The sequence below is a fragment of the Hemiscyllium ocellatum genome, chromosome 20 (assembly GCF_020745735.1).
Source record: "Hemiscyllium ocellatum isolate sHemOce1 chromosome 20, sHemOce1.pat.X.cur, whole genome shotgun sequence".
Lineage (NCBI taxonomy): Eukaryota > Metazoa > Chordata > Chondrichthyes > Orectolobiformes > Hemiscylliidae > Hemiscyllium > Hemiscyllium ocellatum.
The window spans coordinates 70,657,063-70,729,151 of record NC_083420.1 but is presented as its reverse complement, the minus strand read 5'-3'; positions in this window follow the sequence as shown (position 1 = coordinate 70,729,151).

The window sequence follows — 72,089 nt, the reverse complement described above, 5'->3', positions numbered from 1 at the left end:
TGTGTGCTCTGATACGATGACGTTGAGAGGGGAGTCATCAGGAAGTGTCCTAGTCAGTGTTTGATCTGACACCATGAGGCACAAGAAGGGAAGTCAAAAGGAGGCTTGTGTTTCAGTGTTGATCTGACACCATGAGGCTGAGGACGGGGAGTCAGCAGGAGGTTTCTGTGTCAGTATTTGATCTGACACCATGAAGCTGAGTGAGTGTATTCAGCAGGAGGTGTCCATGCCAGTGTTTGATGTGGCATCAGCAGGCTTTTTTCGGGGCGTCAGCAGCATTTTTCCATGTCAGTGTTTGATCTGACTCCATGAGGCTGAGTGTGAGGATTCAGCAGGAGCTGTCCGTGTCAATGTTTTATCTGACACCATGAGGCTGAATGAGGGAAATTCAGTGTCAGTGTGTGGGCTGGCACCACGAGGCTGAGGGGGGGAGTGGCTTAGCAGGAGGTTTCTCTGCCAGTTTTTGATCTGACACCCACAGACTGACGGAGATTGATCAGCGGAATGTTTCCTGTCAGTGTTTGATCTGATACGATGAGCCTGAGAGAGGGAAGTCAGCAGGAGATTCCTTTGATCTGACATCATGAGGCTGAGTGGGGTGATTCAGCAGGCGGTGTCTGTGTCAATATTTGATCTGACACCATGAGGCTGAGAGACTGGAGTCAGAAGGACCTTTCCAAGTCAGTGTTTAACATAACAGCAGGACGGCTCCGTGTTAGTTTCTGATCTAACACCATACGGCTGAGTGAGAGGATTCAGCAGGAGGTGGCAGTTTCAGAGTGTCTGAGAGAGTGGAGTCAGAAGGACGTTTCCGTGTCAGTGTTTAATCTAACACCTGGAGGCTTTGGGAGTGTTGTCAGCAGCATTTTTATATGTCAGTGTTTTATCTGACACCATGAAGCTGTGGGAGGGGTGTTCGAAGAGGGCTATGTGTTAATGTCTGATCTGACAACATGAGGCTTTGTGAGGGGATGTAGTACGAGGTTTCAACACAGACACCTCCTGCTGACTCCCCTGTCACAGGCTCATGGTGTCAGTGTTTTATCTGACTACATGAGGCTGAAGGTAGTGCATCAGCAGAAGATTAACGTGTCAGTGTTTGATCTGACACCATGAGGTTGAGCGAGGGGAGTCAGCAGGAGGTTTCTGTTCCACCGTTTTATCTGACACAATGAGGCTGAGGGAGAAGAATCAGCAGACGGTTTCCTTTTCAGTGTTTGACCTGACGCCTTGAAGCTGAGGGACGGAATTAGCTGAAAGTTTCCATGTCAGTGTTTGATCTGACACCAATGGGCTTACAGAGTGTTGTCAGCAGCTGGTTTTCAGTCAATATTTCATCTGATACCATGTGGCTGAGGGAGGGGAGTCAACAGGGTTCTTTTCCTGTCGAGTTACCAGTAGGTTTCAATGTCAATGTTTGATCTGATATCAAGAGATTGAGTGACGGGTGTTCAGCAGAAGGGTTCAGTGTCAATTTTTAATCTGACACCAACAGGCTGTAGGAGTGTGGTATGCAGAATAATTCCCTGTCAGTGTTTGATCATACACCGTGAGCCTCAGGCAGATGAGTCAGTAGGAGATTTCCGTGTCAGTGTTTCATCTGACACCATGATGCTGAGGGAGGAACGAGAAAAGGAAATTTCAGTGGCAGTTTATGATTGAAACCATGAGGCTAAGGAAGGAGCTTTAACAGGAAGTTTCCTTGTCAGTGATTAATCCGACACCATGAGGCTGAGACAAGGGACGTTTCAGTGTCAGCGTTTGATCTGACACCAAGGGGCTAACGGAGTGGTGTCAGCAGTAAGTTTCCAGTCAGTGTTTGATCTGACACCATCGGCTGAGAGGCGAGTCATCGGTAGGTTTCAATGTCAACGTTTGACCTGATATCGAGAAACTGAGTGAGGGGAGTCAGCAGGAGGGTCTGTGTCAATTTTTGATCAGACGCCAACAGGCTGTAGAAATGTGGTCTGTAGAATGTTTCCCTGTCACTGTTTGATGTGACACCAAGAGCCTGAGAGAAGGGAGTTAGTTGGAGATTTCCGTTTTCTCTAACAGCATGATGCTGAGGGAGGAGAGTGAGAAGGAGATTTCAGTGTCAGTGCTTGAATGGAACAATGAGGCTGAGGAAGGGTCTTCAACAGGAAGCTTCCATGTCAGTGTTTGATCTGACACCATGGGGCTGAGAGAGGGGAGTCAAAAGGACTTTTCAGTGTCAGTATTTGATCTTAAAGCAAGGGGCTGAGGACTGGTTTCAGCAGAAGGTTTCCAGTCGGTGTTTGATCTGACATCAAAAGGCTGAAGGAGGGGAGTAAACAGGGTGTTTTCCTGTCAGTGTTTGATCGGACACCATGTGGCTTACGGAAGGTATACAGAAGGGGTTTTCCATGTCAATGTTCGATGTGACATTATGAAGCTGAGGGAGGTACGTCAGCGCGAGGTTTCCTTTTCAGTGTTTGTTCTGAGACCATGAGGACAAGGGAGGGAAGTCAGCAGGAGGTTTCCGTGTCAATGTTTGATCTGACAACATGAGGCTGACTGAAGGGAGACCGCCAGATGGTTCCGTGCCAATACTTGGCCTGACACCATCAGGCTGAGGAAGGCGAGACCGCAGGATATTTCCATGTCAGTGTTTGATCTGCACGATGAGGCTGATCGAGACGAGTCAACACGCGGTTTTAGTGTCAGTGTTTGATCTGATACCATGAGGCTGAGGGTGGTGTGTCAGCAGAAGACAAACGTGTCACCGTTTGATCTGACATCACGAGGTTGAGCGAGGGGAGTCAGCAGGAGGTTTCCGTTCCACAGCTTTATCTGACACCATGATACTGAGGGAGAGGAATCAGCAGATGGTTTCCTTTTCAGTGTTTGACCTGACACTATAAAGCTGAGGGAGGGAATTAGCTGCAAGTTTCCATGTCAGTGTTTAATCTGACACCAATGGGCTAACAGAGTGTTGTCAGCAGCAGGTTTCCAGTCAGTCAGTATTTGATGTGATACCATGCGGCTGAGAGACGAGTCACCAGTAGGTTTCAATGTCAATGTTTGATCTCATATCAAGAGACTGAGTGAGGAGAGTCAGCAGGAGGTTCTGTGTCAATTTTTGATCTGACACCAACAAGCTGTAGGAATGTGGTCTGCAGAATATTTCCCTTTCAGTGTTTGATCATGCACCAAAAGACCCTGAGAGAGCAGAGTTAATTGGAGATTTCCGTGTCAGCGTTTTATCTAACAAATGATGCTGAGGGAGGTGCATGAGAAGGAGATTTCAGTGTCAGTGCTTGATTGGAAACATGAGGCTGAGGAAGGGTCTTCAACAGGAAGCTTCCGTTTGATCCGACACCACGAGGCTGAGAGAGGGGAGTCAAAAGGACGTTTCAGTGTCAGTGTTTGATCTGAAGCCAAGGAGTTTCAGTAGGAGTTTTCCAGTCGGTGTTTAATCTGACATCATAAGGCTGAAGAAGAAGAGTAAACAGGGTGTTTTCCTGTCAGTGTTTGATCTGACACCATGTGGCTTACGGAAGGTATTCAGAAGGGGTTTTCCGTGTCAATGTTCGATGTGACATTATGAAGCTGAGGGAGGTTCGTCAGCGCGAGGTTTCCTTTACAGTGTTTGTTCTGAGACCATGAGGACAAGGGAGGGGAGTCAGCAGGAGGTTTCCATGTCAATGTTTGATCTGACAACATGAGGCTGACTGAGGGGAGATCGCCAGATAGTTCGTGCTGATACTTGGCCTGATACTATCAGGCTGAGGAAGGCGAGTCCACAGGATGTTTCCATGTCAGTGTTTGATCTACTCGATGAGACTGATCGAGGTGAGTCAACACGCGGTTTCATCTGATACCATGAGGCTGAGGGAGGTGTGTCAGGAGAAGAGTAATGCATCAGTGTTTGATCTGTCACCATGAGGCTGAAGGAGGATGGTCAGCAGGAGGACTCCATGTCAGTATTTGATCTGACAACAATATCGTGAGGGAGGGGATTCCAAAGTAGATTTCTGTGTCAGATTTTGAGCTGACACCATGAGGCTGAGGGAGTTGATACGGCGGGGCTTTCCGTGTCAATCTTTCATCTGAAACCATGAGGCTGGGGAAGTGGCATCAGCAGTATGACCCCTTGTCACTATTTGATCTGACGTCGTGAGGCTGAGGGAGGGGAGTCAACAGCATGTTTACATGTCAGTGTTTTATCTTAAAACACGAGGCGGACATAGAAGAGTCAGTAGGATGTTTCTGTGTCAGTGTTTGATCTGACGCAATGATGCTGAAGGAGTGGAGTGAGCAGGACTCCATATCAGTCTTTGATCTGGAAACATGAGGCGCAGTAGGGGAACGAGGTGTCTGCAGAAGGTTTCCATGTCAATATTTGATCTGACACCATGACGCTGAGGGAGGGGAACCAGCAGAGGGTTTCCCTGTCAGTATTCGAACTGTCAACATGAGCACAATTTAGACGAGTCAGCAGGAGGTGTCAATGTCAATGTTTGATCTGACACCATGAAAAAGAGACAGGGGAGTCATCAGTAAGTTTCTGTATCAGAGAATCATCTGATATGAAGAGGCTGAGTTAGGAGAGTAAGGAGAAAGATTCTGTGCCAGTTTTTTAGGCTGACACCAACGGCTGTAGGAGTGTGGTCAGCTGAATGTTTCCGAGTCAGTGTTTGATCTGACACCAGAAGGCTGAGATGGGAGAGTCAGCAGAATGTGTCCGTGTCAGTGTTTGTTCTGTCACCATGAAGCTGAGGGAGGGAAGTCCGTCAAAAGATTTACGTGTCAGTGTGATCTGACTCCATGAGACTGGGAAAGAAGAGTCAGCAGGATGTTTCTCTGTCATTGTTTGATCTGACACCATGAGGCTGAGTGAGGCGATTCGGCAGGCAGTGTCCGTGTTCATGTTTGATCTGACATCATGAGGCTGCAGGATTGTAGTCAACAGGTGTTTTCCACGTTAGTATTTGATCTGACACCATGCGGCTGGGGAGGAGAGTGAGCAGGAGGATTCCGTGTTAGTGATTAATAACACACCATGAGGCCTCGGGAGAGCATTCGACAGGAGCACTCCGTGTCGGTGTTTTATATGCCACCATGAGGCTGGTTTTGGCGGGTCAGCAGGAGTTTTCTGTGTCACTGATTTTTGTGACACCGTGAAGTTGCTGGAGTGGAGTTAGCAGGAGTTTTCCGTGTCAGTGTTTGATCTGACACCATGATTGTGAAGGAGGGGACTCAGCAGGAGTTTTCCATGTCAGAGATTGTTCTAACACAATTGTACTGAGGGAGAGGAGTCAGCAGGAGCTTTCAATTTCAGAGTTTGATATTACCCCATTAGGATGAAGATGGTGAGCCAGCAAGTTTTATCCGTGTCAGTGTTTGATCTGACACCATGATGCTGATGGAGGTGCGTCATCGGGGAATTTCCGTGTTAGTGTTCGGTTCGACACCTTAAGGCTGATGGAGGGGACCCAGGCCCTTTCTTTAGTCATTCTTTAGTCTGGCAACAAGAACCTGATGAAAATTCGCCAGCACGGTTTTCCATGTCAACCTTTGATTTGACACAATGTCGCTGAGAGAGGGAGTCAGCGGGACGTTTCAGTGTTTTTGTTTGATCTAGCACCATGAGGCTGTGAGAGGGAAGCAAGCAGGAGGTGCCCGTGGTAGTGTTTGATCAGACAGCATGTGGATGAGGAAGGGGATACAGCAGGAGGTTCAGTGTCAGTATCAGAGGTTTCATCTGATAAGAAGAGGCTTAGGAACGGGTGTAAGAAGGAGTTTTCCGTGTCAGTGCCTGATCTGACACCATGAGGCTAAAGCAGTGTAGTAAGCAGGACGTTTCCATGTCAGAGTTGGATCAATCAACGTGAGGCTTTGGGAGAGGCGTCAGCAGTACTTTCCCGTGTCAGTGTTTGATCCGAAACCATGAGGCTGATGGAGTGGAGTCAGCAGGAGTGTTCCTGTGAATATATTTTCGGACACTTTGTAGCTGAGGGAGGGATTTCCGTGTTAGTGCTTGATATGACACCATGAGGTTGACGGAGTGGAGTGGGGGTGCAGGGTGTTGGCACGTACCCGTGTCAGTATTTCATCTGAAACGATGAACCTGGGAGAGGGGAGTCAGCAGGACGTCCCCGGGTCAGTGTTTGATCTGACAAGATAATGCGGGGACTAGGGAATTTTTTTTAGATTAGATTACTTACAGTGTGGAAACAGGCCCTTCAGCCCAACAAGTCCACACCGACCCGCCGAAGCGCAACCCACCCATACCCCTACATATACCCCTTACTTAACACTATGGGCAATTTAGCGTGGCCAATTCACCTGACCCGCACATCTTTGGACTGTGGGAGGAAACCGGAGCACCCGGAGGAAACCCACGCAGACACGGGGAGAATGTGCAAACTCCACACAGTCAGTCGCCTGAGGCGGGAATTGAACCCAGGTCTCTGGTGCTGTGAGGCAGCAGTGCTAACCACTGTGCCACCGTGCCGCCTAAATCAGCAGGAGTTTTCCGTTTCAGTGTTTGATCCGACAACATGAGGCTCGGGGAGCTGTGTGTGAGTTTCAGCAGCAATTTTTCAAGTCAGTGTTTGATTTGACATCAAGGGGGTGAGCGAGGTGTGTCAGAAGGAAGCTCCATGTCAGTATTTCATCTAACAAAATGAGGCTACGGGAGGGGCGTCAGCAGTATATTTTAATATCAGTGTTTGATCTGACAAAATGAGGCTGACAAAGGCGGGGTCAGCAGGAGTTGTCAATGTTTGATCTGATACCATGAGCTGAAAATGTGTTGCTGGTTAAAGCACAGCAGGTTAGGCAGCATCGAAGGAACAGGAAATTCGACGTTTCGGGCCAGAGCCCTTCATCAGGAAAGCATGAGGACAAGGAAGAGAAGTCAGCAGGAGTTATCCGTGTCACTGTTTGATCTGACATGAAGAGGCTGAGGGAGGGTAGTCAGTAGGCGGTTGCCATGTCAATGTTTGATGTGGCACAATGAGGATGAGATAATGGAGTCTGCAGGATTATTCCGTGCCATTGTTTGATATGACACCATGGAGCTAATGGAGGAGTGTCAGCGGGAGGATTCCGTGTCAGTGTTTGATTTGACAGCATGATTGTCAGGGAGAGAAATCGGCAAGGGGAGTGTGGTTCAGTGTTTGATATGAGATCATGAGACGGGGATTTAGCAGAAGATTTCCGTGTCAGTTTTTGATCTGACAAAATTAGGCTTAGCGAAGGGAAACAGCAGGAGGTTTCCATGTCAGATTTGATCTGACGCCATGAGGCTGCAGAAGAGGCATCAACAGTCTGTTTCCATGTCATTGTTTGAACTGGTACCATGAGGCTAAGAGACGGGAGTCAACTAGATGTTTCTGTGTCAGAGTTTGTTCTGACTCCATGAGGCTAATTAAGGGGATCAAACACGTGGTTCCTGCATCATTTTTTGATCTGACAAGAGGTTGAGGAAATGGTGTCTGCAATAGTTTTCCATGTCAATGTTTGATCTGACAAAGTGAGGCTAAGAAAATGGAGTCAGCAGGACGCTTTAGTGTCTTTGATTGATCTGGCTCAATGAGTCTGAGAGCGGGAAGCCAGCAGGATGTTTCCATGTCAGTGTTAATTCGGACACCAAGGGACTGAGCGAGGGGGTTCAGCAGCAGGTTTCCTTATCAAAGTTGTATCTGCCAGCATGAGGCTGACAGAGAGGAGTCAGCAGGAGGTTTCCGTGTCAGTGTTTCAACAGACACTATGAGATTGATGGAGGAAAGTCAGCAGGAGGTTTCCATTTCAGTGTTTGATCTGACACCATGAGGCTCAGGGAAGGGTATTAACAGGAGGTGTCCGTATCAGTGGTTGATCTGACGCCATGCAGCTGAGAGAATCGCGTAAGTTGCCCTCGCCCTGCCGCATCATTCTCCAAGCTTTAACAGTGTAAAGGCCAATCGAGTTTTCACAATGATCCATCTGTGGTCAGCAAAGTCTTGGAAAGAAATCTGAGGGATAGGATTTATGACTATTTGGCAAAGCATCGTGTGAGTAAAGGCAGTCAGCATGGCTTTGTGAGGGGCAGATCGTTCCTCAGGAATCTTATTGAGCTCTTTGAGGAGGTGTCAAGACAGGTCGAGACGGTCGAAAAGTGGATGTGGTATATATGGACTTCATCAAGGCATTTGATAGGTTTCCCCATGGTAAGCTCAATCATAAAGTCAGGAATTTTGAGATACACGGAGACTTGGCTATCTGGATTCAAAATTGACTGTCCGACAGAAGGCAGAGAGTGGTTGTAGATGGAAAGTATTCTGGCAGGATATCATTGTTGACTTGGGTCCCGCAGGGGTCTCTTCTTGGGCTCTGCTCTTTGTAGTTTTTATAAATGGCTTGCATCAGGAGATTGAAATGTGGATTAGTAAATTTGCAGATGACACAAATTTTTGAGGTCAATAGTATGGAGGGCTATAGCAGGCCGCAGCGGACACAGACAAGATGCAGCGCTGGGCTGAGAACTGGCAGATGGAGTTCAACCTGGATAAATGAGAAGTGATGCATTTTGGAAGGTCGTGTGGGCGGCACGGTGGCACAGTGGTTAGCACTGCTGCCTCACAGCGCCTGTAGACCCGGGTTCAATTCCCGACTCAGGCGACTGACTGTGTGGAGTTTGCACGTTCTCCCCGTGTCTGCGTGGGTTTCCTCCGGGTGCTCCGGTTTCCTCCCACAGTCACAAAGATGTGCGGGTCAGGTGAATTGGCCATGCTAAATTGCCCATAGTGTTAGGTAAAAGGGGTAAATGTAGGGGTATGGGTGGGTTGCGCTTCGGCGGGTCGGTGTGGACTTGTTGGGCCGAAGGGCCTGTTTCCACACTGTAAGTCTAATCTAATCTGAGCTTGAATGCTGAATATAGGATTACAGACAGGATTCTTGGCACTGTGGAGGAACAGAGGGATCTGGATGTGCAAGTATATAGATCCCTCAAAGTTGCCACTCAAGTGGATTTGGTTGTTCAGAAAGCATCTGGTGTTTTGGCTTTCATTAATAGCTTAAGAGCCGCGAGGTTTTGGCGCAGCTCTGCAAGACCCTGATGAAACCACACTTGGAATATTGTGTCCAAGTCTGGTCGCCCTCCATGAGGCGTTGCTGAAGGTGCAAAGAAAGTTTACTAGGATTCTGCCTGGACTGGAGGACTGGACTGCTTTATGAAGAAATGTTGAATAATCTCGGATTTTTTATTCTCTGGAATGAATGAGGAAGAGAGGAGACCTGATCGAGGTGTAAAATATAATGAGAGGAATAGATAGAGTCAATAGCCAGAGTCATTTCGCCAGGGTAGAATTGACTTGTGCGAGAAGTCATAGTTTGAAGATATTAGGAGGAAAGTATAAAGGAGGCGTCAGAGATAGGTTCATTACACAGAGAGTTGTGAATGCCTGAAATGCGTTGCCAGCTATGGTGATGGAAGCAGAGTCATTTAGGACATTTAAGCGACTGCTGGACATGCACATGGACAGCAGTGAGTTGAGGGGTGCATAGTTTAAGTTACAATATTTAGGTTAGGATTAAATCTCGGCATACATCGTCGGCCAAAGGGCCTATTCTGTGCTGTACTTTTCTATGTTCTATGTTCTATGATCTATAACAGTTCTCATCATGTCCATAAACAAGAAGTTAATGAGTGGGGATTTTGTCTGGGAGGCGCCAATGTCTAACCAAATTGATCGCAGATCCAGACAGGTCTTTCAGCTACATAGCATAACAAGGATCTCAGTTGATACTTCCTAAAATCCGGAAAATCTAGACTCCCCTCTCTTCTTACAAAAGCTGCAATTTATTCAGCTTCATAAGAGGCCGTCGACTATACCAAAAAAAGAAATCCGAGCTGCTATAAAGCCAGTATGGTGTTTGCCTTGACAGCATCACGGGGAGCATTCTCATGGGAGAAAATAAGCGTGGAAGAACATTTATCTTCAACAAAGCTATTCTGCCCAACCAAGATATCGGACGATCTTTCTGGCGCTGAAAGTCCTGCCTAATTTTCTCTGGCAACTGCACGTGTTTGGCATTATATAATTGATCGAGAACCGGGGTAATAAAAATGCCTAAGTACAGAAAACCTCCCAGTGACCACAGAAAGGGGAAACAGGTTCAATCCCCAAAGTTAGACATGCTGGTAAGACCAAATTCGCACCCTGAAAACAAATCAAATAGATTAATCGCATGTATTAAGCGTGGCACAGATGCCATTGGATCAAGGAAAAAGATAAGGATATCATCTGCATAAAGAGTAATTTTATGCCTGCCTGATCCTACCTCCGGGGCAGTTGTATCGGGATCTATCTGAATGGCTTCCACCAGCGGCTTGATCACCGATGTGAATAATAGTAACGAAAGAGGGCACCCTTGTTGGTAGCCTATGTCGACACTAATCGACAGCCTCTGTTACCATTATTGAGCACCGCTGCTTTCGAGTCACTATACAGAACCTGCCACCATTTCCTAAAAAAAACCTTCTCCAAGACCAAACAGTTCCATGACGTTAAAGACCTACAGCTTTCTCTGCGTCTGGTGAGACTAACGACACGGTATCACTCTTTGCCGAATTATTTGGACCATATTTAATATTCTTCTAATATTGTTGGCACGCCGACGCCCTTTATTAAGACAGTTACAATATAAGCCAATACACTTTCAAACCTTATTGCTAGCATTTTCCACAGGATTTTGAAATCCACGTTCAGTAACGATATAGGCCTGTAAGAAATGCATTCTTCTGGGGCTTTCCCTTTCTTAAGGATAAGAGAGTTATTTGCTTCTCTCAAAGAGAATGGAGGCAGCGCTGTCTGAATGAGTAATTATACATATCAAAGAGTGGTCCGGCCAACTTGCGTATAATCTCCTTATAAAACTCACTTTAAACTCCAACTGGCCCGAATGCCTTACCATTCTGGAGCAGCCTCATTGCCTCCTGCACTTCATGAATTGTCAAAGATGCACTCAAAAAGGGCACCTGCTCTGAGGTTACACCCAAAAGGTCCGTAATCTTCTTCATTCTATCCTCAAAGCCCTCCAACTGATAATGTTCAAAATAAAACTTTCTAAATGCTGCATAAGTCTTTTTGGCATTGCAAGTCAGAGTACCTGCACTCTCTTTAATGGATGTAATAGGTGGGGAACATTCTTCTTTCTGGTCAAGTACACTAAATATCTACCCGGCTTATCACCATACTCAAATAATCTCTGATTCGCTTTTTCCTGTTTGAGTAAGTGCAGCATTCAAAGTGGTCCTAAGGGCTGTAATCCACTGTAATTTAGTTATGAACGGCCTATCAAAGTATGCTAACTCAGCTGCGTTCGGGCGAGTCTCGAGCAGACGCTTCTGTTCTCCCCACTGTCGTTTCCGGTTCACTGAAGAAGAAATACTCATGATCCACATGTAGGCCTTGGCTGTCTTCCACATCACCGATGGGTTGCTGGGTGTAATTGAATTGGTATCCCAAAAACGTTAAGCTCTTGCAAAAAAAAATCCATAACATCCTAACTGTCAGGAGGAAAGGGTTTATACGCCAATGCCGTGAGTTCACCTCAATACTTCCTGCTTTAACCTCCATATACACTGCTGCATGATCTGAAAGAGCTATATTCCCTATTCTGCAGGACACATCCCATGTTCAAAAAGTCCGAGTGATCAAAAAACATGTAAGTTCTGATTTGGCACACATGTGGATGAGAAAGAAAGATAAATTCCCTACGTTCGTGGTGAAGACATCTCCATACATCCACCAACCCCAATGCCTTGTTCAAGTCCACCAACTGCCTACATTGTGGAGATATATGCATGACCCCTCGGCATCCTGTCCACCTCGGGGTCAAAAATATAGTTAAAGTCACGCCTATAATTGTAAGGCATGTCCCAAGGAGCATCCATCTAGATAGTGTGTCCATTACGAATTTAAAGGGATGTGCCGGGGGCAATATACATGCAGAATTCCATACTCTTCGTCATGTATTAAAGCTTGAAGATTATGAACCGTCCGGACTCATACTTTTTTTGGCCTAGATTTGAAACAGGAGATACTTCCGGATGACAATAGCCACTCCTCCACTTTTCGTGTTGAAAGATGAGAAAAGCTCCTGGCCGAGTGCTCCCTGTTGCAACTTCAAATGTTCCTAATCAGTTAAGTGTGTCTCTTGTAATGATTTTACATTGGCCTTCCCTTTTCCACGGATTGACAGTATTTTTTTTCTTGATTGATGAGTGACTCCCCTTAACATTCCAGATGCATCGTTTACACGAATGGCTAGCCCTGTTCGTCCTAAACAGTCAGAAACCTCCCGCCCCCATCCCGACACTGGGAAGAAGAACCCCACTCATAGCACGCCAAGTGAGAGTCATAAACAGTACACATTAGTTAAAAAATGCAACTTCTAAAACTATTAAAACAAGATGACTAACAAGTACTTCTACAACATAGCACCATAATGCATAACTGAAAGGAGACTTTCCCCCTTGTCCACAGGGGCTCTCATACCACTCATTAATCCCACGATGACTCCTTCCAGCTGGAGCTATGCCCCAACCCCACATGACATAAATTAATAAAAACAAACACCAATAACTTATAACAAGAAAGTAAAATGTGGGCACATAACCCGTCAATTCAACATTGTAACCCGAGGTAGAGCAACAACATAAAAAACAAATTATATAAAATTGTAATCCCTGTTTCTGTTAAAAGGGAATAGAAAGTCACCCCTCAACAACCCGGTAGAAAGGGCAAATTACACACAAAAAGGACAGAAAATATAATTTTCCATGCAATTCAGGCCAATCAGTCTATTTTAGAGCATCCAAGACGTCTTTTGCCTTTTCCACCAAATCAAAGTTGAACATGGACCCTCCATGGACGAAATGATGCATCACCGGATATCTCACAGAATACTGAATATTCAGGTCCCCCAGCTGCTTTATTTTTACCTCATCAAAGAACTTTCTCTTGCGAATCACGGCCGTGGAGAAGTACTGTTCAAGCATAATTCTAACCATTTATATACCACAGCCTGGGAATATTTACACAGTGCTCTCGAGGCTACCAGGGTCATTAGTTTGTCCTACCGTGCTGGAGTCGCACAAAAACCGGACGGGCGTGCTGGTCTAACCTGGGCCTGTGCATTGCGACCCACTGGGCCCACTCGACCTGACCTCAACCTCCAGCCTTAGTAACGGTGGGAGTAATTGCTCCCGAAATTTGACGAGCTGACCTTCTTCCTCCAATTCAGAAGCCCCAGCAACCAGATGTTCTTCCAACGACCTCGATTTTAGTGCGCGTTGATGTGCTCCTCCAACACCCCCACTCAGCGTTCCAAGGCCTGAACCCGGCTGACAGAAGATTTGGCCGCGGTCTTTGGAGCTGTAACCCCTTCCTCCCCCCGCAACATGCTGTATGAGACTCTTGATATCCTGGTAATGCCTCTGCAGCATGACTGACATCAATTCACACCTGGCCCAGGTCTCCTCCATCAATGCATCAATCTTCTATCGGATGCTTACAAACTCCGAGATCCAGCTTTGATCTGCTGTTGAGTCCGCTGGGGCAGTTGCGGAATCCGACGCTGCAGCCACGGTTGCATCTGTTGCTGCAAAGAGGGTGGGGGTTCCTGGCTGATGCGAGCTCTATGTCCTTTCCCCTTCGTCATTTGTAAACCTGCTCAGAACTGGTGTAAAAGAGGTCTAAGAGTCAGGGGAAAAATCAATGTTAAACAAATTAAACATTGAAAGAAGGATGAGTGCCCATTTTCTATGGGTTCTAGGCAGAGGTCAGCAAAATCAGACCTACTGGGTCGCCGCCATCTCGAAATCCCCCGTACACACTTGCTGAGATATGGGGCCCAAAACTGTGCAAATTCTCCAAGTACTCCAAAGAAAGTAACTACGTTTATGGATGATACAAATATTTTGATCGTTCGTTGATAGCGACAAAGGTTATCAGAAATTACAGAGGGATTTTAATCACATGGAGAAGTGAGCTGAGGCTTGCCAAGTGCAATTCAATACAGATGAATTTGAGGAGAAAAACTTGGAAAGTAAAATCAATACAGGTCTCATACAGCAAATGGTAAGGTCCTGAGCAGCGTTTTGGAACAGAGAGATCTACGAGTTCAAGTACATATTTTATTCAAAGTGGCATCACCAGTAGACAGGGCTGTGAAGAAGGCATTGAACATGCTGACATTCATCAGTGGAGGCATTGAACACAGGAGTTGGGACGTTTTGCCACAGTTGTATAAGTCGTTGGTAAGGCTTCACTTGGAACATTGTCAACAATTTTGGTTATCCTGTTAATACATATTTAATACATACACCCAAGAAATACATAGTTAAATTTTCAACCGTGCAGAGAAGACTTACGAGGATTTTGCCATGCCGAATCGGCCTCATTTTTATGGAGAGGTTGGCCAGGATAACTTCAAAACTCGCATTGATAGGAAGAATGCAGATGGTCACTTCTTTTTTTTAACCAACATTGGGAATTGAAAACAAGAGGTCTTGGGTTTAGTGGGCGAGGTGGAAAATTTATCAAGAACCTGAGGGCTACGTCTTCAGGCAGAGAATGGGGAGAGTTGCCAGAGAATCTGGAAGAGCCAGTAACAACCAAACATTTTTTAAAAAGTATCGGATAGCTGTGTGGATTGGAAATATTTTGTGTGATATGGATGAAATGTGGACAATTGGAATTTGCTGAGATGGAAGTATGGTCAGCGTAGACCAGATTGGGTTGTTTAGTTTGAAAGAGTTTAGTTTATTTCATTGACTCAATGAAGAGAGTTTGCTTCATTGAATGAACTTTGAAACTTGATTCATTGATAGAATGATTGAAGTTTCATTCAATGAAAGAATGAATGAGATTTGATTCGTTAAATGAATGTGCTAAGCTCATTACATTCAATGAATGAGAGAAGCTCGACTCATTGAATTAACATGTGCAATTTATTTAATTGAATGAAAGCGTGCAGTGAGATTCAATGAATGAATGAATGATTGGATTCATTAAATGAATGACTTTAGTTTGATTCATTCTATGAATGAATACCGTTTGATTCATTAAATTAATGCATTATTTTCAATTCAATGTTCGTTCAATGAAAGAATGAATGCAATTTAAGTTCTTTGAATGAATGCTTTCTTTTTGAAACATTCAATGAATGAGAGAAGCTCGACTCATTGAATTAACACGTGCAGGTTGTTTCATTGAATGGATCGATGGAGTTTGACTTATGAAATGCACGAGTTCAGTTTGTTTCATTATATCAATGAATAACGTTTAATTCATTGAATGACTGATTAAAACAATGAATGTGTTAAGCTAGAGACATTGATTGATTGAGAGACGTTCTATTATTGACTTAACACGTGCAGTTAGTTTCATTGAAAGGATGTGTGCAGTTTGCTTCATTGATTGAATGAATGCATTTCGATTCATTAAATGAATGAGTTAAGATTGTTTCATTGAATCAATGAATAACGTTTGATTCACTGAATGAATGATTGAAGTTTCATTCAATGAAACAATGAATGCAGTTTGATTCATTGAATGAATGCGTTAAGCTGGAGACATTGAGGTAGAGAGAAGCTCTATTCATTGAATTTACAAGTGCAATTCGTTTCATTGAATGAACGAATGCACATAGATAAATTAAATGGATGAGTTTAGTTTGTTTCATTGACTCAATGAATAACGTTTTGATCTTGGAATGAACGGTTAGAGTTTGATACATTAAATGAATGAATGCATTTTGTTTCAATAAATGAAAAAGTTTAGTTTGTTTCATTGACTCAATGAAGAGCGTTTGCTTCATTGAATGAACTTTGAAGCTTGATTCATTGAAATAATGATTGAAGTTTCATTCAATGAAAGAATGAATGCAGTTTGATTCGTTGAATAAATGCGCTCAGCTCATTACATTCAATGAACGAGAGAAGCTACACTCATTGAATTAACACGTGCATTTTATTTCATTGAACGAAAGTGTGCAGTGTGATTCAATGGATGAACGAATTAATGCAGTTGAACTGATTAAATGAATGACTTCAGTTTGATTCATTCTATCAATGAATAACTTTTGATACATTGAATGAATGCATTATTTTCGATTCAATGTTCGTTCAATGAAAGAATGCTTGCAGTTTTAATTCTTTGAATAAAAGCATTATTTTCGAAACATTCAATGAATGAGAGAAGCTCGACTCATTGAATTAACACGTGCAGTTTGTTTCATTAAATGAATAAATGGTGTTTTATTAATTGAATGAACGAATGCAGTTAAATGAATTAATTTAATGAATTTATTTTATTTCATTGATTCAAAGACGAACGTTTGATTCTTGGAATGAATGAGAGGTTTAAGTTTGACGTATTGAATGAATGAACGTATTTTGATTCACTAAATGAAATATTTTTTTCTGTTTTATTGACTGAATGATTAACATTTGATTCACTGAATGAATGCAGACTGATTCATCAAATGGAAGAGTTCAGTTTGTTACATTGAAACAATCAGTAAGTTTTAATTCATTGAATGATCGATTGAAATTTCAGTCAATGAAAGAATGAATGCAGTTAGATTCATTGAATGAACGAATGCACTCAGATTAATTAAATGGATGAGTTTAGTTTGTTTCATTTCATTAATGAATAACGTTTGTTTGTTTGAAATCTTCCATTATTTTCGAAACATTCAATGAATGAGAGAAGTGTTAAGCTAGAGACTTTGAATGAACGAGAAAAGTTCTACTCATTGAATTAACACGTGCAGTTAGTTTCATTGGATGAAAGAGTGCAGTGTGATTCAATGAATGAATAAATGAATGCAGTTGGATTCATTAAATGAATCAATTTAGTTTGATTCAATGTTCGTTCAAAGAAAGAATGATTGCAGTTTTAATTCTTTCAATTAATGCATTATTTTTCGAAACATTCAATGAATGAGAGAAGCTCGACTTGAATTAACAAGTCAGTTTGTTTCATTGAATGAATAAATGGTGTTTTATTAATTGAATGGACGAGTGCAGTTACATGAATTAAATGGATGAATTTTGTTTGTTTCATTGACTCAATGACTAACGTTTTATTCTTGGAACGAGAGATTTAAGTTTGACGTATTAAATAAATGAATGTATTTTGATTCACTAAATGAAATAGTTTTTCTGTTTTATTGACTGAATGATTAACGTTTGATTCACTGAATGAATGCAGATTGATTCATCAAACGCAAGAGTTCAGATTGTTACAATGAAACAATCAACAACTTTTAATTCATTGACTAATCGATTGAAATTTCATTCAATGAAAGAATGAATGCAGCTACATTCATTGAAATAACGAATGCGCTCAGATTAATTAAATGGATGAGTTTAGTTTGTTTCATTCCATCAATGAATAACGTTTGGCTCATTGAAAGTTTGCATTATTTTCGAAATATTCAATGAATGAGCGAAGCTCGACTCATTGAATTACCACGTGCAGTTTCTTTCATTCAATGAATGAATGGAGTTTAGCTCATGAAATGCATGAGTTCAGTTTGTTTCATTCCATCAATGAATAACGTTTGGCTCATTGAAAGTTTGCATTATTTTCGAAATATTCAATGAATGAGCGAAGCTCGACTCATTGAATTATCACGTGCAGTTTCTTTCATTCAATGAATGAATGGAGTTTAGCTCATGAAATGCATGCGTTCAGTTTGATTCATTCCATCAATGAATAACGTTTGGTTCATTGAAAGTTTGCATTATTTTCGAAATATTCAATGAATGAGGGAAGCTCGACTCATTGAATTAACACGTGCAGTTTGTTTCATTCAATGAATGAATGGAGTTTAGCTCATGAAATGCATGAGTTCAGTTTGTTTCATTATATCAATGAAAACCGTTTAATTCATTGAATGAATGGTTAAAACAATGAAGGCGTTAAGCTCGATACTTTGAATGAATGAGAGAAGTTCTACTCATTGAATTAACATTTGCAGTTAGTTTCATTGAATGAATGTGTGCAGTTTGTTCATTGATTGAATGAATGCATTTCCACTCATTAAATGAATGAGTTCAGTTTATTTCGTTGAGTCAATGAATAGCGTTTGTTTCATTGAATGAACGATTGATGTGAGATGCTTGAAATGAATGAATTCAGTTTGATTCATGAAATGCATGAGTTAAGTCTGTTTCATTGAATCAATGAATAACGTTTGATTCATTGAATTAATGATTGAAATTTCATTCAATCAAAGAATGAATGCAGTTTGATTTATTGAATGAATGCGTTCAGCTCGAGGCATTAAATGAATGCGAGAAGCTCGAAAAATAGAATTAACACATGCAGTCTGTTACCGTGAATGAATGAGTGCAGTTTGAATCATTGAATGATGGAATGCTGTTTGATTCATTAAATGAATGAATGCAGCTTGATTCAATAAAATTATGATTTAAGTCAGTTTCATTTAATCAATGCATAAGGTTTGATAAATTGAAGGAATAATTGAAGGTCCATTCAATGAAAGAATGGATGCAGTTTGATTTGTTGAATGAAAGCGCTAAGCTTGATATTGAATGAATGAGAGAAGCTCTGCTCATTGAATTAACACGTGAAATGTATTTCATTGAATGACAGTGTGCAGTGTGATTCAATGAATGAATGAATGCAGTTGGATTCATTACATGACTGACATTAGTTTGGTTCATTCTATCAATGAATTACGTTTGATTCAATGAATGAATGCATTATTTTCGACACATTCAATGAATGAGAGAAGCTCGACTCATTGCATTAACGCGTGCAGTTTGTTTCATTGAATGAATGAATCGAGTTTGATTCATGAAGAGCATAACTTCAATTTGTTTCATTATATCAATGAATAACGTTTAATTCATTGAATGAATGATCAAAACAATGAATGCATTAAACTAGATACTTTGAATGAATGTGAGAAGTTCTACTCATTGAATTAACACGTGCAGTCTGTTTCATTGGATGAACGTGTGCAGTTTGCTTCATTGAATGAAGTAATGCATTTCGACTCATCAAATGAGTGAGTTCAGTTTATTGAATGAACAATTGATGTGAGATGCTTTCAATGAATGAATGCAGTTTGATTCATTAAATGCATGAGTTAGGTTTGTTTCGTTGACTCAATGTAGAGCGTTTGCTTCATTGAATGAACTATGAAGCTTGATTCATTGAAATAATGATTGAAGTTTCATTCAATGAAAGAATGAATGCAGTTTGATTCATTCAATGAATGCGCTAAGCTCATTACATTCAATGAATGAGATAAGCTATAGTCATTGAATTAACACGTGCATTTTATTTCATTGAACGAAAGTGTGCAGTGTGATTCAATGGATGAATAAATGAATGCAGTTGAGCTGATTAAATGAATGATTTTAGTTTGATTCATTCAATCAATGAATAACGTTCGACTCATTGAAAGAATGCATTATTTTTGGTTCAATGTTCGTTCAATGAAAGAATGCTTGCAGTCTTAATTCTTTGAATGAATGCATTATTTTCGAAACATTCAATGAATGAGAGAAGCTCGACTCATTGAATTAACACGTGCAGTTTGTTTCATTGATTGAATGAATGCAGTTTGATTCGTGAAGTGCATAAGTTCCGTTTGTTTCGTTACATCAATGCATAACGCTTAATTCACTGAATTTTTGATTGAAAAATGAATGCGCAAAGCTATAGAGAGAATGAATGATAGACGTTCTTCTCATCGAATTAACACGTGCAGTTTGTTTCATTGATTGAATATATACAGCTTGATTGAATTAATGCTTTTTGACTCAACAAATGAATGAGTTCAGTTTATTTCGTTGAGTCAATTGAATGAACGGTTGATGTGAGATGCTTTAAATGAATGAATGCAGTTTGATTCATTAAATGCATGAGTTAAGTTTGATTCATTGAATCAATGAATAACGTTTGATTTATTGAATTAATGGTTGAAGTTTCATTCAATGAATCAATGAAGAGCGTTTGCTTCATTGAATGAACTTGGAAGTTTGATTCATTGAAAGAATGATTGAAGTTTCATTCAATGAAAGAATGAATGCAGTTGGATTCATTGAATGAATGTGTTGCGCTCGAGACATTGTCTGAATGAGAGAAGCTCTATTCATTGAAAAAAATTGCAGATTGTTTCATTGAATGAAGGAATGCAGATTGATAAATTGAATGAACTAATGCAGTTAGATGAATTAAATGAATGAATTTAGCTTGTTTCATTGACTCAATGACTAAAGTTTGATTCTTGGAACGAGCGGTTTAAGTTTGACATATTAAATGAATGAATGCATTTTGATTCACTAAATGAAATTGTTTAGCTTGTTTTATTGACGTTTGATTCACTGAATGAATGAATGCAGTTTGATTCATGAAATGCATGAGTTCAATTTGTTTCATTGAAACAATTAACAACGTTTAATTCATTGAATGAACGATTAAAATTTCATGCAATGAAAGAATGAATGCAGTTAGATTCATTGAATGAACGAATGCACTTAGATTAATTAAATGGTTGCGTTTAGTTTGTTTCATTGACTCAATTAAGAGCGTTTGCTTCATTGAATGAACTTTGAAGCTTGATTCATTGAAATAATGATTGAAGTTTTAATCAATGAAAGAATGGTTGAAGTTTCATTGAATGAAAGAATGAATGCAGTTTGATTCATTGAATAAATGCGCTAAGCTCATTACATTCAATGAACGAGAGAAGCTCGACTTATTGAATTAACACGTGCAGTTTATTTCATCGAATGAATGAGGAGTTTTATTCATGAAATGCATGAGTTCAGCTTGTTTCATTATATCAATGACTAACGTTTATTTCATTGAATGAATGATTAGAACAATGAATACGTTAATCTAGAGACTTTGAATGTATGGGAAACGTTCAATTCATTGAATTAAAACGTGCAGTTTGTTTCATTGATTGAACGTGTGCAGCATTGTTTCATTAATTTCGACTCATCAAATGAATGATTTCAGATTATTTCGTTGAGACAATTGAATGAATGATTGATGTGAGATGTTTTAAATGAATGAATGCAGTTTGATTCATTAAATGCATGCGTTAAGTTTGTTTCATTGAATCAATGAATAACGTATGATTCATTGAAAGAATGATTGAAGTTTCATTCAATGAAACAATAAATGCAGCTGGAGACATTGGAGTAGAGAGAAGCTCTGCATAACACGTGCAACATTTTTTCATTGAATGAATGCGTGCAGTTAGATTCATTGAATGAACGAATGCACTTAGATTAATTAAATGGATGAGTTTAGTTTACTTCATTGACTCAATGAATAACTTTTGGTTCTTGGAATGAACGGTGGAAGTTTGATACATTAACTGAATGAATGCACTTTGGTTTACTAAATGAAAGAGTTTAGTTTGTTTCATTGACTCAATGAAGAGCGTTTGCTTCATTGAATGAACTTTGAAGCTTGATTCATTGAAAGGATGATTGAAGTTTCATTCAATGATACAACGAATGCAGTTTGATTCGTTGAATGAATACGCTAACCTCATTATATTCAATGAATCAGAGAAGCTCTATTCATTGAATAAACACATGCAATTCATTTCATTGAATGCAAGTGTGCAGTGTGATTCAATGAATAGATGAATGAATGCAGTTGAATTCATTAAATGATTGACTTTAGTTTGGTTCATTCAATCAATGAATTACGCTTGATTCATTGAATGAATGCATTATTTTCGATTCACTGTTCGTTCAATGAAAGAATGCTTGCTTTTTTAATTCGTAGAATGAATGCATTATTTTCGAAACATTCAAGAATGAGAGAAGCTCGACTCATTGAATTAACACGTGCAGTTTGTTTCATTGAATGAGTGAATGGAGTTTGATTTATGAAACGCATTTGTTCAATTTGTTTCATTATATCGATGAATCACATTTAATTCATTGAATGAATGCTTAAAACCATGACAGCATAAAAATAGAGACGTTGATTCGTTGAATGAATGCGTTTAGCCCATTACAATCAATGAATGAGAGAAGCTCGACTCATTGAATTAACACGTGCCGTTTGTTTCATTCAATGGATGGAGTTTTATTCATGAAATGCATGAGATAAGTTTGTTTCGTTATATCAATGAATAACGCTTAATTCATTGAACGAATGATTAAAACAATGAATGCGTTCAAGTAGAGACATTGGATGAATGAGAGAAGTTCTACTCATTGAATTAACATCTGCAATTTTTTTCATTGAACGAATGAATGCAGTTAGATTCATTGAACGAACGAATGTACTTAGATTAATTTAGTTTGCTTCATTGACTCAATGAATAACTTTTAGTTCTTGGTATGAAACGTTGAAATTTGACATATTAAACGAATGAATGCATTTTGGTTCACTAAATGAAAGAGTTTAGTTTGTTTCATTGACTCAATGAAGGGTGTTTGCTTCACTGAATGAACTTTGAAGCTTGATGCATTGCACGAATGACTGAAGTTTCATTCAATGGAAGAATGAATGCAGTTTGGATCCATGAAATGAATGTGTTGAGCTCGAGATATTGTATGATTGAGAGAAGCTCTATTCATTGAAATAAAAAGTTCAGATTGTTTCATTGAATGAAAGAATGGAGTTCGTTTCATGAAATGCATGAGTTCAGTTTGTTTCATTATATGAATGAATAACGTTTAATTCAGTGAATGAACGATTAAAACAATGAATGTGTTAAATTAGAAACCTTGAATGAATGAGGGAAGTTCTACTCATTGAATTAACACGTGCAGTTTGTTTCATTGATTGAATATGTGCAGCTTGTTTCGTCGATTGAATTAATGCATTTCGACTCATCAAATGAATGAGTTCAGTTTATTTCGTTGAGTCAATTGAATGAAAGATTGATGTGAGATGCTTTCAATGAATGAATGCAGTTTGATTCATTAACTGCATGAGTTAAGTTTATTTCATTGAATCAATGAAAAAGGTTTGATTCATTGAATGAATAATTGAAGTTTCATTCAATGAAGCAATGAATGCAGTTTGATTCATTGAATGAATGCGTTAAGCTGTAGACATTGGAGTAGAGAAGCTTTACTCATTGAATTACCACGTGCAATTTATTTCATTGAATGACAGTGTGCAGTGTGATTCAATGAATGAATGAATGCAGTTGGATTCATCGAATGAATAACTTTAGTTTGGTTCATTCTATCAATGATATAGGTTTGATTCATTGAATGAATTCATTATTTTCGATTCACTGTTCGTTCAATGAAAAAATGATTACAGTTTTAATGCTTTGAATGAACGCAGTATTTTTGAAACATTCAGTGAACGAGAGAAGCTCTACTCATTGAATTAATATGTGCAGTTTGTTTCATTGAATGAATGAATTGAGTTCGATTCATGAAATCCATGCGTTCAATTTGTTTCATTATATCAATTAATAACGTTTAATTCAATCAATGAATGATTAAAACAATGAATGCGTTGAGCCAAAGACTTTGAATGAATGAGAGAAGTTCTCCTCATTGAATTAACACGTGCAATTTATTTCATTGAATGACAGTGTGCAGTGTGATTCAATGAATGAATGAGTGCAGTTGGATTCATCGAATGAATAACTTTAGTTTGGTTCATTCTATCAATGATATAGGTTTGATTCATTGAATGAATTCATTATTTTCGATTCACTGTTCGTTCAATGAAAAAATGATTACAGTTTTAATGCTTTGAATGAACGCAGTATTTTTTGAAACATTCAGTGAACGAGAGAAGCTCTACTCATTGAATTAATATGTGCAGTTTGTTTCATTGAATGAATGAATTGAGTTTGATTCATGAAATCCATGCGTTCAGTTTGTTTCATTATATCAATTAATAACGTTTAATTCAATCAATGAATGATTAAAACAATGAATGCGTTGAGCCAAAGACTTTGAATGAATGAGAGAAGTTCTCCTCATTGAATTAACACGTGCAGTTAGTTTCATTGAAAGAATGTGTGCAGTTTGTTTCATTGAATTAATGTGTGCAGCTTGTTTAATTGATTGAATTACTGATTTCGACTCATTAAATGAATGAGTTCAAATTATTTCGTTGAGTCAATTGAATGAACGATTGATGTGCGATGCTTTGAATGGATAAATGCAGTTTGATTCATTAAATGCATGAGTTAAGTTTGATTCATTGAATCAATGAATAACGTTTGATTTATTGAATTAATGGTTGAAGTTTCATTCAATGAAACAATTATTGCAGTTTGATTCATTGAAGGAATGCGTTAAGCTGGAGACATTGGGGTAAAGAGAAGCTCTGCCTATTGAATTAGCACGTGCAATATGCTTCATTGAATGTATGAGTGCAGTTAGATTCATGGAATGAACGAATGCACTTAGATTAATTAAATGGATGTGTTTAGTTTGTTTCATTGACTCAATGAATAATTTCGGTTATGAACTGAATGATCTGTTGAAATTTGATATATTAAATGATTGATTGCATTTTGGTTCACTAAATGAAAGAGTTTAGTTTTTTCCATTGTCTCAATGAAGAGTGATTGCTTCATTGAATGAACTTTGAAGCTTGATTCGTTGAAAGAATGACTGAAGTTTCATTCAATGAAAGAATGAATGCAGTTTGATTCATTGAATGAATGTGTGCAGTTAGACCCATTGAATGAACGAATGCACTTAGATTAATTAAATGGATGAGTTTAGTTTGTTTCATTGACTCAATTAATAACTTTTGGTTCTTGGAATGACCGTTTGAAGTTTTATATATTAACTGAATGAATGCATTATGGTTCAATAAATGAAAGAATTAGTTTTTTTTTTCGTTGACTCAATGAAGAGCGTTTGCTTCACTGAATGAACTTTGAAGCTTGCTTCATTGAAAGGGTGATTGAAGTTTCATTCAATGAAAGAATGTATGCAGTTTGATTCGTTGAATGAATGTGTTGAGCTCGTGACACTTTATGAATGAGAGAAACTCTATTCATTGAAGTACAAATTGCAGGTTGTTTCATTGAATGAATGAATGCAGTTAGATGAATTAAATGAATGTACTTAGTTTGTTTCATTGGCTCAATGACTAACGTTTGATACTTGGAACGTGCGGTTTCAGTTGGATATATTAAATGAATGAATGCATTTTGATTCACTAAATGGAATAGTTTAGCCTGTTTTATTGACTGAATGATTAACGTTTGATTCACTGAATGAATGAAAGCAGTTTGATTCATCAAATACAAGAGTTCAGTTTGTTTCATTGAAACAATCAAAAACGTCTGATTCATTGAATGATCGATTGAAATTTCATGCAATGAAAGAATGAATGCAGTTAGATTCATTGAATGAACGAATGCACTTAGATTAATTAAATGGTTGAGTTTAATTTGTTTCATTGACTCAATGAAGAGCGTTTGCTTCATTGAATGAACTTTGAAGCATGATTCATTGAAAGAACGATTGAAGTTTCATTCAATGAAAGAATGAATGCAGTTTGATTCGTTGAATGAATGCGCGAACCTCATTACATTCAAAGAATGAGAGAAGCTTGACTCATTGAATTAGTACGTCAAATTTTTTTCATTGAAGGAATGAGTGGAGTTTCATTCATGAAATGCATGATTTCAGTTTGTTTCATTATATCAACGAATAACGTTTTCAATGAATATTCAATGAATAAAATGAATGATTAAAACAATGAATGCGTTAAGCTAGAGACTTTGAATGAATGAGAGAAGTTCTACTCATTGCATTAACACGTGCAGTTTGTTTCTTTGAATGAATGTGTGCAGTTTGTTTCATTGATTGAATGTGTGGTTCATTCATTTCCACTCATCAATTGAATGACTTTAGTTTGGTTCATTCTATCAATGATTTAGGTTTGATTCATTGAATGATCGATTGAAATTTCATGCAATGAAAGAATGAATGCAGTTTGATTCGTTGAATGAATGTGTTGAGCTCGTGACACTGTATGAATGAGAGAAATATTCGATTCACTGTTCGTTCAATGAAAAAATGATTGCAGTTTTAATTCTTTGAATGAATGCAGTATTTTTGAAACATTCAGTGAACGAGAAAAGCTCTACTCATTGAAAACATATGTGCAGTTTGTTTCATTGAATGAATGAATTGAGTTTGATTCATGAAATGCATGTGTTCAGTTTGTTTCATTGTATCAATGAATAACGTTTATATTGAATAAATGATTAAAACAACGAATGCGTTCAGACAAAGACTTCGAATGAACGAGAGACGTTCTACTCATTGATTTAACACGTGCAGTTTGTTTCATTGAATGACTGTGTTCAGCTTGTTTCATTGATTGAATTAATGCATTCGATTCATCAAATGAATGAGTTCAGTTTATTTAGAAGAGTCAGTTGAACGAACGATTGATGTGCGATGCTGTAAATGAATGAATGCAGTTTGATTCATTAAATGCATGAGTTAAGTTTGTTTCATTGAATGTTTGATTCATTGAATGAATGATTGAAGTCTCATTCAATGCAACAATGAATACGTTAAGCTCGAGACTTTGAATGAATGAGAGAAGTTCTACTCATTGACTTAACACGTGCAGATAGCTTCATTGAATGTGTGCATTTTGTTTCATTGATTGAATGAATGCATTTCGACTCATTAAATGAATGAGTTCAGATTATTTCCTTCAGTCAACTGAATGAACGATTGATGTGAGATGCTTTAAATGAATGAATGCAGTTTGATTCATTAAATGCATGAGTTAAGTTTGATTCATTGAATCAATGAATAACGTTTGATTTATTGAATTAATGGTTGAAGTTTCATTCAATGAAACAATTATTGCAGTTTGATTCATTGAAGGAATGCGTTAAGCTGGAGACATTGGGGTAAAGAGAAGCTCTGCCTATTGAATTAGCACGTGCAATATGCTTCATTGAATGTATGATTGCAGTTAGGTTCATTGAATGAACGAATGCACTTAGATTAATTAAATGGATGAGTTTAGTTTGTTTCATTGACTCAATGAATAACTTTGGTATCATCGAATGAACTGTTGAAGTTTGATATATTAAATAATTGAATGCATTTTGGTTCACGAAATTAAGGAGTTCAGTTTGTTGTATTGTCTCAATGAAGAGTGTTTGCTTCATTGAATGAACTTTTAAGCTTGATTCATTGAAAGAATGAGTAAAGTTTCATTCAATGAAAGAGTGAATGCAGTTGGATTCATTGAATGAATGTGTTGAGCTCGAAACATTGTATGAACGGGAGAAGCTCTATTCATTGAAATAAAAATTGCAGATTGTTTCATTGAATGAAGGAATGCAATGTGAAGAATTGAATGAACTAATGCAGTTAGATGAATTAAATGAATAAATTTAGCTTGTTTCATTGACTCAAAGACTAAAGCTTGATTTCTGGAACAAGCGGTTTACGTTTGACATATTAAATGCATATTGACTCACTAAATGAAATAGTTTAGTTTGTTTTATTGACGTTTGATTCACTGAATGAATGAATGCAGTTTCATTCATGAAATGCATGAATTCAGTTTGTTTCCTTGAAACAATTAACAACGTTTAATTCATTGAATGAACGATTGAAATTTCATTCAATGAAAGAAGGAATGCAGTTAGATTCATTGAATGCAATCATACACTTAGATTAATTAAATAGATGAGCTTAGTTTGTTTCATTTACTCAATGAAGAGCATTTGTTTCATTGAATGAACTTTGAAGCTTGATTCATTGAAAGAATGATTAAAGTTGTATTCAATGAAAGAATGAATGCAGTTTGATTCCTTGAATGAATGTGCTAAGCTCATTACATGAAATTAATGAGAGATGCTCTACTCTTTGAATTAACACGTGCGATTTATTTCATTGAATGAAAGTGTGGTGTGTGATTCAATGAATGAATAAATGAATGCAGCGGGATTGATTAAATGAATGACTTTAGTTTGATTCATTCTATCAATGAATTATGTCTGATTCATTGAATGAATGCATTATTTTCGATTCAATGTTCGTTCAAAGAAAGAATGATTGCAGTTTTAATTCTTTGAATGAATGTATTATTTTCGATAAATTCAATGAATGAGAGAACCTCGACTTATTGAATTAACTTGTGCAGTTTGTTTCATTGACTGAGTGGATGTAGTTAGATTCATAAAATGCATGAATTCAGTTCATTTCAATATACCAATGAATAACGTTTAATTCATTGAATGGACGGTTAAAACAATGAATGCCTTAAGCTAGAGATTTGAATGAATGAGAGAAGTTCAGCTCATTGAACTAACACGTGCAGTTAGTTTCATTGAATGAATGTGTGCAGTTTGTCCATTGATTGAATGAATGCATTTCGACTCATTAAATGAATGAGTTCAGTTTATTTCGTTGAGACGATGAATAGCGTTTGATTCATTGAATGAACGATTGATGTGAGATGCTTCAAATGAATGAATGGAGTTTGATTCATTAAATGCATAAATTAAGTCTGTTTCATTGAATCATGGATAACGTTTAATTCATTGAATAAATGATTAAAACAATGAATGCGTTAAGCTAAAGACCTTGAATGAATGAGAGAAGTTCTACTCATTGAACTGACACGTGCAGTTAGTTTCATTGAATGAATGTGTGCAGTTGGTTACATTGATTGAAAGGATGCACTTTGTTCCATTAAATCAATGAGTTCAGTTTCTTTCGTTGAGTCAATGAATAACTTTTGATTTATTGAATCAACGATTGATGTGAGATGCTTCAAATGAATGCACGCAGTTTGATTCATGAAATGCATGAGTTCAGTTTGTTTCATTATATCAATGAATAACGTTTAATTCATTGAATAAATGATTAAAACAATGTATGCGTTAAGCTAAATATTTTGAATGAATGAGAGAAGTGCTACTCATTGAACGGACAAGTGCAGTTAGTTTCATTGAATGAACGTGTGCAGTTGGTTTCATTCATTGAAAGGATGCACTTCGTTTCATTAAATGAATGAGTTAGATTTCTTTCCTTGAGTCAATGAATAACTTTTGATTCTTTCAATGAACGATTGATGTGAGATGCTTTAATGAATAACGTTTGATTCACTGAATGAATGATTGAAGAATCATTCAATGAAACAATTAATGCAGTTTGATTTATTGAATGAATGCGTTAAGCTGCAGACTTTGGAGTAAAGAGAAGCTCTACGCATTGAATGAACATATGCAATTTGTTTCATTGAATGGAAGAGTGCAGTTAGATTCATTGAATGCACTGACATTATTTAGATGGATGAGTTTAGCTTGTTTTACTGATTCAATGAATAACTTTTGGCTCTTGGAATGAATGGTTGAAGTTTGGTATATTAAATGAATGAATGCACTTTCGTTCACTAAATGAAAGAGTTTAGTTTGTTTCATTGACTAAATGAAGAGCGTTTGCTTCATTCAATGAACTTTGAAGCTTGATTCATTGAAAGAATGATTGACGTTTCATTCGTTCTATCAATGAATTTACGTTTGATTCATTGAATGAATGCATGATTTTCGATTCACTGTTCGTTCAATGAGAGAATGCTTGCAGTTTTAATTCGTAGAATGAATGCATCACTTTCGAAACATTCAATGAATGAGAGAAGCTCGACTCATTGCATTAACACGTGCAGTTTGTTTCATTGAATCAATGAATAACGTTTGATTCATTGAATGAATGATTGAAGTTTCATTCAATGAAACAATGAATGCAGTTTGATTCATTGAATGAATGCGTTAAGCTGCAGACGTTGGAGTGAAGAGAAACTCTACTCATTGAATGAACACATGCAAAGTGTTTCATTGAATGAATGAGTGCAGTTAGATTCATTGAATGAACAGATGCACTGAGATAAATTAAATGGATGCATTTAGTTTGTTTCATTGACTCAATGAATAACGTTTGGTCCTTGGAATGAACAGTTGAAGTTTGGTAAATTAAATGAATGAATGCATTTTGTTGTAGTTCGTTTCATAGACTAAGTGAAGAGCGTTGGCTTCATTAAATGAACTTTGAAGCTTGATTCATTGAAAGAATGATTGAAGTTTCAATCAATGAAAGAATGCAGTTGATTTCATTAAATGAATGACTTTAGCTTTGTTCATTAAATCAATGAATTTACGTTTGATTCATTGACTGAATGCATTATTTTCGATTCACTGTTCGTTCAATGAAAGAATTCTTGCCGTTTAATTCTTTGAATGAATGCCTTATTTTCGAAACATTCAATACTTGAGTGAAGCTCGACTCATTGAATTAACTCATTATTTTCAATTCAATGTTCGTTCATTGAAAGAATATTTACAGTTTTAATGCTTTGAATGAATGCACCATTTTCGAAACATTCAATGAAGGAGAGAGAAACTGGACTTATTGATTTAACATGTGCAGTTTTTTTCATTGAATGAATGAATGAATGGAGTTTGAATAATGAAATGCATGAGTTCAGCTTGTTTCATTATATCAATGAATAACGTTTAATTCATTGAGTGAATGATTAAAATAATGCATGCGTTAAACTAGATACTTTGAATGAATGAGAGAAGTTCTACTCATCGAATTAACGCGTGCAGTCTGTTTTATTGGATGAATGTGTCCAGCTTGTTTCATTGACTGAATGCGTGCAGCTTGTTTCATTGATTGAAAGGATGCATTTAGACACATCAAATTTCGAGTTCAGTTCATTTCGTTGAGTCAATTGAATAAACGATTCATGTGAGTTGCTTACAATGAATGCATGCACTCTGATTCATTTAATTTTGGTTCACTAAATGAAAGAGTTAAGTTTGTTTCATTGAATCAATGAATGGCGTATGATTCACTGAATGAATGAATGTTTGATTTATGAAATACATTTGTTCAGTTTGTTTCATGCTATCAATTCACTGAATGAATTATTAAAAGAATGAATGCGTTAACTAGAGACTTTGAATGAATGAGGGAAGTTCTACTCATTGAATTAATACGTGCAGTTTGTTTCATTGAGTGAGTGTGTGCAGTTTGTTTCCTTGATTGACAGGATGCATTTCGAGTTCAGTTCACTTTTTTTTAGATTAGATTAGACTTACAGTGTGGAAACAGGCCCTTCGGCCCAACAAGTCCACACCGACCCGCCGAAGCGAAGCCCACCCATACCCCTACATTTACCCCTTACCTAACACTACGGGCAATTTAGCATGGCCAATTCACCTGACCCGCACATCTTTGGACTGTGGGAGGAAACCGGAGGACCCGGAGGAAACCCACGCAGACACGGGGAGAACGTGCAAACTCCACACAGTCAGTCGCCTGAGTCGGGAATTGAACCCGGGTCTCAGGCGCTGTGAGGCAGCAGTGCTAACCACTGTGCCACCGTGCCGCCCCACTTTCTTTCGTGGAGTCAATGAATAACGTTTGATTCATTGAATAAACGATTGATATGAAATGCTTTAAATGAACGAATACAGTTAAAGTCATTAAATGCATTGAGTTCAGTTTGTTTCATTGTATCAATGAATAACGTGTGAATGAATGATTGAATTTTCATTCAATGGAACAATGAATGCAGTTTGATTCTTTGAGTGAATGCGTTCAGCTGCAGACGTTGGAGCAGAGAGAAGCTCTACTCATTGAATTAACACGTGCAAATTGTTTCATTGAATGAAAGAGTGCAATTAGATTCATTGAATGAACGAATGCACTTGGATTAATTAACTGGATGAGTTTCGTTTGTCTCATTGACTCAATGAATCACTTTTGGTTCTTGAAATGTATGGTTGAAGTTTGATATATTAAATGAATGAATGCATTTTGGTTCACTAAATGAAAGAGTTTAGTTTGTTTCATTGACACAATGAGGAGCGTTTGCTTCATTGAATGATCTTTGAAGCTCGATTCATTGAAGGAACGATTGAAGTTTCATTCACGGAAAGAATGCAGTTGGGTCCATTAAATTAATGATTAAAGTTTCGTTCATTCTATCAATGAATTTACGTTTGATTCATTGAATGAATGCAGAACTTTCGATTCACTTTTCGTTCAATGAAAGAATGCTTGCAGTTTTAATTCTTTGAATGAATGCACCATTTTCGAAACATTCAACGAATGTGAGAAGCTCGACTCATTGAATTCACTCATTATATTCGATTCAATGTTCGTTCAATGAAAGAATGATTGCAGTCTTAATTCTTTGAATGAATGCATCATTTTAGAAACATTCAATGAATGAGAGAAGCTCGACTCATTGCATTAATACGTGCAGTTTGTTTCATTGAATGGAGTTTGAATCATGAAATGCATGAGTTCAGTTTGTTTCATTACATGAATGAACGACGTTTGATACATTGAATTAATGATTAAAACAATGGATGCGTTAAGCTAAAGACCTTGAATGAATGAGAGAATTTCTACTCCTTAAATTGACACGTGCAGTTAGTTTCATTGAATGAATGTGTGCAGTTGGTTTCATTCATTGAAAGGATGCACTTCGTTTCATTAAATGAATGAGTTCAGTTTCTTTCGTTGAGTCAATGAATAAGTTTTGATTTATTGAATCAACGATTGATGTGAGATGTTTCAAATGAATGAATGCCGTTTGATTCATGAAATGCATGAGTTCAGTTTGTTTCATTATATCAATGAATAACGTTTAAGTCATTGAATAAATGATTAAAACAATGAACACGTTAAGCTAAATATTTTGAATGAATGAGAGAAGGTCTATTCATTGAACTGACAGGTGTAGTTAGTTTCATTGAATGAATAAGTGCAGTTGGTTTCGTTCATTGAAAGGATGCACTTCGATCCATTAAATGGATGAGTTCAGTTTCTTTCGTTGAGTCAATGAATAAGTTTTGATTTATTGAATCAACGATTATTGTGAGATGTTTCAAATGAATGAATGCAGTTTGATTCATGAAATGCATGAGTTCAGTTTGTTTCATTATATCAATGAATAACGTTTAAGTCATTGAATAAATGATTAAAACAATGAACACGTTAAGCTAAATATTATGAATGAATGAGAGAAGTTCTATTCATTGAACTGACAGGTGTAGTTAGTTTCATTGAATGAATAAGTGCAGTTGGTTTCGTTCATTGAAAGGATGCACTTCGTTCCATTAAATGGATGAGTTCAGTTTCTTTCGTTGAGTCAATGAATAACTTTTGATTCATTCAATGAACGATTGATGTGAGATGCTTTAAATGAATGAATGCAGTGTGATTCATTAAATGCACTGAGTTAAGTTTGTTTCATTGAATCAATGAATAACGTTTGATTCATTGAATGAATGGTTGAAGTTTCATTCAGTGAAACAATGAATGCAGTTTGATTCATTGAATGAATGCGTTAAGCTGCAGACGTTGGAGTAAAGAGATGCTCTAATCATTGAATGAACACGTGCAAATTGTTTCATTGAATGAATGAGTGCAGTTAGATTCATTGAATGAACGAATGCACTGAGATTAAATAAATGGATCCGTTTAGTTTGTTTCATTGACTCAATGAATAACTTTTGGTTCTTGGAATGAACGGTTGAAGTTTGGTATATTAAGTGAATAAATGCATTTTGGTTTATTTTGTTTCATTGACTAAATGAAGAGCGTTTGCTTCATTCAATGAACTTTGAAGCTTGATTCATTGAAAGAATGATTGAAGATTCATTCAATTAAAGAATGCAGTTGGGTTCATTAAATGAATGACTTTAGTTTTGTTCATTCTATCAATGAATTTACGTTTGTTTCATTGAATGAATGCATTATTTTCGATTCACAGTTCGTTCAATGAAAGAATGCTTTTGCAGTGTTAATGTTTTGATTGAATGCACCAATTTCGAACATTCAATGAATGAGAGAAGCTCAACTCATTGAATTAACACGTGCAGTTTTCTTTTCATTGAATGAATGGAGTTTGAATCAGGAAATGCATGAGTTCAGTTTGTGTCATTATATCAATGAATAACGTTTAATTCATTGACTGAATGATTAAAACAATGAATGCGTTAAACTAGAGATTTTAATGAATGAGAGAAGTTATACTCATCTGTTTCATTGATTGAATTAATACATTTCGACACATCAAATTTCGACTTCAGTTTATTTCGTTGAGTCAATTGAATGAATGATTTATGTGATTTGCTTACAATGAATGCATGAAGTCTGATTCATTAAATGCATGTGTTAAGTATGGTTCATTGTATCAATGAATAACGTGTGAATGAATGATTGAATTTTCATTCAATGGAACAATGAATGCAGTTTGATTCTTTGAGTGAATGCGTTCAGCTGCAGACGTTGGAGCAGAGAGAAGCTCTACTCATTGAATTAACACGTGCAAATTGTTTCATTGAATGAAAGAGTGCAATTAGATTCATTGAATGAACGAAAGCACTTGGATTAATTAAATGGATGAGTTTCGTTTGTCTCATTGACTCAATGAATCACTTTTGGTTCTTGAAATGTATGGTTGAAGTTTGATATATTAAATGAATGAATGCATTTTGGTTCACTAAATGAAAGAGTTTAAGTTTGTTTCATTGACACAATGAGGAGCGTTTGCTTCATTGAATGATCTTTGAAGCTCGATTCATTGAAGGAACGATTGAAGTTTCATTCACGGAAAGAATGCAGTTGGGTCCATTAAATTAATGATTAAAGTTTCGTTCATTCTATCAATGAATTTACGTTTGATTCATTGAATGAATGCAGAACTTTCGATTCACTTTTCGTTCAATGAAAGAATGCTTGCAGTTTTAATTCTTTGAATGAATGCACCATTTTCGAAACATTCAACGAATGTGAGAAGCTCGACTCATTGAATTCACTCATTATATTCGATTCAATGTTCGTTCAATGAAAGAATAATTGCAGTCTTAATTCTTTGAATGAATGCATCATTTTAGAAAAATTCAATGAATGAGAGAACATCGACTCATTGCATTAATACTTGCAGTTTGTTTCATTGAATGGAGTTTGAATCATGAAATGCATGAGTTCAGTTTGTTTCATTATATCAATGAATAACGTTTAATTCATTGAATGAATGATTAAAACAATGAATGCATTAAGCTAAATATTTTGAATGAATGAGAGAATTTCTACTCATTGAACTGACACGTGCAGTTAGTTTCATTGAATGAATGTGTGCATTTGGTTACATTGATTGAAAGGATGCACTTCGTTTCATTAAATGATTGAGTTCAGTTTCTTTCGTTGAGTCAATGAATAACTTTTGATTTATTGAATGAACAATTGATGTGAGATGCTTCAAATGAATGAGTGCAGTTTGATTCATGAAATGCATGAGTTCAGTTTGTTTCATTTTATCAGTGAATAACGTTTAATTCATTGACTAAATGATTAAAACAATGAATACTTTAAGCTAAAGACTTTGAATGAATGAGAGAAATTCTACTCATTGAACTGACACGTGCAGTTAGTTTCATTGAATGAATAAGTGCAGTTGGTTTCATTCATTGAAAGGATGCACTTCGTTTCATTAAATGAATGAGTTCAGTTTCTTTCGTTGAATCAATGAATAACTTTTGATTCATTCAATGAACGATTGATGTGAGATGCTTTAAATGAATGAAAGCAGTGTGATTCATTAAATGCACGGAGTTAAGTTTGTTTCATTGAATCAATGAATAACGTTTGATTCATTGAATGAATGCGTTAAGCTGCAGACGTTGGAGTAAAGAGAAGCTCTACTCATTGAATGAACACGTGCAAATTGTTTCATTGAATGAATGAGTGCAGTTAGATCCATTGAATGAACGAATGCACTGAGATTAATTAAATGGATGCGTTTAGTTTGTTTCATTGACTCAATGAATAACTTTTGATTCTTGGAATGAACGGTTGAAGTTTGGTATATTAAGTGAATAAATGCATTTTGGTTTAGTTCGTTTCATAGACTAAGTGAAGAGCGTTTGCTTCATTCAATGAACTTTGAAGCTTGATTCATTGAAAGAATGATTGAAGATTCATTCAATGAAAGAATGCAGCTGGGTTCATTAAATGAATGACTTTAGTTTTCTTCATTCTATCAATGAATTTAAGTTTGTTTCATTGAATGAATGCATTATTTTCGATTCACAGTTCGTTCCATGAAAGAATGCTTGCAGTTTTAATTCTTTGAATGAATGCCTTATTTCCGAAACATTCAATGCATGAGTGAACCTCGACTCATTGAATTAACTCATTATTTTCGATTCAATGTTCGTTCAATGAAGTAATAATTGCAGTGTTGATGCTTTGAATGAATGCACCATTTTAGAAACATTCAATGAATGATTCTCCTGCTCCTTGGACCCATCGAATCAATGCAGTTAAATTCGTCAAAGAATGAATGCAGTTTGATTTGTGGACTGGATGCGTTAAGGTGGAGGAGACATTGAATGACTGAGAGAAGCTCGACTCACTGAATTAACACGTACAGTTTGTTTCATTGATTGAATTAATGCAGTTAGATTCATGAAAGAATGAATGCATTTTGATTCATTGCATGAAAGCGTTCAGCTCGATACATTCAATGAATGTGAGAACCTCTTCTCACTGAATGAACACGTGCGGTTTGTTTCATTGAATGAATTAGTGTGGTTGATTCATTGAATGAAAGAAGGCAGTTAGATTCAACAAAGCAACCGTTTAATTGAGTCAATGAAACATACCAATCTCGTCCATTTCATGAATCTAACTGCACTCATTCATTTCATGTATCAATCTTCAATTGTTCATTCAGTGAATCCAACTTTCTTCATTCAGTCGATGAAACAAACTAAGCTCATTCATTTAGTGTGTCAAACTGCATTCATTCATATAATCTATCACACTTCAACCGTTCATTCCAAGATTCAAACGTTATTCATTGAGTCAATGAAACTAACTAAACTCCTGCATTTAATGAATCTAACTGCATTCGTTCGTTGAATGAACAGCACTGCATTCATTGTTTCACTGAAAGAATCTTCAAACATTCTTTCAATGAATCAAACGTTATCTATTGATTCTAAAAACACACGTAAATCATGCAATTAATAAATCAAACTGCATTCAATGCACGACTGTAATCGTTCATTCAATGAATCAAACCTAATTGATTGATACAATGAATCAAAATTAAAATCATTCATTTAATTAATCTAATTGTTTTCGTTCATTAAATGAATCTAACGTTATTTACTAATTCAACGCAATGAACTTAAATCATACATGTCATGAATATGTTGGGACAGGGAATTCCAGTCCGTTCTTTGACCACAGACAGTGATGCTTTTCCCAGTGAGTCAAACTGTGAAACAGTTCTTGGCTTGCACTGACACGATTATGCCGATTGCAAAGTCCCTCAGTGTGATACGACATTACATGCTTCGAACAGTGGGGAGGGAGGAGTAGACTGAACAAATACCTGGAATTATCTTCCCCTGCTGAAACCCTTCACACATCCCGCACGGTCTGGCAACGTCTTCACTAAAGTTATTTCTGCTTCTTCATGACAGACTGGGCTTAAAAATCATTAAGAGGAAAACATGTATTTTGACAGGCTTCTGGCCACAACATACACTGTGTATTCCCCACTAAAACCATATGTGTCCACATTGATCTCGTTGCTCAGGCTGCAGGATAGCTTCTCTTCCTTTCCCTATATTTCAGCCAAGGACATAGAGAAGGCTTCAGCGCAAGTGGCAACAAGAGTGATAAGGAAATGTCCGTCAATCCTGTTAATGTGAACTGCCAGAAGACTTTCAGGAATGTTCCACACAAGAATAATAATGCTATAATGAGCAATGAAATAGCATCATAATTAAATATGTATTCAGGATCTTTGTACACAAATACTTGCAAAAATCGTAGGATTACAAACTCTACTGGGATAGTGGAACGGGAGAAACTTAGTTTATTTTGGCAAAATTGGTGGGATTAAAGTTCAATAAAACTGCACGTTTCAATAATCTACATCCCGGAGAACTTCAGAAAGTGCCTGAAAAGTGTGGAAACATTGGTGAATACCAGCCAAGATTCCAAAATATACGGGACAGTTCTGACAGATTGGAGAGTTGGTGACGTAACGTCATTATTTAAAATTGGAAAGAGGGAGAAATTTGGGACTTTCGACTGGTGATCTTCATTTTGGTATGAGGCAAAATACTTGAGTCCACTTTATGAAAAATAACAGCTGAGCTCGCGGATAACAGTGATAGGATTTGATACGATCAGCACAGTGGATCTGGTAAGGAAGAACCACTGAACGCGGTTTATTTGGACTTTCAGAACAGGTTGACATATCCAACGGAAGAGCTTGCATAAAATAAGGGTTCATGGGATTGGGGCAGGGTCTTAAACGAATGTAGAAAGGAAACATACAGATAGTCAACTCAATGTGGTCTCGTCCCATTTTGCCAGCTTCAGGGCTGTATCCCCCTCAAACGATTATTTTGATAAGAAAATCCAGATGCCTTTTCAATGTTGTGTCCTTTACCAGGATCCATCCCTTTCTCTGACAGCTCGTTCCATGCACACACAATAGCGGCATGGTTTTTTTTCCCCATAAAGTCCCTTTCATATCATTCCCGTTTCGCCTGAACTCATTGCCCTCGAGGTTTGGCCTCCCTTATCCGGGGAAAAACACCGTGGCTATTCATACTAGCAAAGGATTATTTCAGCACATTCTACAGCTACTGTCTGAACTTAGTCTGGGTCACGGCATAAATCAGTGATTGTGCAGGAATTGAGGAGAATGAACCAATTCGTTCACAAAAGGATGGAGATGCACAGGAGTATCCACAATAACCAGCATTCTGCACCATCCAGAATCGAACATTTGTGTTGACCAGCGCAAGATGAAATTGGTTCAGATCACAAACAGTAAAATGATGGAGTTTTATCGATTTCTCATTTCTTTATCAGACTGAGCGCCAACATTGCTGTGAGCCAGCTGTCTCCTGTGAGCTTTGCTGTTCACTAAAATGTTTCTGACGGTGAAAACATTGAGCAGCAGTATAAGGAGAAATGGGTAAGTCGGTGTTTGAATGCTGTGCAGGAAATTGAGTGTGACCAAGACATGGGAGGAATAAACAGCGAATGTTAAATCACAAAACCGGGGTAGTCCATCTGATACTGAGCTCTGAGCATGAAATACCAGAAAATTTTCTTTAAACATCTCAGCACTACCACTGTTCCCACAGACACAGCAAGCGATTTCTCACTGCAATATTAACTTTTCAGATTCTGCCAACAAATGGCCACGATCTAATGCAAGTTGAAAGTGATGGTGAGCAAGACATAACAGTTAGTGACAGCATAAAGCAGGATGGCGGGGATATTATACACATGGATGGACTTCCTCAGGAAATAAAGCTGTTTCTTATGAACAATGGTAATGTGTCTCAATAACAGGTCGAGGATAATGACCAGTAGATCCGTCACTAGAATAGCCCCCAGGTAACGTATGACACATGGAGGCCATCAACAATCTTTATAAAGCAGGACGTAGATCGTCACTACGTTTACTGTAAGGAAAAAAAAACAAACTATACATCAGCTTGGATGCAAAGTTACCAGTTTCATTGAGGACACTGAGATTTTCAAATGTCACATTGCATTCAGAGATTTATAAATATAAAAGGAGCTGAAATAATACATAGGAACATTTAAATTACTGAGAAAAATGTATCTTAAATCATAATAAACCATCCCGCCCAAAACACACACAGACACATCCATAAAAACAAATGGTTTCTACAACATTCTTAACACTCGAACACTCGAGGGCCAACACAGGTCACTTCTTTACAGTTCATAATGCAGAGGGTGAAAAGGTTGCAGTTCTGAAGGATTGTCTCCCAGATCCTTGAAGACGAACAAAGGTCGAAATGTCTGACTTTTAGTCTATACTATGTTGGATCCTCTGTCGTGACAAAACATAAATGCAAGGAAAAAAATTTCACCACTTCAACTACCTGGAACGGGATCTTTTCCCTCTAGATCTTATTTTTTGTTCAATTCACTACAGTCCAGTTGTTCGCAAATAATACCTGGAAAAGAATGTTCCATATAATGTCGGGTATTGAAGATGATAGGGAATGTCGGTTGCAGAATGTTCTAGAGAAACTCAGTTGTAGGATGTTCTGAAGATTGTCAGTTACACAACATTCCGGAGAAAGTTCGTTATAGAATGTTCTGAAGAATACCAGTTGCAAATTTTTCCATATAATATACGTTATAGAACGTTCCAGTGAATGCCAGCTGCAGAATGTTCCAGAGAAAGTTGGTTGCAGAATATTCCAGAGAAGGTTAGTTATAGAATAGACTGTTGAATATCAATTTTACAATGTTCCAGAGAATGTCAGTTTTAGAACGTTTTGGAAGAAGTCGACTATCGAATGTTCTGGAAATTGCCAGTTATCGAAGATTCCAGAAAAGAATCGGTTGTAGAATGTTTCAGAGAATGTCGGTTGGAGAACGTTCGGGAGAACGTCAGTTCTAGAATGTCATGGAGTCATAAAGAACCATATCACAACGGCCCTTCTTGACCATTAGGTTTGGTGAGATCCACACAGCAGCTTCTCGCTGGGAATCTCCCCCCAAATTAAACTCTACTGGCACTTTCTGCACAAAATGAATAAGACAAATGCACGACCTCAAAAATGATTTAAGATACTCTTTAATATAAATGCAGATGAAATCTTTTATTCAGCTATTTCCCCCCACCTCCTTTTCAGCACTCCTTGCTGTAAAATGTTCTGGATATTCAGTTCCCAATACCTGTCACTCTGTAGACATATCTCTCTAATGTTATTAAATCGTACATTTCCCTTAATATATGCACTAAAATCCATTGTCCGTTTTGAAAATACAAAACACATTCAGATAGATTATCTTTCATTCTGCTTCTTATTCCCTATTTCATTGTCTGCTTTATTGCTCATATTCATCAGTCAAGAAACAATCCATTGTCGTCGCGCTCACAGAATCCGATGTGATGGGTAATGTTTCATGAAGCCCCATCACCATCCCTGGGTATATTCAGTTCATAAGGACACAGCCATCTGCGTTGGGAATACCGTGGCATACAGTCAGGAAAGGAGTGATTCTGGAATTCCTCAACATTGATTCCGTGGTCAAAGAATTTCAAGGAAATCGCCTGATGATGGACATCTTCTGCCCTGCACACACCCTCGGAGGAAGCATTGAGGGTGTCAAGGACACAAAACGTACTCTGGGCGTGGATCTTTAATGAACAGTGTCTCCACAGGCCCACAATTGCAGCCTCAAATAAACAGCAGTCAGACTGTGGGAAGTAATGGAGGAACCAACACGTGGGAAACATTCTCACCAGTCTTCTTATCACAAAAGAATCTGTCTTTAACAGCTTCTTCAGGAGCACCTAGCACACAGCCCTAGTGGAAGAAAGGTCGCATCCTCACATTGAAGATCTCACCAACGATGAAATGTGGCACTACCTCCTGTAAAGTAGGAAGTACTTCTCAAAGACCAAACAAATGGAAACTGTGAGGCACAATGGGCAATCAGTACCTGCAGCGTCAACTACATTCCCTCTGTCAAAAAGTTGAAAGTGGGCGTTTTGCTGATGTTTTCGAAATGTTCATCACCATTCACTACTACACCTGCAGTGACGCATGCTATTCAGCCCATAAATAATTTTATGCAGGGACACAAAAAGACGTTTCAGCCCTTTGAACGTTTTGCTCAGCAATTCGCGCAGATCTTTTTCATCCCTCATGTTTGCTACACAGGCAATAGAAGGGAAAATTCAGCCTTTCATATCTGCTACACAGGAATACCGGGAAGAGTGGTGACTGAGCTGGATGCAGGTTTAACATAAACTAACGACCGCTTGCAACCAAAAACTCCGGTTTCCATAAATGGAGCAAATGCAAAATAAGTAACTTTAAAATGGCACTAAGATCGACAGGAACTAACGTTATCAAGAGATTGTAGAGAATCTGTAAATGGATAACCAATGGACAACGATGTGTTCGACAGAATGTAACGTGGCTAACCGTGAACCTGTGATTTTATTTTCAGGAAGAATAGAAGGCTGTATATTACGTCAATGGGGAGAGATTATAGGTCATAATGCAAAGATATGTACTGCAGGGTTCACACTGACACATTCAGACATCGGAAGTGTTGCTCCATCTCTCTAATGGTCTACTCAGTGATGTTCTCAGTGCCACGTTGCTCTCAGCACACCGGAAATTGTTGGTGGGGTTGCTTGGTGGGGTGTGGTGAGTGTTGAGGAGAAGGGTGTTTTGAACGGTTTATCAAGGGAATTTCTACGTGGAATTCCGAGTACAATATTGCTGACTGGTTCTGAATGAAGCGGCTTGGCTGCTGCCAGGACTGTAGGAATTCACCAAAATATTGATATATGATACGCTGCAATACTAATGGAATGAGAAAGGGTGAGTTTATTCAGAAGACAAAAATAACGACATTGCCAGTGCAGCTGAAATCGTTAATTATATCACTTCCTCAATCCATCCCACAGAACCAGTCCGGACACCATAAACCCAGAGGAGATATATGATCAACACGGAACACGGTATAGACAAAGCCAGTACAACTGAGCAATCTGTCCAGAAAGGAACACTGTGTAGAGCAAACCATTGCACTGGTCAATGCAATTTGGTGCTCTTCCTCGAGTGAAACACGAAACAGATGATATCAGAGCATTGATTTGAACTCAGACCAGCTATCTGACCAGTATCAGAGCTGTGCAGATCACAGCAGTGCATTGATCTATAGACACAGAAGAAAGATGCAGTTCACAGCAGTGCATTGATGTATAAACCCGGACTTGATATCTGGGAGTTATGCAAGTCTTAGCAGACCACTGATGTGTAAACCTGGAACAAATATCCACTCAGCATGAGAGGCTGCACAGATGACATCATGAATTATCCATAAAACTCAAACAGATGGTCGAACCAACACTGGGTGCTATGCTGTGATCACCAGTGAATTGATCTGTAACCCTTGAGCTGTTACTCTCCTGGCATGTGGAGCGGTGTACACCACACTAGTGCGTTGCTCTGTACTACTGAGTTAGTTCGCTGCCCAGCCTTTGGGAAAATTACAGCCCATCTGCGGCTCCCTTCAATTCATAGCACTATATCTCCATTGCTGCCTGACAAGGGGTGCTTTGGGTGTGAAAATCACTGCCAGAAAGAGATGATGGGGGAATTAGTTGAAATAGCAGCAAATGGAAAGGGTTTTGAAAATAGACAGAAATGGGGTGATTGAGAGACAGTGTCATGGAATAATGTGCTCAGTGGCTTCTGAATTCTGAAACGAAGAGTTTTGATGGCATCCTGCAACATGAGCCAATATTTCCAGGAATGACGTGTGAACGGGATAGTCTGAGTTCAGACGATGGAGAGTTTAGGATGAGTATTTGTTCTGCAGCTTTATAACTGAGAATGTAGTCAGCAATAACTTCACCTTATTTACGTGAATCTAATATTAATTTGACTCCGTGACATTTTCATTGACCATGACAAGGGAACGCCTGCACGATGCCTAGCTAGTTTCTTGGTACTACCTTATTGAACTCACCTCATGAACTTCCTACCCGGTGTCACTTCCATTCAATCCCAGACCGAATTTCCCACCCATCATGGCTGGTATTGCTCACTATCACCCGAATGCTCCTTGAAGTTATGTGATCCCTGGCAGTGATGTGACCTTAAAAAGGCACACGGTTCAGCTTTTTCAGTTTGAAGCTACCCTGCGCAGTTTAACCTGAGCACAGCAGATAAAGGGCAATTACATCAATGTTTGCCAACAGAGGCACGGAGGTCCTGATGAATGGGCTAGCACAGAGGAGGACCATTTTCCTCCCAGAATGATATACACTACCAGACCTTCAGAGCATGATCTGAGCTCAGCAGCCAGCTCAGTACAGTACCTGTGTTCTGAAGAAATGTCCATCAATGCAGGATAAGCATCAGTAATCTTCACCAATCTGTCAGGATGAGTGTTACCGTATTCTCTCTGCTCCCTCACACACGCGCTGTGTATCTGTTATAGCACCAACCCCGAACTAGGCTTCTGCTTCACCGCTCTCACTGTTGCATGCAGTAGCTTCTCCCTCTGGCCCCCCTCCTCTATACACACCACACTAATGACACTGCCTGAATACATCATTGTGGACTGACTCACTTCGGACACCTCAGCATTCCTCCCCCAATTACACTAATAATAACAGCAAGGATACTCACTCCCACCCTCACGCCCTCATTCACTTTTTTCACATTCCAGGAGGAACAGCCTGTAAGAGGACAGAAAGGGACAAGCCAGGTGGTGGGGTGCCCGATATCTGTTCCCTCACACACTTCCACCCGCCATGAGGTGAGAACACTGGCACAAAATGTAGAGGACCAGGATTACTCGTGTGGAGATTCTGAAATATCCACATCAAACCAACCGAGTATGGAGCAATGTTCAGTTAAGGCCAATTCTCCCTTTAAGCTCACTGTCAGTTCCGTTTCCCTGTCAACTTCAATATTGCAATGATATTTTCAATAATTTATGCTCATATACGCCGAGAAACTAGTTCTCCTGCTACCATTTATAACGATACAGCCTGTTTAATATCGTCTTTCAATGTTCTGCCTACCAAAGTGCATCACCTTACACTGCTCTGCACTAATCGTCATCTGCTATGCACCTGGAAACTACACCATTGTGTCGCTGACCCTTTCGATTTCCGCACTCTCCAACACACCCTTTACAATTCGTCCAGGTTTGATATCTACAAACGTGAAGATTATACTACAGTCACACTCCACACAGAAATACTGAAATACTCACGGGATTGATAATTGCATTACTGATACACTCTCCAAGCACAGACTGAAAAGCGTATTCCCAATTGACAGAACGAGTGAAATGTTGACAAGATCACCATGGAGCAAGAGAAATACTGTCAGATTCTAGTGTCAGCGTATTAGTGGGTGTCTCTATGTATCTGCATTCGTGTGTGTCTATCTGCGTGTGTCAGTGTGGGACTGGTCTGCCAGTCTCTGTGGCATTTAAACTGATGTAACATTCTACTGACATAAGTTCACAGGAATGATCTCACGACCCAGAAGTCTTAATTTAATTCCACTCCACAGATGCTGCCAGAGCTGCAGAGCTTTCTGTTTTTCTCAATGTCAGCTGGTAACACTACACCACTATACAGGTGCCAGCGCCGGGTGAAACTCATCAGTCTGGTAGGGAGAGAATGTGGGCAGCTGCACACACTATCAGCAGAGAGAAAGAGAGAGATGTGAGCATGTGTGCGCACACACACATGTACTCCTCAGACACAGAGAGACAATGATACACACTATACACACAGACACACATAAAAGTACACACAGACGTGCACATGGACGTCAACATACAGAGGCACGCATGCATACTCAGACAAACAGGTACATGCACACCGACGTGCAAAGACGCACACAGACAATCATGCCCAACACATGCACAGACAGTCATATACCAAATGCACACACATACACGCACACAAACATAGACACCTACTCGCCACATAGCTACACAAGCGCCGACACACACACAGACGCAGAGTCAGGCACACACCCACGCAGAAACAGACACAGACGCATACACTGACATCCACAAGCACACACAGGCAAACACACAAGAAGCACATACTCACATGCACATACTTACACACAGACATGCAGACAATGTATACACTGACAATTGCTCACAAACATGTACAGACATAAACATAGACACAGAGACTCACACACACCACACCAACACACCAACAAATTTTGCGCGCGCACACACACACACACACACATGCACATGCATGCACACCCTACAAACAGGCTTACACAGGCAGAGACATGCATGCATACACAGACACAAAGACCTACGGACACAAACACACACACTCACAGATACACACACAAGACACACACATGCAGACAACCACACAAATAGAACATAGAACAATACAGCACAGAACAGGCCCTTCAGCCCACGATGATATGCCGAACATTTGTCCTAGCTTAAGCACCCATCCATGTACCTATCCAATTAAAGGTCGCTTAAAGGTCACCAAGATTCTGACTCTGCCACTCCCACAGGCAGCGCATTCCATGCCCCCGCCACTCTCTGGGTAAAGAACCTACCCCCTGACCTCCCCCCAATACTTTCTACCCTTCAGCTTAAATTTATGTTCCCTCTGTTGTGCCCGGGGAAAAAGTGTGTGTGTGTGTGTATATATATATATATATATATATATATACACACACTACATATACATATATACACACTATACATCCATATATACACTAATAAAACACACTTACGCACGAATACATGGTTACACACACACCAATGCCGACAGACACCCACCCACATGCGTACATAAAGGTAAAAACACATGCGCCACACACAGACACATGCACACACAGCCAGAGGCATGCACATACTTACGAAGAGATACACAGGTGCACGCACAAAGAAACACAGAGAGATGTGTATACGCCACACACAGATAAACCCATTCTCCATATACATGCACGCAGACACACACGTACACATATGCATAGACAGAGACAATTATACGGACATTCACAGATAAACGCTCTCACTGACACACAAAAAAAGATACACATACATGGACGCCCAGAAACACGAGTACACGGCACACGCAGACACCCACACACGTGCAGAAACCCGCAATCCGTACACATAGACACATACAGATAAAAAGAGAGACATGTACACAGTGACACACACAGAGATACAAACACACACACACAAGTATGAATGCACACGTACACACACACACACACAAACACATAGGGACACACATGCATGCCGCACACAGACACCCACACTCCACACACATACAATCAGACACATACACATTCACACACATGCGCACCCACAGACATATATGCACATGTATACATGCATGGAAAGGCACGTGCACACCCTCGCACATGCACACACACATGCACACCCATTGACACCACAGACCGCAGCCTCACACACATGCACGTGCACTTACATACACGCAGACACAAGCACACATACAGACTGGTGTACACACACGGACACCCACACGCTGCAAACACGCACGCAGAAAATTACACACACAGACCACACTCAGAGGCATACACACTGCACACAGACACACATACAGAGAGACATACACACAGCACGCACAGATACACATGCTCGCATATACAGACTGACACACATAAACACAAACACTCAGAGAGACGCGCACACCACACACACAAATCCAAACACCACAACATACACACAGTCTCACACACACACGTGCATAGACACAGACACAAACGCACACACACAAGCGCGCACAAAGGCACGTACACACTTGTGCACACACAGACACTCACAGATCACACTCAGACACACACACATCCATGCACTCACAGGCACATACAACACAAAGACGCAGACTCGCCACATCCACATAGACCCACATATACGCATAATCACAGGCAGACGCGCACACAGACACACATACAAGCACACACACACACACACACACGCACATGCACACACACATTCAGACAATGGCACACGCACATTCATCCACACACAGACACACAATCACAGAAACACACACATATACACAAATAACACACAGACACACAGACACACACACATGCAAACAGCGAGACATGCACAAACCTTCAGACAAAAACATGGAACATTACAGCACAGCACAGGTCTTTCACTCCTGGATGTTGGGCTAACCTCTGAATTCATCGTAAAGACAATCAAATCCTTTAATATTCAATTATATATATATATATATGTTTGTCCATTGACCATTTGAATGCTTTTAAATTTGGCGAGCCTACTACTGTTTTAGGTAGGACTTACATGCCCCTAACACTCTCTGAGTAAAGAAACTACCTCTGGCATCTGTCCTCTATCGACCCTAAATTTAAAGCTATGTCCCCTCGCGCTGCCCATCAACATCTGAGGAAAAAGGCTCTCACTGTCCACCCTATATGAAACTGTGATTATTTCATAGGCCTCAATTAAGTCACCTCTCAATCGTCTTCTCTCTCGCGAAAACAGCCTCAAGTCCATCAGCTTTTCCTCATAATACCTTCCCTTCATTCCGGGCAACATCCTGCTCGAAGCCACCCAACTGGAGAGGGAGAATGAGAGAGAATGAAAGTGAGTGTTAGTCTGAGAGAATGATAGAATGAGAAAGAAAGAGTGAAAGCGAGAATAAGAGAGAGATAATGTTGGAACACACCCAACATGCACAGAGACATAGATATGCACAGCGCTGCATGCATAGATACAGAGAAATAGACAAACACTGAGCGAAATTTGCAGATACATACTTGGGCACACAAATACTCATTGAGTCATAGAGTTTTTCAGTGTATTTGGAAATAGATTAACCCATCCTGTCCATGTTGACCATAATCACAAACTACACCAGTCCCAACTACCTGCACTTGGCCCACACTTTTTTCCAAAACTTCAGTTTTTCAACTACCTCACCAAAATTCTTTCAAACTTTGTCACCTGAACCACATCCATCACTTCCTCAGGAAGTTCGTTCCATACTCGATCAACTTGATGTGAAAGAAAATACAACTCGTGGGTCTTGATTAGGTGTACCGGTGAACATATTGGGAAGCTTGGGAAGTGAATCCTGGGCCCCTTACTGCGATTTTTATCACCAATGTCTAATGGTAGGACGCAGGAAGACATGACGGTGGCTAATGTGGTGCCGTTTTAAGAAAAACCGGAAAGGAAAAGCCAAGGAACAATAGACCCGTGAGCGTGACATTGGTGGTGGTAGAGATGTTGGACGGAAACCTGACTGACAGGATTTACATGTACTTGAAAAGGCAAGAACTGATTGGGGATAGTCAGCTGGGCTTTGTGGATGGGAAGTTGTGACTCACTAACGTGTTTTTTTAAATAACTACCGAAGAGGATTGATGAGGGCCGAGCGATGCACATGATCTATACCAACTTCATTTAGGCTTTCAACAAGGTTCCTCATGGTAGACTGGTTAAAAGATTTCACTGAATACAGGGAGAACTAACTATTTGGATACAGAACTGGCTCAAAGGTAGAAGGCAGAGTGTGGTTGGTTGAGGGTTGATTTTCAGATTCGAAGCGTGTGACCAGTGGCTTGCCACAAGAGTCGGTGCTGGATCCGTTATATTTTGTAATGAATATAAATTATTTGGATGTGAACATTCGAGGTGTATTTAGTAAGCTTACGCACGACAACAAAATTGAAGGTGCAGGTGACAGGGAAGCAGGCTACCTCAGAATACAACAAGATTTTGATCTGATGGGCCAATGTGCATAGGAGTGGCTGATTGAGTTTAATTTATGTAAAGATGAGGTGCCACAGTTTGGAAAGGCAACTCAGAACAGGACTTGTACACTTACTGGAAAGATCCTGGGGAGTGTTGTCGAACAAAAAGATCGTAGATTGCAGGTTCATAATGCCTTCATAGTCCCTTGAAAGCAGATAGGATTGTGAAGAAGGCTTGTGAGTATATGAGTTGGGAGATCATAATACGATTGTACAATACATTGAATACTTTGCAATCCTGGTCTTGCTCTAAACCTTATGGAGCTTGAAAGGGTTCAGAACAGATTTACAAGGATGTTGCCAGGTTAGGAGTGTTTTGGCTCTGTGGAGAGACTGAATAGGCTGTATTAGTTTTTCTGGAGCATCAGAGATAAAGAGCTGACCTTAGAGGTTTATAAAGTTATAGGTGGGATGTACAGAGTGAATTGACAAGGCCTTTTTCCCCAGGGTAGCGAAATCCTAAACTTGAGGGCGTGGTTTAAGGTGTGAGGAGAAAGATTTTAAAGGGATCTCAGGGGCCACGTTTTCACACAGACAATGGTGCAAGTGTAATGATCTGCCAGAGGAAGTGGTGGAGGCTGGCACAATTGCAACATTTAAAAGGCATAAGGATGGGTATATGAATAGGAACGGTTTAGAGGGATATGGGTCAATTGCTGGCAAACGAGCAATTTCTTTTTTATTTTTTATTCGTTTACAGAATGAGGTTGTCACTGCATTTATTGCCCATTCCTTCTTGCCCAGAAGGCAGTTGAGAGTCAATCACTTTGTTGTGAGTCTGAAGTCACATGTACGCCAGATAAGGAAAGCATGGAAGTTTCCTTCCCTGAAGGACGTTATTGAAGTGGATGACTTTTATTCCCCGAAAATTGACAATTGATTTATCGTAGTCATTAGATTCTTGACTCCAGACATTTATTAATTTCCAATGCCAATCTTTGCATGATGGGATTCTGGATTAATAGTCCATTTATAATACCACAAGGCCTTCACAAACTTTATGATATGTGGTTGGAATGAATGATTTGGATAGAAAGGTCAAATTCTATGCTGTACATCTCTACGACTCAATGCCTTCTGGAAAATGTTCTCTCCTCAGGTTAAAACTACCCCAAGTCCCCAAATCGTCGAACCTGGGAAACGTAAACTGCCATTCACCTGTACGCCTTATTGATTTATGAACCTCAATAAGGACACCTCTCAACCTCCTGCTCTCCAGTGGAATAAGTCCCAGCCTGTCCAGCCTGTCCATATATCTGAAACACTCCATTTCCAGCAATATCCTGGTAAATCTCTTCTGAATCATCTCCAGCTTAATAATATCCTTAATGTAATGTGCAAAATGGCATACAGTACTCTAAGAGAGACCTCATGAATGTCCTGGACAACGTGAACATAACTTCCCAACTCTTGCACTGAAACGCCTGCGCATTGAAGACCACCAAATGCCTTCTTTACAAATCTGTATAGATGTTATATAAACTTCAGAAAATTTTATCAGAAACCCTCCGTCGCTGTGCTCTACAACACGACTAATGTCCCGACATTTAATTAGATATGTCCCCTCTTTGTTCGTTCACTAAAGTGCTAAATCCTGCATTTATCGAAATTCAACTCCATCTGTCATTCTTCAGCCCAATGGGGAAGAAATGAAGGAAAATAATTAGCCACCATGTATCATTTAAATGGTTTTAGAAGAGGACAGTCACACCTTAGAGGCCAGAGATAACGGTTGGTGTTTTGAGCCAGAAAGAATGCCCTTTCTTTGTGTCTGGTTTTCAGTAATAATATCTATTCCAGATCCTTCACAATGCAGAGTGTGTTTACAGGATTTCGTACCCAGTATTGCAGCCTACGGAGACTAACCATATAAGTTGGAAATCCCAGACAAGCATTTGGATATGGTAACAGTTTATGTCGAAGGAAGAGACCACGTACTTGATATGCGAGAGTTGAGGTAAATACCTTGCATTTTTTAAGCAAGATAGCTCGTGTCATAGAGTCAACGGGATGCACAGAACTGAAACAGACCTTTGGTCCAACCCATCCATGCCAACCAGATATCCCAACCCAATCCAATCCCACCTGCCAGCACCCAGCCCCTATCGCTCCAAACCCTTCCTATTCGTATACCCTTCCAAATGACTTTTAAATGTTGCAACTGTACAACGTCCACCGCTTCTTTTGGCAACTCATTCCATTCACGTACCACCTTCTGTGTGAAAAAGTTGTCCTTTAGATCTCTTTTATGCATCCCGCTCTCACAGCAAACCTATGCTCTCTAGTTCTGGATCCCCCCGCACCAGGGAAAAGACTTCGTCTATTTATCCTATCCATGCCTTTCATGATCACCCTGGCAACATCCTTATAAATACTTTCTGATCCCATTCAAGTTTCACATCTTTCTGATAGGAAGAAGAACGGAATTTCACACAATATTCCAGCAGTGGCCTAACCAATGTCCTGTACAGCCGCAACATGACCTCTCAACTCCTGTAATTAATCGTCTGACCAACTAAAGGAAAGCATACCAAATTATTTTAGTAAAATGTAATTACTGTTGGACTAGATTAATTTAGGCTAGCTGGTTGGCATTGATGAATTTGACTAAGGGGTGGGTTTCCATACTGGATTTCTCTATGATTCATTAATACAAATGAACATTATCCCTTTGTCATATGAGATGGCATTGTTTCCTGTCCACTATACAACTACTCTTGATGTCATCCACAAACTTACAAATCATGCCTTCTGTAATTCTCATCAAAGTCATTATACAAATGAGAAATCAGTGAATTCAGTACGAATCCCTATGTTTCAAGGCTGGTCACAGGCTTCCAATGCAAAAACCAACCATCGTCGACCACCCTGTTTCCAGCCATTAAGTGGAAACACATAGAAATACACGAACACAAACAGATACAAAGACCACAGCTCTATATTTATGAAAGAGATAGATAAGTGCTGATTAATAAGCTGGACAAGGAGTACGCTGAGAAGGCGACAGAATTGTGTGAAGAACCATGTCAGACATGTTTGAACAGCAGGGCATACTCGATGAGCCAAATGGACTAATTCTGTTTCAACGTCTGATTATCCACGGCCTGAAGGTATCAGGAATATTTCCCAAGACATCAGTGGAGGCCGAGTGAAAAATACTTCACTGAAGAGAGTCAATGAAAATGTGGGAGAGGGTTAAGTAGCTGCAATGGTCTTTGTATGTTCTGATTTGTTGTGCCCTAAGTTATAAAGAAAGGTACATGATTTGCTATGAGGTTAGCACACTTAAAGGAGTATCCTACTTAAAGTTAAAAATCACACAACACCAGGTTAGAGTACAACAGGTTTAATTAAAAGCACACTAGCTTTCGCAGTGACGGTCCTTCATTAGGTGATTGTGAAGGAGCGTCGCTCCGAAAGCTAGTGTGCTTCCAATTAACCCTGTTGGAATTTAACCTGGTGTTGTGTGATTTTTAACTTTGTGCACCACAGTCCAACACCAGCATCTCCAAATCATATCCTAATTAATGTTGAGATAAGGGTATTTCTTTCTGTTTGATACTTTATAACGTTTCTAGCGAATATTTAACACTTGGCTGATTTCGACTGAAATTTTATGCACAGGAGAGACAACGTTTATTGGGAATTAGCAAGCAAGGAGCATTTATCCAAAAACAGACTAGTCAGGGTATTTTTTAATGGAGCAATAGACTCGAGAGGCCAAATGGCCAACTGGTGCTCCTATCCAATATGTTATTCTCTCAGTGAACCTCTCGACGTTATAACAGAAAGAGAGGGAGACAACATTCAGCCACTCAGAATGGCTCCAACGAGAGAGGAGGAGACCATTCTGCCCCACTAATGAGTTAAACAAGAATAGAATGAATTCATTCTGCTATGGAGCCACAGAGATATGTGAAATGGAAACAGATCCCTTGGTCCAACTCGTCTGTGTCAAAGATATCCTAAAGATATCTAGTTTCATTTTCCAGCATTTGGTCCATGCCCTTCTAAACCCTTCCTATTGAAGAACCCACACAGATGCCTTTTGAATGTTATAATTGTATCAGCCTCACCCTTTTCTCCTAGAGCAAATTCCATAAACACACCAGCTTCTGCATGAAAATGTTGTCCCTTAGGTTCCTTTCAAACATTTCCCCTCTCACCATAAACCTATATCCTCTAATTTTGGACTCCCTACTCTGGGGATAATACCTTACCTATTAACCCTGTCCATGCCCATCATGATTTTACAAACCTATTTGTGGTCTCCACGACAAGACAATTGTTTATTTTTGTGTGTAATGACAGCAGCAATTGTTTCACAGGGCACCCACAGGCAAAAATGAAATGAAGAATGAAGGCTATCTGTATCAGTGGTGTAGTTGAATGGATATATGTTAACCAGGCTAATAGGAGATCTCACCTCTTCCTCAATAAATGTCAATGGAAAATCGAGCAACCGATTAAGAGGGCAAACGAGATTTATTGTTGCATCTGAAAGGTGGCATTTTTCACCATGCAGTGTTGTACACAAATGTTTGTCAATATTCTTCAAACATTATTTATAATCTCAGGAATGTGGAACATTGACAGTGTGACTTATACGTAGTGATCTGACAAGGAGACTTGAGTAGCTACAAACACCTTGACACAATTCTACACAGCACAGGAGGATATGCAAAGGAACAAGGGAGTCCTGATTAGCTAACCAGCAAAACAAATTGGATATAATTACTCGTTTACAGGTTGGAAAGCTGCACTTACTGGAATTCAACAAGGATCAATGTAAGGTCACCAACAATTTATAATCAAAATTACTGATTTTGATTAATGAACGGAATGGAGCTGAATTTGGTCATTGAACAAGCCAGTCATTGAATAAGATGTCACGTGAAGGCAGAGCGTCTGCAATGGCATTAACAAAGGGGAGATTACTGAGCAAATCTTTGGCCATAAGCAGTATATTTTGGGTTATTACAAGCTGTGTTTTGGGAAAAGGATGTAAACCGCAATAAAATGTGTAACTGTAGAGAAAAAATGCAGAACGTTGTGGAACAGCGTGATTTGTGTGTCCTGGTACATGAAAAAGTCTGAAAATGTAGCAATTGATTTGGAAGGTAACTGAAATGATGCCATCTCTTTCAAATGGTATTGGACATGGCCTTCAGGATGTTTTACTGCCTCTGTACAGGGTATTGCTAAGGTCGCATAAGTTGTACTGCGTGTAGTCATAAATCCCTGAATGGAAAAAGATGTACAATTGCTTGCAAAACTTTTCGAAAGTGCTTCTCTTTCTTTTTGTGCTCATATTGACTATTTAAGATTTTGAGGACAATCTAGCTGGTGAATACCAGGTCAATACTTCCTATTGTATGGGAGAATTATACAGGAGAAATAATTGAAGAATAAGACGTGATCATTTAAAGACTGACATTGTGAAGCAATTAATCATTTTACTTTAAAATTACACGGACATATATAAAGATATCTTCAAATCAAGCGGGACCATTTGTCACATCAGAAATGGCTCTGTGTACTACAGTAGCAATGATATACATGCATGTAGCAGGAAATATGATAGGGTCATACAGTTCGGACAATGTCCAAGGAGACCTCAAAGTGGTTCAGTTTGGGATGAGATAACATTATTGTGTGATTCAACACTGAGAGGGAAAATGTAACCTTACTGAGTTAGAACCGTCTTTTCCTTATTTACTCTTTCAGTGTTCTTCCTCCCAGTAATGTGTGTGGGATGAAAACTCCTCAGCCAGCTTTACTACTCATGGAGGAATCCTGTCCAAGATTCTTTGGAATCTCCCCTCTGCATGACGCAAAGCGGCTTCAGCCAAATCTAGCTGTTTCAGGAAGAAATATTGCCAGGAGCTTGTAAGAGCGGAAAAACTTCAAAAGCTGAGACTCTCTCTCATTTTCCTTTTGTCATGAGTTCAACTAATATTTGTCCAAAGTTCTTTCAAGTTAACTCTCTGCTGAGATTTTGTTTTCTAGTTTGTTATCATTTCTAGTTTGTGTCCATTTATGTTTGAGTGCGTGTTTGCATGTGTCAGCGTTTTAAGAAAGGGAGCCATAGGTCTACATGTTTGCAATATCCAAACTGTTCGTCATTCATCTTTCCATAATATTTTGAGTAATATTTTTGGGGACATAAGCTTGTTCATTTCAGCAGATCAAAGAAACCGGTCTGACTCGTTCCTAACTCTGAATCAGTCCGAGACAAATATCATTGGTCATATCACCAACCAGATTAAATTTTAACATTTGCTGTGAGCAGTGGAGGTGTGGGATGAGGAAAGGATACTGACCCGAAGAGTGAGCCTGACGTCATTGTGGGTTAAGTTATTGGAGAGAATTGTGTGAGATAGGATTTACATGCATTTGCAAAATCAATAAATAATTAGGGATGTTCAACTTAGTTTACATGGGAAAACCTGTCTCACTAACTTAATTGCGTTTTTTGAAAAGGTAACAACGAAGATTGATGAAGCGTGGTACACGTTGTTCATATAGACTTCAGCAAGGCATTTGACAGGAATCTGCATGGCAGACAAGTTTGTATGGTGAGGTCATAAACAGATTCAACATGAGCTTGCCAATTGTCTTCAATTTTGGATTCAAGGTAGGAGACAGACTGGTGGGAGGTGGTTGAGGATTGCTTTTCAGACTGCAGGCCTGTGACCAGTGATATGCCACAAGTATCAACGCTGAGTCCACCGCTTTTGATCATCTACAAAAAACGTTTTGAATGTGAACGTGTGCCTGGCTAGTACGTTTGCAGATGACATCAAATTTTGAATTTCAGTGGACAACTAAAGTTAATTCGGACTACAATGGGATCATGATCAAAAGGTCATTTGGAGCAGGAGTGACAGACGAAGTTAAATTTAGATACATGTCAGGTGTTGCATTTTGGTAATGTAAAGTAGGACACGACTTATAAAATTAATGCTTAGTCCCTGGGGAATGATTTTGAACAAAGGGGTGCAGGCTTTCAATTCTTTGAAAGTGGAATCGCATGTAGACAATGTGGTGAAGAAGATATTAGGTATGCATGCCTTTATTGCTCAGTGTAGTGGGTACGAAAGTTGGGTGGTCATGTTGCGGCTGGGCAAGGTGTTAGCGAAGCCACATATAAAGTAGATTAGATTACTTATAGTGTGGAAACAGGACCTTCAGCTCAACAAGTCCACACAAACCCGCCGAAGCACAACCCCCGAAAACCCTTCACAGAACAATACGGGCAATTTACCATGGCCAATTCACCTAACGTGCAGATTTGGGACTGTGGGAGGAAACCCACGCAGATTCGGGGCGAATGTGCAAACTCCACACAGACAGTCGCCTGAAGCGGAAATTGAACCAAGATTTCTGGCGCTGTGAGTTAACAGTGCTAACCAATGTGTCACCATGCCGTCCATACGTGCTGTGTTCAACTTGTTTAACTCTGCAGTCATACTTGAGAGCAGAAAAGAGTTCGAAGGATATTGCCAGGACTGGAGGGTTTGAACTATAGGGAGAGGCGAATAGCCTGGGGCTTCTTTACTGTGGAGCATCGGACGCCAAGAGGAGATGTTCTCGACCTTGGTAAAATAATGAGGTGCATGAATAGTATGAATACCCACGGTGTTTTTCCCAGGATAAGGGAGGCCAAACCTTGAGGGCAATGATTTAAGGTGAAACGGGAATGATATGAAAGGGACTTTAAGGGAAAAAAAATTCATGCAGCTATTGTGTGCGCATGGAACGAGCTGTCAGAGAAAGGGATGGATCCTGGTAAAGGACACAACATTGAAAAGGCATCTGGATTTTCTTATCAAAATAATCGATTGAGGGTGATACGGCCCTAATGCTGGCAAAATGGGACAAGATCACATTGAATTGACTATCTGTTTGTTTCCTTTCTACATTCGTTTAAGGGCATTGCCACCAATACCTTGAACCCGAATTTTATGCAAGTTCTTCCGTTATCAACCTGTTGTGAAAGTCCAAATAAACCGCGTTCAGTGGTTCTTCCTTACCAGATCCACTATGCTGCCATATCAAATCCTGTCACTGCTATCCATGAGCTCAGCTGTTATTTTTCATAAAGTGGACTCAAGTATTTTGCCTCATACCAGCATGAAGATCACCAGTCCAAAGTCCCAAATTTCTCCCTCTTTCCAATTTTAAACAATGACTTTACATTACCAAATCTCCAATCAGTCAGAACTGGCCCGTATATTTTGGAATCTTGGCTGATATTCACCAATGTTTCCACACTTTTCAGGCACTTCCTGAAGTTCTCTGGTATGTAGATTATTGAAACGTGCAGTTTTATTGAACTTTAATCCCATCAATTTTGCCAAAATAAACTAAGTTGCTGTAATCCTATGATTTTTGCAAGCATTTTGTATACATAGATCCTGAATACGTATTTAATTATTGTGCCATTTCATTGCTCATTATAATTATTATGTGGAACATTCCTGAAAGTCTTCTGGAAGTTCATATTAACAGGATTGACGGACATTCCCTTATCACTCTTGTTGCCACTTGCGCTGAAGCCTTCTCTGTGTCCTTGGCTGAAATATAGGGAAAAGAGTATGGAATATTTTATTCCCACATGCTGATGAATGCTCAAAGTTAACTGCACCTGAATAGTGAAATGCCTTGTGTTAAAATGGATACAGTTTAGGTTTCTCGTTCTCCTATACTCCTTAGCCTGCGAATGTTTTCTCCACCTAGTGGATTGTCCTTGTATTCCTGCTGGACCTCTCTGAAACTTGCTCCCGACTTCATATCTACAATGTGACCCATCCCCATGACAAATTAGTTTTAAATATCCTCAAAAGCACGAGTAAAACTCCCAGCAAATATATTTAACCCATTTCGGTTCAGGAGAAAGGAATCCAGTTTAGATCCTTCTCAATTATCAAAAAACCAAAAGTCTTTCCTTCAGTACGCCTTCTCTTTAGCGATGTGGTTATGTGACTTAATTCCCTATTCGTATACTCAGCAGTGTGCGGTACTGAAATTAATCCATTTGTTTTCCTCTTTAATTGTTATTTTTTATCCCTGTCCCTGGTACGAACATATGCCATGATTGCTGGGTGTTCACCCTTCTCTTTCAGCATGCCCTGCAGCATGTCTGAGACATCTTTAACCTGCCACAGAACCGCGTGACAGTTCCCCTTATAATCGAGGCCCCTACCAGGAAAGCTCTCCCTTTCTCTGTCCTCCCTTGCTGAGTAAGAGAGCCAACCATTGTGCCACAGGCATGGCTGTTGCTGCTTTATCCTGACAGGCCTGTCCCCACACCATCTGACATGGACAGTCCGTTTGAGACGGGAATGACCACAGGAGCTTTCTGCACCACATGCCATGTTGACTAGTCTTCCTAGTAGTAAGACAATGGTTTTCTTAATGTGGAGATCTGACAATCATAGATCCTCAAATATGCATCACAAACAGACTTTTGAAAAATCGAGTCGAAGAGTACGGTTCTGAAAAAAACACACAACCAGTCAGGCAGCATCTGACGAGCAGCAAAATCGACATTTAGAGCATAAGGTGTTCGTTAGGAATCATTCCCAGACTTTGAGAACAATGAAATTCAAGAATTTTCAAACCAAGAGTAGAAAATGTGTTTAATATACTGCAGTGTTTGTTGGTTCACATAGAGTTGGTGTGCATAAGGATCTGTTTACAAACATTAACATCCACTGACTCATAGTAATCATTAATGTACACCTCACAACATGCATAATTTATTCTGTTCCTCTGGTTCCTCCATCTCCATTGCATTTGTTTCGATGATGCCAATTTCGACTCGGGAACCTTCAGAATGTTCATTTTCTTCCTCTTCCGGATGATTCCCCAGCATGGTAGTTCAAGGAGTCTCAACTGGCTCCAATTCATTTCCTGCACATTTTCCTTCAGCTTTTCACACCCTTCCCAGAACATCTACATTCTGTCTGCAGAAATGACGATAATTTGCCAGTTGTCTGCCACAACACATCAACCTGTTTCCTGACCAATGTCTCTGCCTCAGGCTTACTGCAGTGGTCCAGTGAAGCGCAGTGCGAGCTGAAAGAACAGAAACTCACTTTCCGTCAGGTGAACCTGCAGCCTTCTAGGCCCAAAATCGAGTTTAATAACTTTAGGCTTGAATTCTCCAATGCACTTATCCCTACCATCCCACCAGACCTTGCTATCACATGATCTCCTACTATGCACACCCCATATGAACAGTCCCCATTTTCTTTCCAACCAGACCACGATCCACTCCATTGCCTCTCCAAATGCTCTTTGCTATGTTTGGGGCTCTATCTCCATCCAGTGTACACAATTTACCCCAATTTCTTTACATAAACGGACATTTTCTTATCCACCATCATTTCTGAGGAGTCATTGACCTGAAACGTTGAATCTGATTTCTCTCCACAGGTGCTGCAAGACCTTCTGAGTTTTTCCATTAATCTCTGTTTGGGCTTGTTTAAATACTGTATGGCTCTGTATCTCGGCGAGAACACAGGGCACAGGGACAGGAGGGGATTATTCAGACCTCCCACCATGCTCCACCCTGCAGTAATATCATGGATGATCTAGCTTGTGATCTGAACTCCGCTTTGCTGCCTGTATGCAGTAACTTCTGTCTCTGAGATTTCTAAAACATCGACCATAATCAGCTGCGAACGTTCTCATTGAGCAGCTACTAGTGTACTCTAGGAACAGAAATCTGATAGGCGGCTAACATCCCTCTGAGACAAGAAAAAACACTCTCCGCATTTCCAATTTCAATAGGACACCTCTCATTCTTGATTTATATTACCCAGTTGTAGCAGCCCCGAAGAGGAAACAATCTCCTTCGTCCACCCAATTCTTTCACTCAAGACATTTCATAATCCAATAAGGTCACCTCTCAATCTACTAAGTTCCAATGGATGAAGGCCCGGCTTGTCCAACCTTTCATCCCTCCCTCATCCCCGGTATCAGTTGAGTGAAGTGTCTCTGAACTGCTTCCATGTGGCACTTGTCTTTTCTTCAGTAAGGAAACCAGAACCAGGCACCATGCTTCAGATATACTCTCACCAGCCCCTTGCTCAGCTACAGCAAAACATGTCTGCTTTTAAAATGCATTCCCTTTGAAAAGAGCACAATCCCTCCATCTGCCTTTGGATTCACTTGTTGTAGCTGCGTAATAACTCTCTGATCAATATCCCAGGACACACAGATCCCTTTGTTACTCAGGGGGCTGCGATCTCTTTCCATTTCAATAGCTTTCTGCTTTCTCCTACTCCTGCCAAAGTAAATGAAGTTACACTCCCCTACACTTTACTCCACTTGCCCCAATAATTCCTCAAAACTAAACTGTAGCTAATAGATGGCAGGATGGAACTTCACTAGGAAAGAGACGTTCATAACTAGAATAATGACATATCTCTGAGAATCGCATTAATATCTCTATTAATCTTTCATTAGTACTGCGTTGATTGACACAATATTTTTGTTTGGGCTTTACCTTCTGTACAAACCATCAATAATGCCTTTGCTGCAATGGTTATCATTTACATCATCATTGTTACACTCGAAATATGCCGCCATTATTTTTCATGCTATTAATTGCAATTGACACAGTTTGGAATTCCAGCAGCTCAAATTGAGAGAGGTATGGTGCTCAGAGAAAGAGAGAGAGGGAGAGAGAGAGAAGTGGAGCTCTGAGAAACAGAGAAAATGAGGGCGCTCTGAGATAGAGAAAGAGAGGGACGAGAGGCAGAAAGAGAGAGACAAAGAGACCGACAGATAAATATAGAGAAAGAGAGAGAGAGAGCGAGAGAGAGAGAGAGAGAGAGACAGAGAGAGGTGGAGCATAGATTGACCAAGACCGGTGCAGGTAAAGTACAGAGAGATTTAGAAAGAGAGAGAGAGAGAGAGATAAAGAGAGCTGTTGCTGTAAACAGCACTGGATGAATGGTGTGCTGACTGTAGTGTGCACTGGAGAAATGAATCCTTTCCTGCAAATTTTGCAGTTGCTCCTGGCGTTTCGCACACTTTCTGAAATCCCTTAACTTCTTTCACTTTCTCCTTCTTATCTCTCTCTCTCTCTCTCTCGATCACTCTCTCCCTCTCACAACCTCTGACTCTCGCAATTTTTCTCTCAAACTCTCTCTCTCTTCCTCTTTTCTCTTTTCCTTTTCTACTTTGCTGTTTCCCTATTTCTTCTTCTATCTATCTCTCTCCCTCTCCATCTCCCACTCCCTCTCTCTCAATCTCGATGCTGACTTCTTTATCTGAAGGGGTTATCTAAGGATTCGCGTTTATTCATAATGGGCTTGGTTTCACTATATTTGCGACGCTATAGGGTTTATGAGCTTTGAGGGGGAATTGACACAGGTTCCGTTCTTTAACATCAGTCAGTGATACCTATCCCAGTGTGTCAGATTATGTGCTGCTGTTTGTTGGCACTGACAAATGATTCCGATTGCACTGTCACTCAGAGTGACAGGAGGTTACATGGTTCGATCAGTAGGGAGTTACCAACACACTGAACGAGGAGTAGAAGTATCAATCAATGCTGAAACACTTCTCATAGCCGCACTAACCAGAAACGTATTCAGCAAAGATCCCTTCAGCTCATTCGCAACAGCTCGAGGTTTGAAAAGGGGAAGAAGAGAAATGTTTATTTTCGAGAGTCTCCTGGACGCAGGCTATGCTGTGCAATCTCCAGTAATGACACACAGTCTATCCACATTGAACGCACTGTTGAAACTGCAGCCCAACTGCTGTTTCTATCCATAGCTTACAGTCATTGAGACAGGGAAGGCTCTAGCACAGGAGGAGGCTGTTCAGCCCCTCCATCGTGGTCCACTATTCAATGAGACCAGTGCTGCTCTGTGGTCTGACACCATGGAACTTTGCAACATCTCCAAATAAATTCAATGAGTTTTGTTCTGAATGGCCTTCCTGCCATGAATCTGTGCTGAGTCTCCCACATTAAATGAACTTTTTCAAGGTAGTTAGTTATCGTCAGACTTCATTACAGAGTCTAACAACTTCTCTTTCGTCCTTCTGAAAAATCAGAGTGACATGCATAATTTTCCAATCCGGAGGGATAACTGCTTTATTGAGGGGAATCTGGAAGTTATTGTCAGGGCATCTACAGTATGCTCGTTTTGCGCCGTTAACACCAACAGCTGGAAACTGCCAAGTCCTGGTGTCTTTCCTGCCTTTAGTTTCATTAATTTTCTCATTACTGATGCTTCACTGACAATAATATTCATTAGTTTCTGTCTCTGATGCTCTGTCAATTCTGTTTAGACATCGCCCAAGCCGTCTTCCTTTTCTACTCTAAATAGTGAGGCAATGTAATTATTTAACATGCCTGTCATTTCCCATTGTTATTGAGAACATCGCTCACTTCCAGTCTCTAGTGGGCTGATTTTGTTCTTGCCCTCCCGGTTTTGCCTTTATGGAAATATAACATTTATTCTTAATAATTGTGGTAACATTTGCAGGTTTCCTGTCAGAACCACTTTTGGTAGCCCTAAAAAGAAGCTGCTTTGTGGCCCGTTATACCTTTTCCAATCAGCGCGATCAGTGTTGTTCTTTTTTATTTTTGTAAGCCCCAAGTATTATGTTTATTCTCCCCCTTATCTCTTTCATTGCCCATTGTCGTTTGTTCGATGACGTAGAAATTTTGTTTCTTCGGTTAAAAATGTTTTTTTTTGTTAAATATTTCATTAAAACAGCCCCCACGGTTCTTCGGTTGTTTTCCTGTTGGCTGATTTCCCAGTTAACTGTGTACAGTCTCTGTCTTATCTGACGAAGGTCTGCCTGCCCAAAATCTCAAAATCGAGCAGTTGATCCATGCTTTTCATTTCCAAACTCTACATTGAATTTTATTGATTGCTGTTTGATAAATGTTCTTGTACAATTAGTTTACTCATTAAATCTGGCTCATCACTCAGTACTTAATCCAACATTGCTTGCTCCCTTGTTGCAACCAGGGTATTTTGCTGTAAGCATGTCTCCTGGATACACTTCAGAATTTCACTGCCTTTCTGCAGAGTGCTTGTCTGCCTCTCCCAAACTATATTAAAATTAAACAGCCAACGAATACTGCACTGACTTTGTTACATACTTGCCTAATTTCTGCATTTCCCAGTACACCACCTTGGACCTGCTGCTGGTGGTCTTTGCACAACAGCTCCGCAGTTCCAATGAATGCTTTCCCTCATTATTATGTACTCCCGCACCATCGAAGTCATTATGCTTGTAATCAGTAAGGATATTCCACCTTCATTACTTTTCACGTTGTCGAGCCCTTAAACATTATAACCAGAAATATTTCCATAAGAATATAAGAAATCGGAGCAGGAATAGGCTGCCCGAGCCTACGAACCTGGTCTGCCATTCAATCAGATCACAGCTGATATTTTCATGGCATCAGATCCAACTACCTACGCTCTCACCGTATTGCTTAACCAGCTTATTTTTTTTAATGGTATCTGCCTTAGCTTTAAAAACTTTAACTGAAATAGCATCAAATACTTGACTGTGCAACGAATTCCAGATTTTTACAAGCTTTGGGAAGAAGTTCATTCTCAATTCAGTACTAATTCTGCTCCCTCTTGTCCTGGTTTCACTTTCCAGTGAAAACACCGTAACTCCTTTTATCTTCTTCATTCTCTTCATATTTTTATATGCTTCTATAACACTCTCCTCATTTTGCTGAATTTCAATGAATATAATCCCAATCTACTCAGCATTTCCGCATGAGGTAACCCCTCAATTCTGGAATTAAACTAATGATTCTCCTCTGCAACTCCTCCAGTGCCAGCACATCCTTTCTCAATTAAGGAGACCAAAACCACACACAGTACTCCAGAGAGTCAGAGGTTGATAGCCATGTTCCCGACATATGAGTATGACCTTAACTCGGACCTTGGGTTCATGTCATACTACAGTTGATCCCATTACAGTATGCACTCTCTCTCACGCACACACAATAACACACCCACACACACGCACACACTTTCTTAAATACACACACACCCACGCAGACACTCTCTCACTCACAATCTCTCCCTTGTACGTACACATACACCTCTCACACTAACACCTATGCATTCACCTCTCACAAGCTTATGCCTCTTCTCACTCATGTACACACTTCATCAAGCTTGTATGCACGCAACACACACTCTCTCAATTGCACGTCCACACACGTGCACATTCTAGTGTTCACACTCGTTGTCTTTCTTTGTCGCTCTCTCTCTCTCTCTCTCTCTCTGTTTCTCTCCAGCACGTGCACAAAAATATTAATTTATGTGGTGAAAGTTTATTTGAGAATTAAATCCGCACATACATTCTATTTTACGCAAAAGATTTCGAACCTGAATAGTGTCGATGTGGGCCCAATATCTGTAATTTCCAATTTGGATATACAAACAATCAGACTCAGGATTGGTCTGATTCACAACTTTAATGGACTGCCTAAGCTGGGATGCTATCTTTTTTTATACGACGTTAAAATATCTTGAGAAGTTCTGAGGTTTACATAATAAAGAACCAAAACCAGCAAATCCGTTCTGAAAGATGAAAGTCTTAACAATCTAAGTTTTTTCAATGTATCATTGTATCATTATAATCCTTCACTGTAAATTCTGTGTTCTGTTTCACAACCACCTGACGAAGAAGCAACGCTTCCAATGCTCGTGCTTCCTTACAAACCTGTTGGACTATTATTTGCTGTGGTGTGGTTTTTAACTTTTTAGTCCTCCCTGTCCAACACCGGATGCTGTAAAACAAGTCGATTGGAGTTTGAGATCGACAATGTTTTGATGAGCACTGCGATTAATGATAATGGGCGATGGCGAGAGAGCAGCAACTGGAGCTGAGACGGTAACCAGATCCACAGGGAGATTCTGCATTGAGAGACCAGGTCCCAAAAAGCCTGCTCCTGCACCTGGGCCTGATGTGCGGGAAGAACCGCAGCGATTCTTTTGTCTCATCTTTCCTTTGACACTTGCTGTCAAATGTACAATTGCAATATAAACATTTGTCCCTTTAACAAAAGTAACTCAGCTGTTATTACAGTAGCTTTGTTCGCTCGATTCTTATCTCAACAGGGTTTTGGAAACTAGTAATTTGTCAAAAGTTGGAGATGAGACAGACATCAGAGAGTGAGGCCTCAGAGATCACAGAATTTTCATTCTGCACAGCAAAGCTGTCACGAGAAATATCTGGTGAAAATATTGTAGGATGGATGAAGAATCGAGAGTCACGGGGAAAGGAGAAATTGTGGTTCAAAATAAAAGCTCTCCACATATTTCCATCATCTAATAAATTATTGTGAGAGGATTAGAGACCTACAACAGTCAGACTATGTTGGCTCAGAAGCTAAAAGACAATCGATACCAAGCTAAAATTATTGCTTCTCACAGCGTGAATGCCATTGGCAAGCCTCATATTTACTTCCTATCTCCAGCTGCTCGAACTGCACTCTTTGTTGAGTCAGCTCATTGGACTGTTAAGAGTGAATAGAGTCACATAGGATTAGATTAGATTACTTACATACTTATAGTGTGGAAACAGGCCCTTCGGCCCAACAAGTCCACACCGACCCGGTCGAAGCGCAACCCACCCATACCCCTACATTTACCCCTTACCAAACACTATGGGCAATTTAGCATGGCCAATTCACCTGACCCGCACATCTTTGGACTGTGGGAGGAAACCGGAGCACCCGGAGGAAACCCACGCAGACACAGGGAAAACGTGCAAACTCCACACAGTCAGTCACCTGAGTCGGGAATTGAACCCGGGTCTCAGGTGCTGTGAGGCAGCAGTGCCGCCCACAAGTCACAGACGGGATGATGACTGTGTTACCTTGTCAAAATAACATCGAGTTATTTTCTTTATCGTTTAGTTCGCAAAAGCTTTTCTTCCCGAATATTACATGGCTCACCAATGTTGTCTCAGGAAATTAGCGAAGGACAAAACATGGCAGACACGAGAACGAGGCTTGAATTAATCTCTTGGAAGGACTTGAGATCCGGCCATAAATAGGGCCATGATGTGGATGAACCTAGTTTGTCAAACTGCAAAGAGTAGTCCCCTTTGGAATAACATTGTGGTCCGAAAAAAATGAATTGCACTCAAATACTTAGTAAAACATCTATCATGGTGTGCCCCTAAACTGCAAAGTGCAGAATTTGAGGCTTCACACATCCATCTCAGTCTTGATTGTTGCCATTCCATAGTTGTCCAGGAGACGGCACAGGTGAGCCATGAGTTTCTTAAAGAGGATCTGACAGAGTAACAAGATGATGGTCTAGGTCTGATCACAACTATCCCTCAGAAGAATGAACTTTGGCACAAGGGAATGCCAGGAGGTGGTCGAAAGGCACAAGCAGCCTGGCCAGCTTACGAAGGGGCAGACGCCGGTTTGATAAATGAGCTGTGATCCATCCGAGCTGAAATGCAGACTCAGGATGTCAGGGTGACAGAGTGTACGCTGTTACAGACCATGGGCAATGATCCTGCATCAGAGTCAAAATGGTCATCTGATTGAAAACCAGTTCAGAAATGAGAGCACTGGATCCAGGCTGAGTCCGTACTGCACTGCTGGCAATTGCACAGTGTCTGGCACCACATTTTGTATGGGATATTCATTTGAGACTTAACCATCACCAAACCGACTCCCACTCCCACTTCAGGTGGTAGTTAGAGATGTCAATTAGAAAAGTTTCCCTCGGGTGTCCTGCTCAGTATTCAATTACCTCAAAAATAGGTTTACTGAATCGTTTATTATTTGTGGGACCTCATTATCTTGACCAGGTGATATTGACAGCATTGTACACACAACTTTGAATATGCTGAGACGACAAATACCACACAAATTAGAGTTTGTCTTCCTTTTCATGTAAAAAGGGAGCAATAAGCAATGAAAATGCACACTGAACACAAATTTGTAAGTTCAGCTGAACGGCATATTACATCATGTTAATCTATTCTCCGGGTATTTCCTTTCAATGGCCGAGGTGGTTATCAGACTTGGAGGGAGGTTGACAGATCACAACGAATCCTTCGAACAAGAAACACAAGGACATTGTCCAGGTTTACTGCAATCATCGGCATTCCTTTTATTGAAGTTCTGGCAGTTTCTCTACTGTGATTTCAAGTACATATCGCATATTAGATTTAAATGTAATGAACTGAAACAAGAGAAGGAAATGGGAAAATTCGACCCCACAAGCGAGAGCAACAACAGAGATCGGGGTGTGCTGGAGATTCAGTGCCATGAAAAAATACATTTTTTTTAAAGAAGGAAAGCTCAAATCTTTACAAGAACATAACAGGGAAAGTATTCGCTGACACACAGATGAAAAAAATTGACTGACAGGAACTCTGAGATTCTGGGGCCTGACACTACATGAGACACTGCAGTCAAGGGTAGTCAATGTGTACATAAACTGTGACTAGGTGACATGGGTTACTTCATATTCATGGACCAGAGGTACTGATGTAAGGTAAAGGACCGAAGGTTAAGAGAGGATCTGAGAAAATACATTTTCACAGAGAGAGTGGTGGCAATATGGGACTCACTCTCTTTATACTGGTGGAGGCAGAACAAACTTTGAAGAAGTATTTAAATATGCACTGCAATGCCAAGATATACAGGATGATGGGCCTATTGTTGGGACATGAAATTCGAATCCTGAAGAGGTTGTGTTTGTCCAACTTAGGTTCATTAGTTAAGGCACCTTATGATTGAATGCCTACTGTAGACTTGAGCCCTATAGCAATATGGCTGGCATTTGCAAAAGCCTGTAAAGCCTTTTGGTTCCAGGACAATTAGAAAAGGAGAACAAATGATGGACTTGTCTGCTGAAGGAAGCCTTCAGTTTTATAATCCTTATCTGAAACTGGAGATTACAAGCACCGCTGCAAACACTGGAGCACCACCCTGAGGCAGACAAAGGTGAAGATGCCTCTTGCTGGGTGATTGCTTAAAACACTGAACTCTCGGATCCATGGAAATATAAGGCTTTGTAATCGTCTCAGTGAGAATCTCCCTAGGGTGCTGGTGAAATCTTTTATTTTAAACAAACGCATTAAAATAGATTTCAAAAGCAAATTTCTACGAATCCAAAATAAAAACCCGATGCTGGAGAAATGCAAAGAGTGCAGCCTTTATTAGGAGGGGATGAGTTAATGTTTTGGATAATTTTGTTACAAAGGCAGCAACATTTTGTTTTATTTTAGTTTAGTTTATTTTATGCTATTTTAGTTTGTTTAGAGCTTTCTTATCAAATTTCAGCACGATTGATTGACATCACATTCGCAAATATCCACATTATCGACACACACGTTCATTAACGGCTGTGTTTAGCGTGGACAGGATGCATTGCAAACATTCAATAAAAATCCTGAAACAACAACCTCCAAACTCATTACTACTTCAATCAGTTAGAACAAGGGCAGCAGTCAGATGAGAACATCACCACCTTCATGTTTTCCTGCAAGCCATTCAACAGTTTACCATGGAAGTATACTGTTGTTCCTACACTGTCATCACGTCATAATTCAGCAAGTCACTTCCTCAGTGCATTATAGTTCTACTTACAGGATGTGGTCTGCAGCAGTCCAAGAATGCAGCTTCGCGTCACATTCTCTAGGAGAATTACTGATGGACATATAAACGAGATGTAAAAGTAAAATAGGCATGATTAGGGATCTGAAATGAAGAATGCGATGTTTCAGTTATTCCTGGACATTAGTAAAATAGCACTTCGAATATGGGCTGCAATTTTGATCGCCTTATTAGATTACCTACAGTATGGAAACAGGCCCTTCAACCCAACAAGTCCACACCGACCCTCCGAAGAGGAACCCACCTCTTTTTTCCCTCATTTCCCTACATTTCCCCCTGACTAATTAACCTACCATGGCCAATTCATCTAACCTGCACATCTTTGGACTTTGGGATGAAACCGGAGCACCCGGAGAAAACCAACATAGACACGGGAAGGATATGCAAACTCCACACAGTTGCCCGAGGTGGGAATTGAACCCAGGTTCCTAGCGCTGTGAGGCTTCGGTGCTAACCATTGTGCCACTGAAGAAAGAATAGAAATCCTTTGATCATGTTTCAGAGGAGTTGTATTCGAGTTGTATTGATCCCTGCAATATTTGTTTTGTGTGATGAGGAAAGATTGAAAAGGGTGGTTTTGGTCTCACTGCAATTAAGAAAAGTGAGAGGTTTTCCTGTTCTACAGTACTCTCCAAACGCTTATCTTCCTCCCTCAAAGTCATAGGCTCCTGCTTCTTCTTTACGTGAAATTAGACTGCCCAGTCCTGCGGCTGATAACTTTATTCTTTCAGGTATCCCCACCCCTCTCTGATGTGTCACAACTTTTCTCAACTCAGCCTGTAAACCAAACCTCCTGAGTGGCAGTTGCTGTAGTTTTTATACATTCATTACAGATGTATTAATGCTGAGTCATTTCAATTCTACAAAGGAGTACCGATCCCAAACACAAATGAAGCCATTTCTTCGTTATCCCAGTAATTATCTTCAATATCTGATTTGAAGTCTTCATCCTTTGCATTTATTGACTTTTGCTAATGGACGTGTCCTGAAGCAGTCTATTAACAGTCCCTCATACTGAACAACTCCCAGCTGATCTGCTTTCCAGACTCCCTTTTTTTATCATTTTGCAAATTTTACAAACCACGTGCACACGCGGACTTCCAGCATCTGAATTGACAGCTCCAAAACAGTTTGGAAAAGCAAACAGAGATCTCCCTCCCACAGTTCCTCATCATCAAACACTGACCGAATTTCCCAGCATTCCATACTGTGCTGGTTGCCGCATATACATTGCCTTGTGTTTATACTGTTTCTGAATTATATCATTCGGTTCCGTTTGCTACTGCTCTCGATCTGGGTTTAGCTCACCCATTTCTCAGTCATGAACTTCCTCCTTTCAGCCTGTGGCAGACTTTACATTCACAACCAGCAAATATGACATTAGTGACGTTATCCTTTTCAGGTTTCATGGGTTCAATGGTTTGACATCAGTGAGGCAAATTCTGAAAAACCTGTAATGTTTCTTGCAATCCAGTCTTCTCTGTCTAACCTATTCAGGGACCAGGATTAGTGTGAGGAATTTGGGTTTTGATGGAAGTACCCACCGATTCAATTCAGAAGAAACAAAGCAAGAAAGGCAAGTGGAACGAATACGAAAGAGAAAATTGTCAGCAATAACCAAGTACTGCCAGTTTTTGAAAAAATGGAGGCAGCAACAACATTGATGTGCTTCTAGTGTCATTTTCTGTGTCCTACCGCTTCCCACTGTCTCCTCAAAATCCTTCCATTGATTTTCTCTTTGAGAATCAACACTCCCATTCCTACAGGTCTTTTAAAAATCCTGTTACAGGGAATGACTGAGGCAGAGAACATTACACCATTTCAGGGACATTTGACGAAATAGTGAGTGTAAATGAGGTGCTTTCTGAGACGCAGTGCAGGACACTTTGTGCAATGGTTAGCACTGTTGACTTACCATGTCAGGGACTGAAATTCAATTCCTGCCTCAGGCAGCTATCTGTGTGGTGTTTGCACAATCTGCGTGAGTTTACACTGGGTGTTCTGGTTGCCTCCACAGTCCAAAGAAGTGCAGGTCAGGTTAATTGGCTATGCTACGTTTTGCGTGGTGTTAGGTGCATTAATCAGAGACAATTGAGTCAGCGTGGACTTTTTGTGCCGTAGGCCCTGTTTCCACACTGTAGGGAATCTAATCTAATCTAACTTTCAGGTCTCACAGAAGGTTGTGTATATTCTGTCGGTTTTGGAACAGATAGCTCAAATATTCCCAACAACATTGTCTTCATTGTGACATCCATTTCATTTCTTTATTATCATGTACTCTACCTATTCCAACTGGATGTTTAACACAGAGCCCCCATTTCCTCACGCTGGAATCAAGAATCACACTTGCCCCAGCTCAGGTTTATCCACTGATAGTGGAATCAGTTTGCTGTTGCCCTGTTTGAATCAAAAAGCCACGGTGGACAACTGGGGCAGAATCCAAGGGTTTATGAGATACCAGCAGCCTCCCCGCTGTGTGAGGGCCTGTTCAGGTAATGTTTCAGTACCCTTGTGTTTCACTGGTAATTGAGCCAGTGAATGACATTGCTGGAGCCATTGGTGGATTGAAAGACATAACCATCAGGACAATGAGTTGCCTTGGAATCCACTCGCTGAACAATGCTCACTGAAGTGGCCTGACCACTACAAAATTTTACAGCAGAAAGTGTAACCAGTTGATCATTGAGTGTACTTCCCAGCCGGGACTCCCAGAATCCCTGAACTGAACACACCCAAACTGATCTCAGAAGCACACGGGGAAAACAATTGAAGAGAAAAGAAAAGCTCGGTCTAGCTTATGGAATATTTATTACTCAAATCCTGTTCAATTGATATTCTGGGTAGAAAGATCGTGCTGGTCACGTTGATCAGTACAGTGTCCCCTGTGGTTCTGGCTTCAAACACTTGAGGCTTGGGATGTTGTTCTGCAGAATGGCTGGTTTGGTGAAAAGGGGAATTACCATCAGACTATTGTGTAATGACCCCTTGAGGGCTGGGCTTTTCAGTTCACACACTATACTTCAAATTA